This window comes from Aegilops tauschii, chromosome 7 (genome assembly GCF_002575655.3).
Source record: "Aegilops tauschii subsp. strangulata cultivar AL8/78 chromosome 7, Aet v6.0, whole genome shotgun sequence".
Classification (NCBI taxonomy): Eukaryota; Viridiplantae; Streptophyta; class Magnoliopsida; order Poales; family Poaceae; genus Aegilops; species Aegilops tauschii.
Genome location: NC_053041.3, coordinates 11,441,656 through 11,513,466, shown reverse-complemented (window position 1 = coordinate 11,513,466; position 71,811 = coordinate 11,441,656). Strand labels below are relative to the sequence as shown.

General features: G+C 47.0%; 3 protein-coding genes and 1 non-coding gene across 4 annotated transcripts; 1 reads left to right on the top strand and 3 right to left on the bottom strand.

The window, feature by feature from the left end:
* Positions 1 to 27,972: 27,972 nt before the first annotated feature.
* On the bottom strand, positions 27,973 to 29,996 carry LOC109749274 (uncharacterized). The gene is made up of 3 exons (XR_005762296.3): positions 29,344 to 29,996; positions 28,971 to 29,200; positions 27,973 to 28,727 (listed from the first exon to the last, which is right to left on the bottom strand). It is a non-coding gene; the product is annotated as an uncharacterized protein (transcript).
* Positions 29,997 to 30,406: 410 nt separating this feature from the next.
* LOC109749272 (protein FAR1-RELATED SEQUENCE 5-like) lies at positions 30,407 to 33,573 on the top strand. Its single transcript, XM_020308238.3, has 4 exons — positions 30,407 to 30,634; positions 31,350 to 32,588; positions 32,684 to 32,931; positions 33,018 to 33,573. The coding sequence occupies exons 1-4, from the start codon at positions 30,407 to 30,409 to the stop codon at positions 33,571 to 33,573; spliced, it is 2,271 nt and encodes a 756-aa protein (XP_020163827.3).
* LOC120968228 (uncharacterized) lies at positions 32,458 to 36,196 on the bottom strand. The gene is made up of 4 exons (XM_073503134.1): positions 36,027 to 36,196; positions 35,813 to 35,911; positions 35,368 to 35,714; positions 32,458 to 35,251 (listed from the first exon to the last, which is right to left on the bottom strand). The coding sequence occupies exons 1-4, from the start codon at positions 36,111 to 36,113 to the stop codon at positions 35,140 to 35,142; spliced, it is 645 nt and encodes a 214-aa protein (XP_073359235.1). The 5' UTR covers positions 36,114 to 36,196; the 3' UTR covers positions 32,458 to 35,139.
* Positions 36,197 to 36,255: 59 nt separating this feature from the next.
* Positions 36,256 to 38,251, bottom strand: LOC141026641 (uncharacterized). Its single transcript, XM_073503479.1, has 5 exons — positions 38,061 to 38,251; positions 37,769 to 37,972; positions 36,678 to 37,650; positions 36,429 to 36,562; positions 36,256 to 36,276 (listed from the first exon to the last, which is right to left on the bottom strand). Exons 1-5 carry the CDS (start codon positions 38,217 to 38,219, stop codon positions 36,256 to 36,258), a joined length of 1,491 nt encoding a protein of 496 aa, XP_073359580.1. The 5' UTR covers positions 38,220 to 38,251.
* Between the last annotated feature and the right edge of the window lie 33,560 nt (positions 38,252 to 71,811).

Here is a 71,811-nt window from a genome sequence, read left to right as displayed (position 1 = left end):
TCGTCTTCCTCTTCCATCTTCTGAAAATCAAATCACCTAGCATTGAAAGGATCACGCATCAGAAGCATATGAAACATCAAACTAAGAAATGAATGGCATGTAGTATGAAAATCATGATAGCACTAGTATATTTTAACTTATCTTACAACCATCAATATAGTTTGCTTATAAGAAAACATATGGCCTGATACTTATGTGTGCCTAGATTACTAGACAAATTGCACACTATGCACTCATTTGACACTTGCAACAATTTCAATATAAACCAACAGTTAAAACTGAGAAGATGTGAAGTTGAAACCTAACTCATGACTGTAGCAAGAGTGCTCCCAGCACAACATCATAGTTCTGCATTCCTAACCTCTACTTACAACATTTAATGCTGGCAAGAACATATGGAGGCAGATATAGATCCCAATGATATTCACATGACCAATGTATTTCTTACTACTAAGGTGCATACAGATCTAGTCGAGGATGGGGGCACACGGGATTTTGAAACATTTCAAACTTAAGAAATGAGAACAGACAACAAATCATTGAGACTTCTGTGAAATGGTTTGCAATCTAAAGCAGGACATAAAGCAACTTCTGTGAGGCACCGAAATTCTGGAATACCAAGATATAGTAGATTTACTTTATTTTTTTGCTACTGAAAAAACTAACAGTTTACTGAGACGGGACAGTGGCATCGATACTAATCAAGTTACTCAATCATAAGGCACGTGAGCAGGATCTGATGAATATGGCATCAAAGACCAGGAATGTGAAACTGGACATACATGAAGAACACAAAACAGACTAAAATTGTTTAAGAAAGGGAAAATGGGCACCTTTGACACATCAGGGTCAGTATATTTCCTTGGAAATATCATCATAGCCCTGCAAAGAACAATGTGCATCAGACAAGAAACCACCAGAGGTAAAGCATCAAGATAAACCGAATATGGTGTCCACTTTATGCTACAACATCATCATCAGGATTAAAACAACATATGGATACTCAGTGTTGGATGAGATCATATATAGTACCAATACAGCAAAATAGGACGTCGTACGCCGTAGTGCACCATCTTACTTGATCCGGCCTCGATGTTCATGGGCGTGTTGTCCTCCCACTCCTCGGTGGGCAACTCGAAGCTGAACAAAACCAGACAGGTCACAACTACCAAGTCACGCTGGACCAAACCGCAGACGAGCAGGAGCGGCCGAAGGCGAACCGCATCTCATGCACTTATGCACTTCACATATTAGAAATTCGCATATTAGGAAAGGAAGGAGGATAATTAAGATACTATGTAAAAAACACACACTAGATCAATTGTAAATTACAAAGTGACAGCATGTACCATATTCATTTTCAGAATGAGACATGTCATATGATTGCAATTGGTACTAGAAATGACATCAAGGAATGCAAACATAGGTAGAAATCCATTTAGCACATAGAACTAAGGAGCCAATGCTTATGGCACAATAAACAATCAGGTAATCATTGGTTTGATAGCAGCAGGCATTAATAAAATTGGACCATTGTCATTTGAAACCACAATGGGACCCTCTCTTATCATTTGAACAATCGAGATAGCAAGTTACAGAACAAGCATGTATTCACCCGCCAATGTTGTGCTACAACGACCCAAAGGTTAGTCGCTTTCGGTGATGCGAATCATATCATACTCTAGCAAACAATAATATCATGTGACCATGCTTGCACGATCAGGAATCCACCGAGGGAGTTAAGGTCAAGTAGAACTTGATGCACTGGAACGACATCAGCTTAACCAATAGCACAGATTCAAAAGGCACACATACCTAGTTGGCTAGTTATCTAAATGGCTTGACGTGGCAAGATGAGCCTTCCTGTTTGCGCCATCGGCATCCGTGGAACCTTCCTCCTTTCTTGGGGTATATGATTTCGATTTCATCTTCTAGACCTCCTCCTTGGTGTAGATGAAGATCTTGCGCACTATGCTGCAGAACTCCCTGCTCACAAAACAAAGTAGTAAGTAACAGAGGATGGATTTGTGCCGCATACATATCAAAGCAAGCACCAAGATAGTTAGAGGGCTTACTCCCGTGGATCATCTCCCACCAGCATCATGACACCCTCGGGATCAGTATACCCAATCTGCCAATCTTTGTTTGAAGACATCAGTTCACCATCAAATTCAAACATCTTGTCTAGCTCATATTGTGCAAAAAGTGTGCATATTAGAATGTTTAGAAGGTGACCTTTTTGTGAAAGGATCACGCCCTATAACTCTTATCAACTTAGTCATTTTCTAAATGATGACATGGTGTTACATCTAAGAAAATAAAACAAATCTAGTAACTCAAACAGGTGATGGCTTATAGTTATAACCGGCTTAACTGTAAAACCATGAGATTACATGATACATTAAAATAGTATGAGTATCATAACAAGTGCTTGGCTTATATATAGTTCTAACCAGCAAAACTATGAAACTATAAGATTACATAACACATGAAAATAAGAAAGACAAGCATATATTATAAATAAGCAAAGGAAAACAATACATGATGTCTCAGAATTTTAAATACGAGTATAACAGGAAGGATTACAACAGGTTCAATTCAATCAATTTCCAAGAAACAACCAAGGTCATAGCTTGATTTGCTGCACCAAATCGAGCACCCTGGGATTGGGGTGCTGATTTGCAGCACCAAATCAAACAGGGATATGAATAGAAGGGGGGTCGGAGGAGGGAATCATACCCTAAGTCGCCGGAATTGAAGATAGTGTTGCGTGGTCGGCCTCTACCTAGCAGCAGCAGCAGGCGTGGCCTTGAGGTCTGGCACGTCCACATGAGGGGCGATGACAGGAGTACCCCTCCTGGTTCCTGAGCCGCCTTGCTAGGGCTTCGAGGTGGCAGGTCAGGTCGTCCCCTGTCGCTGTGCATCGTCATCCACGGCTAGCTCTAGCCACTCCATGGCGTCGGGGCTGGGGAGGAAGAGGCCATCCCGTCCATGGTGTTGGGGAACGTTGCATGGAAAACAAAAAAAATTCTATGCACACGCAATGATCTATCCATGGAGATGCATCGCAACGAGAGGGGAGAGTGTGTATACATACCCTCGTAGACCGTACCGGAAGCGTTTCACAACACGGTTGATGTAGTCGAACTTTTTTCGCGATCCAACCGATCGAGTACCGAACGTACGGCACCTCCACGTTCTGCACACGTTCAGCTCGGTGACGTCCTCCGTCATCTTGATCCGGCAAGACAGCGAGGTAGTGGATGAGTTCCGGAACCATGATGGCGTGGTGACGGTGATGGTGAAGCTATCTCCGTAGGGCTTCGCTTAAGCATTTCGAAAATATGACCGGGGGTGTAAACGGTGGAGGGGGCGCCGCACATGGCTAAGACAATGTTGTGTTGTGCTAGGAGCCCTCCTCGCACATATATATATAGGTGGGGGAGGAGGGAGCAGCCAGGAGAGCACCCCCAGTAGGAGGAATCCTACTTGGGGTCCTCCCCAAGTGGCGCCCCCCCCCCCCCCCCCCTTTCCTTTCTCCCCTGAGGAGGGAAAGGCGGGAGGGGCCACCCCTCCCTCCTTTCCTTCCCCTAGGGCCGGCAAGCCACGGGAGGGGCACACCAGCCCCCTTGTGGGCTGGTATGTCCCCTCCTTTGGCCCATAAGGCCCATATCTTGCTGGGGGGTGCCCGGAACCCCTTCCGATGACCCGATTTCTTCCCGGTACGTTCCGAAACACTTCCGGTGTCCAAATATCATCGTCCCATATATCAATCTTTACCTCTCGACCATTTCGAGACTCCTCGTCATGTCCGTGATCTCATCCGGGACTTCGAACAACATTCGGTCACCAAATCATATAACTCATATAATAGTATATCGTCAACGAACGTTAAGGGTGCGGACCCTACGGGTTCGAGAACTATGTAGACATGACCGAGACACCTCTCTGGTCAATAACCAATAGAGGAACCTGGATGTCCATACTGGCTCCTACATATTCTACGAAGATCTTTATCAGTCGATTCGTTATGACAACATACGTAATTCCCTTTGTCTATCGGTATGTTACTTGTCCGAGATTCGATCATCGGTATCTTCATACCTAGTTCAATCTTATTACCGGCAAGTCCATGGTTAGGAAACCTTAACCATCTTTGATAAACGAGCTAGTCTAGTGGAGGCTTACTAGGGACACGGTATTTGTTTATGTATTCGCACATGTATTTAAGTTTCCAATCAATACAATTCTAGCATAAATAATAAACCTTTATCATGAAATAAGGAAATATAAAATAACAACTTTATTATTGCCTCTAGGGCATATTTCCTTCACATGGTGTCCTGGTGCTTGAGCGAGGACGGCGTCCTAGATCTGGGAGGGAGAGAACACGAGCTAAGGAAGTGACGGAGGGTTGTGAGGAGGAGGAGATGGAGTGGAGGGCTGCACCTGAGTCGTCGTACCACGTCGGGCCAAACCCTAGCGATGGGCGACGGTCGCGGGTGGCGCTGGAGGACGCGTGCGCTGGATCTCACCGGATAGGAGGGAGGAGCGAAGCGAGGGGATCCTTGTGGTATGCTTGGCACTGCCGATTCCCGCCAGAGGTTGCTGGGATCGAGCGCCGTTGGTGGCGGCGGCGAGGAGAGTCACGTGGGAGAGAGATGGGAACGAGGGAGGAGTGCGGGGTTGTGGCCTGTGGGTTGGGCTAGGTGGGGTGAGAGAGTGAGGGGGAGCGCTGCCATTGGATCCGGGAGCATCGTACGGTGTTCGATCCACCATTAGCGTGACATGCTTGTGACCCAATCTAAACACAATGCACGTGTGCGACGCCCATGACCATGTAAGTAGGTCGTAATCGGCTAAAAATAAGGTGCAAACCTCTTTGGCTAAGAGAACCAACTCTTCTGGCACCGTCTTCTAGTGGTTCTCCTTCGTCGGTTCCCATCCGTCGATGATCTCTTGATCGTCGATGGTGAGGAGGGTCGTCGGATCCCACGTGTGTTGATCGTATTAGCTTTAGGTTCTAGGGTCCTAGCAGCTTAGGTTTTTGAATTGTTCGACATCTTGACTTCAGCGATGGCGACGGGGATGCTGAATAAACAAGCTCTAGATTCTAATCTGGTGAGGCCACCAGCAAGGACATCGGCCCGCAGAAGAGCAGGGCATCGAGGAGGTGGTCGTAGGCGAGGAGGTCGTCATCGTCGCCTTCCTCGTGGCCGGAGACCCATCGCCGGCGTGTAGCGCCGCCATCGCAAACCCTAGGCTGGCCACGTGCGCGCCGCATTCATCAACACATTGCGTCATTATCTGTGACCTAGTTTCCAGTAAAAATAAAAATCTTGGTATATGGGGAGTATCTATTTCATCAGAGATACTCCAAAAGTTTTGCAAGATTGAACCCTTAGCTATGAATGGTCATGCCTTCCGCTTTGACCGCATTTTGACACGGGCATAAGAAATTCAAAAAAATCAAAAAAATTGAAATCCTTCGCATTGTGTCATTATATGTGACCTAGTTCCCAAGAAAAATAACAAACTTCCACTACGGTAATATCTTAAAAAGTGTTCTCAGAAACGAGCTATCATGTGTGAACATACATGGCTTTTAAGGCAAATGGCAATGTTATGGCAACATTCATGGCATAGTTTGTTCAAATGATATCATATTTTGCGCAAATTTGCATCTTCTTTGCACGTAAATTTCATTTTCCATTTTTTGGGTGCCAAAAATGAGTTTTTTTTGTGAAGAACCTACCAAATATTTGTTGCAAATTTGGACAAATCAATTTTATAAAATATTAGGCCATATTTAATGTACAATTGACCAAACGGTTGGGTGTTAAAAGCTTTTCATCCACCTCTCGTGAAAAAGGCAAAATTCCGCTGATTCAGTAGGAATCGGGTCAAATTTGAACTATAGTTGCCTCATAGTTTGCTCTTTATTTTTTCCCAAAAATCATTTATAGGTACAAAAGTATCTATTTCATCAGAGATACTCCAAAAGTTTTGAAAGATTGAACCCCCTAGCTGTGGCGGAGTTGACATGGCAGATGTCCTAGTGTAAGGACTTAGTCGCGAGCCATCGCAGCTAGGTTAGCTTAAAGGGTTAAAACGAGACAAAGGACACGAGAGGTTTATACTAGTTCGGCCCCTTACGGTGAAGGTAAAAGCCTAATCTAGTTGAGGTGGAATTGCTAGGGTTTTGATTACCAGGGAGCGAATACGCTTGACCTAGTTCTCGATCTCTTGTCTCCTGTCCTTGAACCACCATCGGGTCGTCCCTTCATATACACAGGTTGACACCCGGTGGCTTACAGAGTCCCAGCCGGCTAATACACAACGTGTCTGGCACGGTGACTAACTAAGCTTGCCTTACACTACAAGTCATACATACGGCGATTCATCCTCTTGGGCCTTAAGCCACCTCTGGGTCTTGGGCCGTCAACAGGCTTGCTCTGAGCCGCCCTCTTCAGTGTTAAACCGCCAATGATATAACCCGACCCTTTCTTGAGTGGTTCATATCCGATAGTTATATACCCAACACTAACTATGAACGGTCATGCCCGCCGTTTTGACCGCATTTTAAAATGGGCATAAGAAATTCAAAAAAATGAAAACCTTCATGTTGTGTCATTATATGTGACCTAGTTTACAGGAAAAATAACAAACTTGGACTACGGTAAATGTCTTTAAAAAGTGTTCTAAAAAACGAGCTATCATGTATGAAGATCCATGACTTTCAAGTCAAATGGCCAATGTTATGGCGACATTCAGGGCATAGTTTGTTCAATTGATATCATATTTTGCGCAAGTTTGCATCTTGGAATGACAAACAATGCTGCCTATGGAACTCTCAATCCAGGCTTTCGGGGGTTGATCCGCTGTATAATTAGGCACCTTACGAGGACCCTTGAAATCCTTAGGTAAGCGCTCGTTTCGAAGAGCCGGCACCAGACACGGCACACCTAGGGTTCTAGAAGTCACTCCTGCCTCCACCGAAGTTGATGGATAAACCGGAGATTGTTGTTGAGCCGCTAGCTGAGCCGCCTGCTCAGCCTCTCGGCGCGCTCTGCCCTGATCCACCAGAGTCTGGGCATCGACACCTTCGTGCGCCGGATCAACATGATCACGAGGCTGGTTACGGCGTTGCTCACTGCTTGAGACCGTCGGTGAATCAATGTGCCTGCTAAAGCTCCGGCTTGGACGAGGGGTTGAATGAATACTTTCATGGCTATACGAATAAGCCGCCTGCTATAGCAGCGCCGTATTAAGAAGTTCCACCACCTTCCGGGTCTCCGCCGCCACAGGGGACTCACCTTGCACTGGAAGAGCCGCCAGTCACGTTGCTGCTGCGACTAAGTTGTCCAACGGGTTGGAAAAATGGCCCGGAGGCGTGACTAATTGTTGAGGCGGAGTTAAATTTAGACGGGGCGGTTCCGTGCTGCATGGCTGAATCGCCGAACCAGCCACCAATGCCCCCGCAACCGGGTTCACCTCTGGCGGGTTACTTGGCGCTGCACCCGGTGTATTGAAAAAAATTCGTGCACTGTAGTTAGGGGGAAGCCGGCTCTCATGCCGCTTCCGCAGGACCGCGTTTGATGCATTCTGATCCAGATTTAACCGGAAATTTTCGGCCTGGATCCGCTGAGACTCAGCATCCAATGCGGCCCGCTCTGTGGCCATCCTTGCATTCTCTACACTGAGCTCTTCCTTAGCCTGGGCTATCTCATCCTTCAGCTTGGCAATATCTACCTTGTGTTGCGCTTGATTCGCTGGGGTAACCTCCACCTCCATGAGCGCTGCTAAAGCATCCAAAAGTTCCGTCAACACCTGCACCGGAGGGGGCACTGAACCGGTCGCGCCTGCCGTTAATGCGGCCGTCAAACCAGAGATCATGGCCATTGTTGTTGACGAGTTGTGAGCTGGCTGCGTGCCAGCCATGAAAACGGCAGCCCTGTACGGCGGCTCATAGGGATCCGGAATACTGTCGCCATTGGAACAGCCCCCAAGCCCGCCGTCCTGCAATCGGTACATTGAACTAGTCTCGTCGGTTGATGATTCTCCAACAGAATAGATGATCGTCTCACCACCAGATGCAGATCCTCCTTCATGTTCTGTCCCATGGATGCATCCGACAAAGGCATGTTTTACGGCGGGTTGAATCCGGGCGGGTCGTGCACGCTGAGTCGTCTCGATGATGTCAGTGCAGATGTCCGGCTCAGGGCCCGATTCGCCGATCTTGCCGATGAAGATGTGGATTCCGCCGAAGGGGACCCGGTACCCGTACTCGATTGAGCCGGCCATGGGGCCCCATCCCGCATCGTCTATGTAAAGCTTGTCGCGATGACTCTTGGTCATCCGGCCCACAGCGTATCCCTTGATCCCTTCGAAGCTGCCCTTCAAGAACTCGAAACCACCGTGCGCTGGCCCCACGATGGGCGCCAACTGTCGTGGAGTTGACACGGCAGATGTCCTAGTGTAAGGACTTAGTCGCGGAGCCATCGCAGCTAGGTTATCTTAAAGGGGTTAAAACGGGACAAAGCCCACGGGAGGTTTATACTGATTCGGCCCCTTACGGTGAAGGTAAAAGCCTAATCCAGTTGAGGTGGAATTGCTGGGGTTTCGATTACCAGGGAGCGAATACGCTTGACCTAGTTCTCGATCTCTTGTCACCTATCCTTGAGCCACCGCCAGGTCATCCCTTTATATACACAGGTTGACACCCGGCGGCTTACAGAGTCCCGACCGGCTCATACACAACGTGTCCGGCTCGGTGACTAACTAAGCTTGCCTTACACTACAAGTCATACATACGGCGATTCATCCTCTTGGGCCTTAAGCCACCTCTGGGTCTTGGGCCGTCAACAGGCTTGCTATGAGCCACCATCTTCAGTGTTAAACCGCCAATGATATAACCCGACCCTTTCTTAAGCGGTTCATATCCAATAGTTATATCCCCAACATTAGGCCCCAAGATTGATTTGAACTTGTTCATGTGAATGTTCAACACCTGACTTGTTAAAAAAAATTCACATCGCTTACTTGATAAACCCGCTGTACAAACCGCCATAACATCATCTCTCAGAATGTTCTTAAACCGCTGTGACATCAGTTGCATTAATTCCGCTCGGAACCCAGGATATCTTTAACGGATCCTTATCTTAATGACCGTCCCGAGAATCAAGGCACCCATTTAGCCATATGACGATTTCAGTCTCCTCAATTCCCGCACTTGCCTTATATCCTCCTTCTTATAAATAGGGACGAGAGTCGTTTTTATTTCCCCCTCACTTCCTCTTCTTCGTCTTCCTCGCACAGCCGCACCTGCGCCCGACCTCCGCCGTCGTAACCTCCGACCACTGCATCATCCCAGGCCGCTGCATCGACCTGAACGGACCAGAAACTCCAGTGCGTCATCACCGCTGCCCGGCCTTATCCGTAAGTCCCACTTTAACTTCAGATCTGCGCTAGGGTTTTGTCGTGGTTCGTCGGCGTTCTTGCTGTTCTTCGCCGTTCTTCAATTCCGAGCAGCGTTCAACCTGAACAAGTCATAGACCTTGTGCGGTAATAGCTTTAGCATTCATACGCATCACCGAAGTAACATATCTTCTCATAGAAAACCTCATCAGAACACCCATGTTTCCAGCCACCGCTGCTATAAATTTAATTTTTACTGCCTTTTCTGAACTGTAGTAGATCCAGAAACATCACTGCAATTTGCAAAAACCTGTTTATCCAATACTTAAGCAAAAATTCTCTGATGAGCCTGAAGTACCATAACTGCTTTGGCGGCTTACACCATAGACAATTCTCATCATATTTAAACCGTCAACATCTGCTTCATAACTTGCATAATCTGGCAGGTACCATTAGTCCCCTTTTGAAACCGCCAATATAAATACCTGAATACCTTGGTGTTTATCTTCCGGCTTAAAACTTTAACTGTTTGCAACATTCTCTGTTCGATCAACCACCCGACTTAATAGCATGATCTTAAACCGGCATTGTTTTATTTCCTTTAGGCTTTTCCCTTCAACAATGCCAAAGAATGTCACTTCCTGCAACTGGGTCGTTTCCCGGATCACCGAAGAAGATTTGAATAACTATGTTAAAATTGGCGTTCTAGCCAAGCAGGAGATCATCCACTGGAGGGTCCCGGGGAATGAAACTCCTCCCGAACCCAAGGATGGGGAAGTTATTATTTTCCTTGACCACATAAGCCGGGGCTTCAGCCCTCCTGGCTCAAAAAAATTCCTAGAAGTGTTGAATTTCTTCAAACTCCATCCACAAGATATCGGCCCAAACTCTGTGTTAAATATTTGCAATTTTCAAGTATTCTACGAGGTGTATCTTCAACAGGAACCCATTGTTGAGTTATTCAGAGAATTTTACTACTTAAACTGGCAGAATGAATTTACAGACGGCCCCAGCTTGGAACTGGGTGGCATCTCCATTTAGCGGCGTAAAGAAGCCCCAGCTGCTACCTTGCCTAGTCACCCCAAAGACTGGAACCAGACCTGGTTCTACTGCAAAGATACTTCACCGAAAGGAGAAAACCCCCAGCCGGGTTACCGCACCCACCGTCTTAGCAATAGGCACCACCTACTAGACCGCATCAGCACCAAGGAACGAGCCAAGTATGCGTCCGTCTTTTCGAAGATTAGAGCCTTTACGGCCAACGGTTTAACCGGTATTGATCTTGTCCGATGCTGGGTTTCATGGAGGATTATGCCTTTAAGCCGTCGACCTGGTTTAATGTGTAAATATACTGGCGAATTGAGAGACCCACTTTGCCACTGCCAAACAGAAATTACTGAAGACGACATCAATGAAATAACAAAAACCCTTTTGAATGAGAGCCTGGAAAAATGCAGCAAAGTTGGGCTGGATCCTTTCTGCACTCTTAATCCGCTACCAGCTGTAAGTTTCTAAACCATTTCCGTTTTAAACATTGGTCTTTATTTGAACTGTTCTCTCAGAATTTACTTGTGTAGGATGATTCCTCCTTCTTGAAGAAAAAACTTGATAAACCAGTTAAGAAACCTCGAGCAAAGAGCCAGGCCACAAAAACGCCCGCCAAGAAGAAGACGACTGCCACCGAGCTGTCCGAGCCGGATGAGAATGATAATGATGACGATGAGCCGGAGGTAGAACTTGATTCCCTTGGCTCGTTTTTTGTACACTTAATTGACAATGACAATTATCGGGATGACGCGGAAGCCAGCCATGCAGATGGTGAAGAGGTAACTACCCTTTCCTCCGGCTCAGAACCTCTGCCCACACAGAAAACTCGACAAGCAAAACGGAAAGTAAGATTTTCTCACCCTTTAGCTTACTTGGATCCCAACTTTGTTTTGAAGAAACAGCAACATGAAGCTCGCCGCACAACCCAGAATAGTAGTGGCGGAGTTTTATCCTCCGGCTTACCAAACACCCCAGCACCTTGCAAACGTCGACTGGAGGTTTCCAATACTTTTGATTTAACTTATCCACTGGCGGGTTTCGTTCGACAACCTCTTTACCCGTCCGATTCAAACTATCAGGGAATGTCTCATTCTTCCTCTGGCGATTCAACTGGAACTCAAATCCCGGCTTTCAAGACTGTGCCTGGGTGAGTACCTTTATCCTTATCCATCCTTTATTACGGCAATCAATATACTTACTCTGTTTCCCATTTTCTCGTCAGTGCCATGGCCAAGCCCAGCAAGAAACAGAAGGTTGATAAACCGGCCGAAGAACCCAGCAAAAATGTTGATCCGAAGCAGCATGCCAGTACTGAAACTTTGCTCCAAGCGCCAGAAGCTACCGCCGACGATATCTCTCCAGAAGCCGACCCCATTACTCAAGTCGCCATGGATGCTAACCCAGAGAATAACAGACCGCCCAGTCCTCAACCAGCTCAAGAGAATGAAGATGTCTTAATAACTGGCACCGGCTTTCGTGCTCCAGGCAACCCCACTGTTCTGTCAAAACATAGCGCCAAAGAGGAATTCTCCGCTATTGACAAGGGCAAGTGGAAAGCTGATTTGGAAAATTATTCTCAACTTACTGCTCAAGAGCTTCATTCTGGTTATTTGAACCGCCTTCATACCAGCCGTGATTTTGAAGCCGGCTTGGTTAACATGATGAAGGAGCGTTTTGAGGTAAATCAACAGTTTTTCCGTGAATATACCTTCCTTAGCCACCAAGTCTATAGAATATGCCAGGATGAAATATGTTGTAGACTTCCAAATAGTTATAAAATGAATTTTCTTCGGTAATAGCCCCCAAGGGACGGTTTAATCAACAGGAATGAACCGGGACCAATCATCGTTGTTTTAGAAATCAAAAAACCAACTGTGTAGCCCCCATGAGTCGGTTGTGATCACCTCAGCATAGCCGGGTCATCATAAAATTGTTTGCAGATAATACTTGTATTGTGCTTGGGACTTCATAAATTGAAATTGTAATGTATCACGTTCCTTGTTTATGCAGGCTGAACTTAATGCGAAAGAATCTCAACTCAATGATCTTCGAGAGAACATCTCCACGCAGCAATCTGCTATGTCTAAGGCCCAGACAGAGCTGAGAACTGCCTTAGAAGATATGGAGAAAATGAAGAAAAACTTCCAAACTGAGAGGAGCAATCGGGACACGGGCAAAGCCGCTCTACTGAAGAGAGCAGAAGATGCTGAAGCCGCACTTAAACCGGTATCTGACGAGTTGTCTGGCCTAAAGCATCAGATCAACAGCATCACCTCAGCCATCTTTGGTAAGTATCAAGCAATACCTTCCTTTGTATCAATGGCATCTCATATACACCTGCCGGCTTACCACTAATTCGACTCATGCAGGCTCGCGAAGCTCCAAATTGGGTTCAGATATGCGCCTTAAACTCAAGGTTGTATACACGCTGGTGGCGCAGCTATACAAGGCGCTCAGCGGACGATCTGTGATGCTATCCATAGAAAACAGCCGCCCACCCTTATCAAAGAGACACTTAAGAAGCTATCTGCAATGCTGTAGAGAATCGAAGAGTTAAAACGATCAGTTGCTAGAGCAGGTGCCATGACTGCGCTCAGCCGGGCAAAAGCATGGCAAGCCGATCTTGATCCAGAGGATTTGGCTAACGGCTGCCCCAGTGTTAAAGAAGACGGGTCTCCATTCAGCGCTGAAGACTTCGCCAAGATAGTAAGGGAGATGCGTCCAACATCAAGCAAGCTGGCTGAAGATACAGATCTACCCATTATCAACCGGCTTATGACGTAGAGAACAAAAAGGTGAAGGCGCCGGTTCATCCAGAGGTGGATCTGATCCCGCCTACTCGTAAGCACACCTTCGCTTCTGACATTGATCCGTCCAACCTTATTGATGATGAAGCTGTGTTTACAGCATTGACTGGTTCAACTGGTCTACGCCTGACTTCCAGCCGATGGATAATGAAGAAGTTGAAGAAGCAAAGGCACAGGATGACCCAGAGGCTTCAACCCATCAAGAGTAAAATCTGGAGTCATGAGCCGGTGATAGCGTCGTTGATACTCTGTCCCAAAACACTTGTTCTTTTGGGATGTCCGATTCCCTGTAATAGGCTTTAGTTTAAATAATTCCGCTTTGTCGTGCCATCGCGCACATTTTGGTTGTATAACACTGCTGATCCGACAGTTGAAGATCTGCCCCTTATGTTTATGATATCATCGATTTATGTAGATCAGACTTATCATTTTCCCTGCAATCACAGATCACGAGTACCCTGTGATATTTTGGTTATATCGCCGGTTCATCAGATACCGTGCAATGAGGGTAATAATCCGGAAACGGAGCGCAACGCCCTTGTTAAATGTATTCACGCTGCCGGCTTATGACGCCGCAGAGAGGGAAGGACATTATCCCATAACCTAGAGCACAATACTCCAAACATATACAGGCGACGTATAGTCTAAAACCAGGCTGGCTGAGATAAACCCCAGAGAGGCTCATAATATGAACCATAAGGCATAATAGCCATTGCATCAGTTTCCAATCATGTATCAACATGCCACAAAACGCAAACCTCAAAAAAGAATCTTCAACTCACACAAAAACCAGAAAACAAGGCTTTCATAGGTGGCCAAGCCTAAAACACAAGTGCTTTTCATGGGCGTGCACCGCCACTAGCTAATCCTTCAAACCTTGTAAGCCGGACCTCACATGACCAACCGCCACCTTAACTTTGACTAGTTCAGGGTCCTAATAAGATCGACTGTCAAGCGTTCGGCGGGTCATTCCAGGATTACCTAGACGGAGTGGCAGACGTACAAGGCAGGATCAACTGAAATTGTTTGGTGCTATGCACCTGGCGTTTCAAACCATGACGGATTTATTAAAGCTATGTTCTGTGAACAGGGAGCCCCCAAGAGATAGATATTGAGCTGTGCTCGCTGGGTACCTACGTTTGAGCTGTGCTGTGCAGCAGTCACTCTTTGGCCCCTTTAATCCGGGCGTCAAGCCTCCAAGAGCTATGCTCATATGAAATAACAAAGACTCATATTTTTAGAAAAGAAACGACAGAGGCCCTGAATTATCACGGATGTCGGCTTTATTATATTCATCATAATATATACACGGATATATATATATGTACATCACAAGTGCCAATGGCTCAAGCATAATAAGGGCGAAGATGAGCTATATTCCAAGGCCGGTGGGTCTCCTCCTCCGACGTGCGTGAGTCCTTGTAGTCTCGAACATCGATAAGGTAGTATGACCCGTTGTTAAGATTCTTGCTGACCACAAAGGGTCCTTCCCAAGGTGGGGATAGCTTGTGCATATCAGTTTGATCCTAGATAAGCCGGAGCGCCAAATCGCCTTCTTGAAAGCTCCTGGTTTTAACCCGGCGGCTGTGGTAACGACGCAGATCTTGCTGGTATATCGCCGAACAAGCCGCTGCAAGGTCACGCTCCTCATCCAACAGGTCAAGTGCATCCTGACGTGCTTTTTCATTATCAGCTTCAACATAAGCCGCCACGCGGGGCGAGTTGTGACGGATGTCACTCGGGAGAACCGCCTCTGCTCCGTAAACCATGAAGAAAGGCGTGTAACCCATCGATCTGTTGGGTTAGTATTGATACTCAATAAAACTGAGGGTAACTCCTCCACCAAACAACCCGGCATCCTCTGCAAAGGAACCATAAGCCGGGGCTTGATACCTCTCAAAATTTCTTGATTGGCTCGTTCAGCTTGGCCATTGGACTGAGGGTGAGCCACTGATGATACATCAAGGCGAATATGCTCACGTTGACAAAATTCTCTCATAGCACCTTTAGACAAATTAGTGCCATTATCAGTTATGATACTGTGGGGATAGCCAAAACGGAAAATCACCTTTTTGATAAATTGAACCGCTGTCGCTGCATTGCACTTACTGACCGGCTCTGCCTCAACCCACTTTGTAAATTTGTCGACTACCACCAACAGGTGGGTCTTTTTATCTTTGGACCTCTTGAAAGGCCCCACCATGTCAAGCCCCCAGACTGCAAACCGCCAAGTAATTGGAATCATCCTCAGCTCTTGAGCCGGTACATGAGCCCGTCAGGAAAACTTCTGACAACCATCACATTTACTGACTAAGTCTTCTGCATCAGCATGAGCCGTCAACCAATAAAATCCATGACGAAAAGCTTTAGCTACGAGGGATTTAGATCCGGCATGATGACCACAATCACCCTCATGAATTTCTCGCAAAATTTCACAGCCCTCCTCAGGAGAAACACAACGTTGAAATGCCCGTGTGACACTGCATCGATGCAACTCTCCATTAACGATAGTCATGGATTTAGACCGCCGGGTTATCTGCCTGGCCAAAATTTCATCATCAGGTAACTCGCCCTGAGTCATATAAGCCAGATATGGATCTGTCCAATCCGAGATAGCATGAAGAGCCGCTACCAATTGTGCCTCTGGGTCAGGAATAGCAAGGTCCTCCTCTGTAGGCAATTTAACTGAGGGGTTACGCAAAACATCAAGAAACACATTGGGTGGCACCGGCTTACGCTGGGACCCCAACCGGCTTAGACCATCAGCCGCCTCATTTTTCCTTCGATCAACATGCTCCACTTGATATCCCCTGAAATGACCAGCAATTGCATCCACCTCTCGGTGATAAGCCGCCATGAGTGGGTCCTTAGAATCCCAAGTGCCTGAAACTTGCTGGGCCACCAAATCTGAGTCGCCGAAGCACCTCACCCGGCTTAAGTTCATCTCCTTAGCCATCCGGAGGCCATGGAGCAAGGCTTCATACTCAGCTGCATTGTTAGTACAAGGAAACATCAACCGTAAAACATAACAAAATTTTATCACCTCGCGGGGAAGTCAAAATAACTCCAGCCCCCAGCCTTCTAATTGCCTGGATCCATCAAAATGAATAGTCCAATATGTGTTATCCGGCTTTTCCTCGAGCATTTGCAGCTCCGTCCAGTCATTGATGAAATCCACAAGTGCTTGAGACTTGATGGCTGTGCGAGGCATATACTTCAAATCATGGGGTCCGAGCTCAATGGCCCACTTGGCTACCCGACCTGTGGCTTCTCTGTTTTGAATAATATCTCCTAAAGGAGCAGAACTAACCACAGTGATGGGGTGACCCAAAAAATATTGTTTAAGCTTTCGACTGGCCATAAATACCCCATATACCAGCTTCTGCCAATGTGGATATCTTTGTTTGGACTCAATAAGGACTTCACTGATATAATAAACCGGCCGCTGAACCGGATATTCCTTTCCTGCTTCTTTCCTTTCCACCACAATTGCCACACTGACGGCTCGGCTATTGGCAGCCACATATAACAACAAGGGTTCCTTATCAATAGGAGCAGCAAGGATCGGCGGCTTAGCTAACTGTTTCTTCAAAGCCTCAAACGCCTGATCAGCAGCATCACTTTAGACGAAACGATCTGTTTTCTTCAACATGTGATACAGAGGGATAGCCTTCTCTCCCAACCGGCTTATGAACTGAATTAAGGCCGCAATACGACCCGCCAGACGCTGAACATCATTAATGCAAGCCGTCTTCACCAAAGAAGTGATGGCCTTGATTTTATCCGTGTTAGCTTCAATGGCTCGTTCAGAAACCAGAAAACCCAAGAGTTTGCCAGCTGGCACACCAAAGACGCACTTGGCCGGGTTAAGCATCATCTTATAGACCCGGAGATTGTCAAAGGTTTCTTTCAAATCATCTATCAGCTTTTCCTTTTTCCTTGATTTCACCACAATATCATCCACAAACGCATGGACATTGCGCCCAATCTGGCCATGAAGGCAATTTCGTACACACCGCTGGTAAGTCGCCTGGGCACTCTTGAGCCCAAAAGGCATAGACACATAACAGAAGGCTCCAAAAGGAGTGATAAAAGTTGTCTTGTCCTGGTCCTTAACTGCCATCTTGATCTGATGATAACCAGAGTAAGCATCCAAGAAACTCAAACGTTCACAACCCGCCGTAGCATCAATGATCTGATCAATACGGGGAATAGCAAAGGGATCAGCCGGCAGGCTCTGTTAAGGTCTGTGTAATCCACACACATATACTAAGTGCCCTTTTTCTGAAGTACCAGCATCGGGTTAGCCAACCACTCGGGGTGAAAAACTTCAACAATGAACCCTGCCGCCAAGAGCCGGGCCACTTCCTCACCGATGGCCTTGCGCCTTTCCTCGTTGAAACGACGAAGGAATTGCCTGACCGATTTAAATTTTGGATCAATATTAAGAGTGTGCTCAGCGTGTTCTCTCGGTACACCTGGCATATCTGAAGGTTTCCATGCAAAGATGTCCCGGTTCTCACGGATGAACTCGATGAGCGCGCTTTCCTATTTCGAATCCAGATTAACACTGATACTGAACTGCTTGGATGAGTCGCCAGGGACAAAATCGACCAACTTAGTGTCATCACCTGATTTAAATTTCAACAAAGGGTCATGCTCTGTAGTTGGCTTCTTCAAAGACGTCATATCAGCCGGGTCAATATTATCCTTGTAGAATTTCAACTCCTCAGTTGCACAAACAGCTTCCGCGTATGCGGCATCACCTTCCTCGCATTCCAGAGCTACCTTTCTGTTGCCATGTACAGTGATCGTGCCCTTATGACCCGTCATCTTGAGCTGCAGATATACATAACAAGGTCGTGCCATGAACTTGGCGTAAGCCGGCCGCCCAAACAGAGCATGATAAGGACTTTTGATCTTCACAACTTCAAAAGTTAGCTTCTCAGTTCTAGAATCATGATCATCACCAAAAGCCACGTCCAAAGTTATCTTACCCACCGGATATGCCGACTTACCGGGTACCACTCCATGAAAGATGGTAGAGGATGACTTAAGATTCTTATCTGTTAACTCCATATGGCAGAAAGTATCGTAGTAAAGGATATTAATACTGCTGCCTCCGTCCATGAGTACCTTCGTAAACTTGTACCCTCCAACCTGAGGGACCACCACCAAAGCCAATTGACCTGGATTGACAACTCAGGGCGGGTGATCATCGCGGCTCCACACTATAGGCTGCTTAGACCATCTTAAATACTTAGGCACCGACGGCTCAACCACGTTCACCGCCCTTTTATGGAGCTTCTGATCCCGCTTACATAAACTTGTGGTGAAGACGTGGTATTGCCCCCCGTTCAACTGCTTTGGATTACTCTGGTAACCAGACTGCTGCTGATTCCCTTGACCAGATTGCTGATTAAAGCTACCTTGATTGTCTTGGCCTTGGAAGCCAGAATTTGAACCGCCACCACCAAAACCCGGTTCATGAGAGCCGGATCCTGAACCGCCGTTTGGGCCATGGTTGTTCTGGAAAATATTGGACTCCTTAAACTCTTTCATGATAAAGCAGTCCCTCCACCGATGAGTGGATGGCTTCTCGCGCGTACCGTGCCTCGGACAAGGCTGATTCAGTGCTGCCTCAAGGTTGAACTTCGGCGGTCCTGACTGGGCCGGCCTTCCCTTGCGATGCTGATTGTTATTTTGCACATTGGTGTTAGCTACGAAGTCTGAATTGCCGCCCGCCTTTCGCTTACCATTGCCGCCTTGGCCTGCCGTATTCTGCTACTGCCCCTTCGTATTACCGTTCTTCTTCCCTTTCCCAGCCTTCTCTTCATTAGATCCGGGGTCTTTGGTACTATCTGAGTCGGCATACTTGACAAGAGACGCCATGAGCTCCCCCATGTCGTTGCAATGGCGCTTAAGCCGCCCAAGCTTCTGCCTAAGAGGTTCAAAACGGCAATTTTTCTCCAACATCAGGTCTGCTGAGCCGGCATTGATACTGTCCAACGAATGTATAACAGTTGAAATCCGGCGCACCCAATGGGTTGTTGACTCGCCCTCACCTTGGACACAAGAGTCCAGATCCAAGATTGACATGGGCTGCTTGCATGTGTCTTTAAAATTTTGTATGAAGTGAGCCTTCAACTCTTCCCATGATCTAATGGAATTAGCCGGGAGCCCCTTCAACCAAATACGAGCCGGCCCATCCAACATCATGGTGAAATACTTAGCACACGCAGCATCAGTAATGTCTAGCATCTCCATGGTCGTCTCATAACTCTCAATCCAGGCTTCCGGGGGTTGATTCGCTGTATAATTAGGCACCTTACGAGGACCCATGAAATCCTTATGTAAGCGCTCGTTTCGAAGAGCCGGCACCAGACACGGCACACCTAGGGTTCTAGAAGTCACTCCTGCCTCCACCGAAGTTGATGGATAAACCGGAGATTGTTGTTGAGCCACTAGCTGAGCCGCCTGCTCAGCCTCTCGGCGCGCTCTGCCCTGATCCACCAGAGTCTGGGCATCGACACCTACGTGCGCCGGGTCAACATGATCACGAGGCTGGTTACGGCGTTGCTCACTGCATGAGACCGCTGGTGAATCAATGTGCCTGCTAAAGCTCCGGCTTGGACGAGGGGTTGAATGAATCCTTTCATGGCTATACGAATAAGCCGGCTGCTATAGCAGTGTCGTATTAAGAAGTTCCACCGCCTTCGAGGTCTCCGCCGCCACAGGGGACTCACCTTGCACTGGAAGAGCCGCCAGTCGCGTTGCTGCTGCGACTAAGTTGTCCAACGGGTTGGGAAAACGGCCCGGAGGCGTGACTGATTGTTGAGGCGGAGTTAAATTTAGACGGGGCGGTTTTGTGCTGCGTGGCTGAATCGTCGCACCAGCCGCCGGTGCCCCCGCAACCCGGTTCACCTCTGGCGGGTTACTTGGCGCTGCACCCGGTGTATTGAACAAATTTCGCGCACTATAGTTAGGGGGGAGCCGGCTCTCATGCCGCCTCCGCAGGACCGCGTTTTATGCATTCTGATCCAGACTTAACCGGGAATTTTCGGCCTGGATCCGCTGAGACTCAGCATCCAATGCGGCCCGCTCTGTGGCCATCCTCGCATTCTCTGCACTGAGCTCTTCCTTAGCCTGGGCTATCTCATCCTTCAGCTTGCCAATATCTACCTTGTGCTGCGCTTGATTCGCCGGGGTGACCTCCACCTCCATGAGCGCTGCTAAAGCATCCAAAAGTTCCGTCAACACCTGCGCCGGAGGGGGCACTGAACCGGTCGCGCCTGCCGTTAATGCGGCCGTCAAACCAGAGATCATGGCCGTTGCTGTTGACGAGTTGTGAGCCGGCTGCGTGCCAGCCATGAAAACGGCAGCCCTGTACGGCGGCTCATAGGGATCCAGAATACTGTCGCCATTGGAACAGCCCCCAAGCCTGCCGTCCTGCAATCGGTACATTGAACTAGTCTCGTCGGTTGATGATTCTCCAACAGAATAGATGATCGTCTCACCACCAGATGCAGATCCTCCTTCATGTTCTGTCCCATGGATGCATCCGACAAAGGCATGTTTTACGGCGGGTTGAATCCGGGCGGGTCGTGCACGCTGAGTCGTCTCGATGATGTCAGTGCAGATGTCCGGCTCAGGGCCCGATTCGCCGATCTTGCCGATGAAGATGTGGATTCCGCCGAAGGGGACCCGGTACCCGTACTCGATTGAGCCGGCCTTGGGGCCCCATCCCGCATCGTCTATGTAAATCTTGCCGCGATGACTCTTGGTCATCCGGCCCACAGCGTATCCCTTGATCCCTTCGAAGCTGCCCTTCAAGAACTCGAAACCACCGTGCGCTGGCCCCACGATGTGCGCCAACTGTCGTGGAGTTGACACGGCAGATGTCCTAGTGTAAGGACTTAGTCGCGGAGCCATCGCAGCTAGGTTAGCTTAAAGGGGTTAAAACGGGACAAAGGCCACGAGAGGTTTATACTGGTTCGGCCCCTTACGGTGAAGGTAAAAGCCTAATCCAGTTGAGGTGGAATTGCTGGGGTTTCGATTACCAGGGAGCGAATACGCTTGACCTAGTTCTCGATCTCTTGTCGCCTATCCTTGAACCACCGCCAGGTCGTCCCTTTATATACACAGGTTGACACCCGGCGGCTTACAGAGTCCCGACCGGCTCATACACAACGTGTCCGGCTCGGTGACTAACTAAGCTTGCCTTACACTACAAGTCATACGTACGGCGATTCATCCTCTTGGGCCTTAAGCCACCTCTGGGTCTTGGGCCGTCAACAGGCTTGCTATGAGCCGCCATCTTCAGTGTTAAACCGCCAATGATATAACCCGACCCTTTCTTGAGCGGTTCATATCCGATAGTTATATACCCAACACTAGCTATGAATGGTCATGCCCGCCATTTTGACCGCATTTTGAAATGGGCATAAGAAATTCAAAAAAAATCAAAAAAATGAAAACCTTCATGTTGTGTCATTATATGTGACCTAGTTTACAGGAAAAATAACAAACTTGGACTACGGTAAATGTCTTTTAAAAGTGTTCTAAAAAACGAGCTATCATGTATGAAGATCCATGACTTTCAAGTCAAATGGCCAATGTTATGGCGACATTCATGGCATAGTTTGTTCAACTGATATCATATTTTGCGCAAGTTGCATCTTGGAATGACAAACAATGCTGCCTATGGAAGTTTTCATTTTCTTTGCATGGAAATTTCATTTTCCATTTTTCGAGTGCCCAAAATGAGTTTTTTTATGAAGAACCTACCAAATATTTGTTGCAAAATTGGACCAAATCAATTTTCTAAAATATTAGACCATATTTAATATACAATTGACCAAATGGTTGTGTGTCAAGAGCTTTTCATCCATCTGTCGTCAAAAAGACAAATTCCCGCCGATTCAGTAGGAAATGGGTGAAATTTGAACTAGTGCTTCTTTGGTTGCTCTTTATTTTTTCCAAAAATAATTTCTAGGTATATAAGTATATATTTAATCAGAGATACTCCAAAAGTTTTTGCAAGATTGAACCCCCAGGTACGAACGGTCATGCCCGCCGTTTTGACAGCATTTTGAAACGGGTATAAGAAATTCAAAAAAAAAAGAAATTGAAAACCTTCGCATTGTATCATTATATGTGACCTAGTTTTCAGGAAAGATAACAAACTTGGACTACATCTAATATCTTTAAAAAGTGTTCTCAGAAACGAGCTATCATGTATAAAGATCCATGGCTTTCAAGTAAAATAGCCAATGTGATGGCTCATAGGTACATAAGTATCTATTTAATCAGAGATACTCCAAAAGTTTTGTCAGATTCAACCCCTAACTACGAACGATCATACCCGCCGTTTTGAACGCAATGTGAAACGTGCATAAGAAATGATCTCATGTTGTGGGCAAGGGTGCTCCTTGGAATGGCAAACATTGTTGCCAAAGGGAATTTTAATTTTCTTTGCAACGACGATTCACCTCAAAATGCTTGATGAAAATCTTCGCATCGATGAACATTTTTTAAATTCATGATCATTTTTTGTGAGCATTTTAAGAAAATTTGTGATGATATTTTGAATTCGCAAATTTTTTGGTCAAATTCAAGAACATTATTTCAATGCGCAAACATTTTTTCAAAATCATGAACATTTTTTTAATCCACTAAAATTTTATGATTTCATGAACATCTTTCCAAAAATCACATTTTTTTTAATCACATCTTTCCACTAATAGGCTATGGGCCGTTGGCCCACTCGGCCGCAATGCTAAAGAGGAAAAATAGAAGAGAAGGGGGGGCCTCTCACAATTTAGGCCCGAGACCACTCGGCCGCAATCCTATAAAAACAATGATTGTAGTTACGTATTACAGTTGAGTTGGTGGCGTGGTGGTAAGGACCAGTTGTGGTTTGTGGGTGACTTGGGTTTGAATCCTCTTTGTTCGTGTTTCTTTTCTATTTTTTATTTCTGTTTGATCCATGCAGGTCCCAGTTTGGTGGGGCCAACAGGTCAGTTCAGTGCTGGGACCCACGTGTCATGTAGGTAGTGGGTCGGGCGTGTATGTTGGTGTAGGTCAACCGGTCAATGCATGGGTCCCACCCCGTCAATGGTAGATTTAAACATAGTGCTATCCAGACACGTAAGAGGAAAATTGACACATAGACAAAATTGATGAGGTGGCGCTCAGTCATAGGAATGCACACAATTTACAAGGTCGTGACCATTTAGATTGGTCGTTATCAGCTAGAAATAAGGTTGTCGGTCATCGTTGTTTGTTTTACGATCATTTCGTGTAAGGCAATTACGACCTTTCTGATCAAAATGATCGCTATGGTTTAGGGTTTGGACCCTTCAAAACAGTTTACGACTAATTGGTTCGAAATGGTCGTTGATTTATTACCAATTCACCCACGGTCACTGAGAGAAGGTCACAAGTTGACATATTTCTTGTAGTGACAGTACCCGGTCGGGGTCATAGTGGAGGCCACCCTATGCGTGTGGGCCATCTCAAGGTAGAGAGGCCCGACGGAGCTGGCGAACTTCTTCCTCGCTGCCGTCTACCGCCACCTCCCACGTGGTTCTCCGGTCATGTTCCGCGTGGAAGAGGTTCGGGGCAACGGAGGCCTTGTGATTGGCCTCACTGCTCGCTTCACCAACCGCTTCGACACCTACTTCCTACTCGACAAAGTCTTCTGGTGTGGGTGCGAGTTCATCGCCTTCACCACCTACAACATCTTCACCAACTTCGATCACATCTTCCCCACCGTCAACGGCATGCACACTCTCCCCTACAACACCGAGGACGAGGAGCGAACATGGCGGCGAAGGCAGGAGATGTCAAGTGTTGCCCAACGTAGGGCTAAGCTATCTGTAAGGGCGGTACTATAAGCCCTAATAATCATATCTATCTATGTAATGTGTGTGTTCCCTATATATATGGGAATATATCAATGCATATTCTGTTCGTGCAACTTGCTTAATATTAATATATTTATCTATGTAATGTGTGTGTTCTATTGCTTGCAAGTAGTCGTTCATGTGATTGAGATTAGTGCTGACCAGTGACGGAGCTTGGAAGAAAAGGTTGGGCGGGCCAGCTTAAAGGAGAGCACAAATATTAAGCAGGGTGTCGTCCATACTTGAGCATAGGCTTTTTTATAAGATCTTTGGCCTGCATGAGCATCACTAATCAGTCATTAGGTTCGGTCATTGCTAGGAGCCTGTATCTCGCTGGTTTTTGACATGTGGGCATGTGCACAAAGCAAAGGGCCAAGCTATCTCGCTCGAGCGTCTCCATTTTTATCTTGAATAAAAAGGGTGACCGATTTGTCTTGGTCAAACCAAACCAATGCAAATCCCACACCAAAACACGAGCTCGGTCCGTTTGAAAAAAACTAAAGAAAACTAAGAATATTTGGCGTTCATTTGAACCATAAAATTTAAATGTTGCAACAAATATTGGAAAACAAAAAAAGAAAAAGAAAAAGAACAATGTACACACCTGGCAGCCCAGTAGATGGCCAAATTTGAACTTGTGCCAAATCATTCACTATTTCTAGAGATTTTACATAAAGTAATTCAAATTTAAACTGCAAATGTGCTGTATTTTATTGACATATTTGTTCCACTCGCTTCACAAAAAAACCCTCCTTTTGAAAGTTGAGAAATGATTTTTATTGTAACAAAAAATTGGAAAACTGCCTCTTTTGGAAGCTATCTTTTCAGTGTTATTTTGAAGGCACTCTGAAATAGTTATGCAAATTAATGAGGTCAAACAAGGATTTATAAAAAAATCATACTGGAGTTGGACCAACAGGGAATTGATTAGGAATTTCTAATGAAGTCCTATATATATTAAATATAAATTTAAATCAAAAATATATAGAAAATCTTCGTGTATAATTATGAAAATTAGCTATTATATAGGCCTCCAGATATGATGAATTTAGGAACTTGAATCAACTCAACTGGATTTGAAATGAATATTCTATGAATTTGTAAGTTTGATTAGAAATGGAAAATGGTATTTGACACTGTTCACGCATGTTGAACAGGCCGAACCAGGCTCTTAAGCACATACGCACACGTGCCGCACTGGTTTAGCCCACGGGCTGGGATGCGACGTCGTTGGCGCGCTCTTCAGGTCCTACTTGTCAGGACGTCATCCAAGTAACGGTCAATGATGGGCTTTGACTCGACGGAATGCTTCGTCTGGACAGTTGAGAGGCCGTGGCCAAGGGACGAGGGGAAAAGTGAGGAGCGTTCAAGTGGCGGGGCTCGAAACTGAGCACAACTAATAAACCAATTGCATAAAAATAGAAACCCCAAAATCTAACCACCAGTGTTGTGCGGGGCTACGGTTGTAGCCTTGTAGGTCCAATGCTAAGTTTTTTTGCGGACAGGTCCAATGCTAGGTTAGCATACCATGTCAGTGTGTGTTCCTTTTCGGAAAAAGAAAATGTCAGCGTGTGTTATGGCTGGGAACGGCAGAGGAACCTGCTTGCTCATAAAATGGAGTGTTGTGACCGATTTCTCATATTTTGAAAGAAGAGTAACCGATGTGCTCGTCTTCTGGGAGTTCTATGACTGTTGGTGGATTTACCTGTTTTATCCATAAATCTGTAAGAATATATATACATCGCTAAATTATATATAGTCAAATCTAACAATAAGTAAGTAAAAAATTTCTGCACATATAGAAAATAAATTATGCATAGACAATGTGTACGTATTTTTAGGAAGTGCTCACACAATTATTTTATGATGTTCTTGTATTTTAAAAAGTGCTCACACTTTTTTTCCCAAAATGCTTATGCTTTTCTAAAATCTTTTCACTTATTTTATAAATGCGTTCTGTAATTTTATTAAATGTTCACAATTAAAAAAACGTTTATGTGCTTCTGAAAAGTTTTCACGTGTTTTTTTAATGTTCTCGCACTTAAAAAAAGTGATCGCACATGAAAAATATTCAACGCTTAAAAAGTATTCAAGTATTTACAAAAAAAATAGATGTAAATTTTAGTGTTCACACATTTTAGATAAATGTTCATGTAAATTTGTGAAATGTGAACACATTTTAGTAGTCTGAGCCTCCAAGGTAAACACCTCTTGTGCATACTTGCAGGGATATATAGAAAGAATTAGTGCCAATTAAAAATATGTTAAAGCTCTTAGCCAGCTGACTGTACTTGTACCAAGTTTTTTTTAGACATCAGTACTTGTACCAAGTTCGTATCAATGAGGACAGGGGTGACAATGTTTTCTGTCTGCCGGATATAATCAACTCGCAACTAGCACTTCGAAGATGGCTGCTGGACTGGTCTGGCAAGGCCCCTGATGCGGCTAAGGGAGTCATGTTAATGACGCTGTATCATATGTGGCTAGCAAGGAATGAGACGAGGGACGGGGAACTTATAGAGGAGGCTGGAAGACTGTCATGCAGACTGATAATGGGAGGGTAGCGCAGGCCTTGATGAACTCAGGGCTGGCTAGATCTCGGTATAGCCCTCTGGTCGAAGAAATGAAGGAGCTTATCTCTTAGGATGAGTTTCGTTTGTGTTAGGGCTAGACATAACCGAGCGGCGCATTATCTAGCTGGGGATGGCTGCCTTGATAAATTATGTAAGACTTGGTTTTCTATTCCTCCTATTTCTTGTTTCTATTTCGAGACATTATCATGACGCGCTGCCACTTAGTTAACAAAAGGCAGCATCACTACCGGAACAGGGGCTACCCCGACGGCCAAAACAATGCCGACGGCCCCCGTCGGCTTCTTCGGAGCTATGCCGACAGCCTGGCCCTAGCCGTCGGCGTACTTTGGCCGTCGGGCTACGCAGAGCTAAGCCGACGGCAACCGTCGGCATAGAACGGCCGTCGGCCTAGCTGCAAGTACGCCGACAGCTGGCGTCGGCTTACAACGGCCATCGGCATACTCGTGGGCCCGGCGACCCCGCTGGTGACGGGCAGCTAACGTCGTCAGAGCTATGCCGACGGCCGAGACGGGGGGCCGTCGGCATAGGTCCGGCTGCCACGTCACCGATCCGGGCCGCACCGTCCAGAACCTATGCCGACGGCTACCGTCGGCATATCTGCCACGTCAGCGATCCGCGGCACGCCGCCCGCCGCCTAAACCCTGGCCGTCTCTATGCCGACGGCTATGCCGTCGGCATAGTTAGATATTATTTTTCTTATATATTTTTTAATGCTTTTTTATGTATTATTATATCAACTAACATGTAGCATGTTAAATATAAACATACATATGAATATATATGTAGTTTGTATTTTTTTTCATATATTATGAATATATATATATATAGTTTGTATTTTTTCGAGCACGTTAATAATGTGCGGTCATGTTCTTTTGAATGTAGATCCTTATATTTTATTAAAATCAAAAACAGCTATGCCGACAGAAGTTTTGTGGCGGTTGCAAACGCCCGACACCCGTCTCCAGAGTGTGACCCCCCTCACGTCCGCGGTGTGCCCCCCCTCATAGACGGCGCCGCAGCCGGCATCTGGAAGGGGGAATCGGACGCGTCGGGTCTACACGGAGTGGATGTAGCATGGTTTTCCCCAAAAAAAGTTCATATACCAGAAGATAAGTCATGCAATCTTCCATCATATCAAGTTGTATGAAGCATACAAAAATTAAGTAATCAAGATTGTGCATGTACGAACAGCTTCCTCGCGACAATTACCCATGCATAATAGTATTAACAAAAGCGAGGTGATCAAATATTACACTGTCCACACATGCAACAGCTCCACTTAGCATACACCAAGCAACAGCTAGTCAGCTACCACATCATAACATAAGTACAGCAGATCTCCTGTCAGCATCAGCCTTTCAAGGTCAGAATCGACGACGGAAAAGGGACCAGGCAACACTCACTTCCATACTACATGAGCCAACCGTCAGCACAAAACCTGGGGGAGTTATACCAGCCATCTCAGGTCTTAAGGCTACCTCACTGCTATCAGCAACTTCATCATCGTTAATAGGATATGCCATGGCAGAGACTTTGAGCATCTCCTCAAGGCCAACGGAAACCACACTGCGTGAGAGCTTGACCATGCCATCAGCACCAACAGGCAATCCACCATCTCCAAAATCAAGTAACTTGACTTTCAGGTCATCAGCTCTAGTGTTGTAGGCAGTAAACATACCTCGAAAACCATCTGGCCAAGACCCACCAGTGACTTTTATGCGGATCGTGGCCTCCACAGCGCACATAATGTGATCGTATTTAAATTCAATTGTGCTAATCCTGCTAGGGTAAACGTCACTAAGCACGCATCCAGATCTAAAATCCAAAACTAGCTCGCTTAGGTCTTTATCATCAGATTTAGTGGTCCCCTTCACTTTCAGCGAAACCTCAATGTGCGAAGGTTCCATCGACACAGCAACAGCACGGCTTGGGCCTGTCAATGCTAGATACGGATCCTGCACCAAACAACTATTCAAGTAAATAACAGAGTAATGTTCATCAACAGTAAGACCGCATCGAGTAGAATGCAAACAATCTACTCTATCTTATAACAGAGTATATGGTAGAAGAAGCTTAATGAATCACTAAATCTGACATTGGCAAATGCACAATGGGCAGCACAGATATATCAAAGATGCTAGAGAAGGCCAGGTTAATTAAGGAAATAAAAGGAAGGAATGAAAGATTTATATACGAACATTCTTATTGATGATTTGGCAGTTATTCCTCTGTCGCTGGAAGATAATGTTGCGCTTGTGATCCAAGATATCACGCACGGCAACCATACCAAACACTTGCAGTGGCCAGCGTAAAGAGTCGTCATTGATCGACACGATTTTGAGAGAAACGATCTGCAGAGTTTCCGCGGTCTTGATGTAGACCTTCTCCTCGGGAGTAGGGTAAGTGTAACGCATAGGTGGGATAGATGCTGCATCAATCAATAATGGCCTAGTTAGTTGCATGTAAGTAATGACAGTATGGATTGGCATATGCTGCAATGTAAAATTGGTGGTTTCATTTGATAGATGGCAGAAAAATGCAAGTAATTGCAAGTAAGAAGAGGTGATTTACTGATTTCCGGGAAGGTGGCGCCGTGGCGGGCGTGCTGTTGGTTCCAGCGGCCGCGGAACATGGAGGCGTCCAATTCTTCCTCGCACTGCGCCCACTCCATCTCCTTCTCATAGAGAAGCCTCGCCTCTTCTGCGGCTTCTATCGCCTTGGCGGCCGCCTCAGCATCCGCCTTGGCGGCCCGGGCGGCTTCTTCAGCCTCCTCGGCCTTGGCCTTGGCCTTGGCTATCCTGGCAGCTTCTTCGGCCTCCTCGGCCTTGGCCTTGGCTACCCTGGCAGCCTCCCTCGCCTTCATCTTGGCTTCATACGCAAGGGATTCAGCCTTGTCCAAGTCTATCCGCGACGCAGCCTTCTTCGCCCTGGATTTCTTCCCCTTGGCAGCGGCAGCAGCAGCCACTTCTTCGGCATTCACCGTAGGCAAGGGAGAAACCTTGGTCGAGCCAAAGCGGTACATCTCCTTGGCTTTAACCCCGCCACCCGATGGACCCATCTGCGTCTCCAGCGCGCCGCCCACGAGATCGATCGTCTTCGACGCCGGCTCCTCCCCGCCGCCGCCGCCGCTCTTTGTTTTGTGTCCGCGCGGTGGGGAAAAGAAACCCTAGATCGGGGGGTGGAATTGGTGGATGGGTCGGCCGGTCGGGTCGGGTTCTCGGCCCAGGCCGTGAGTGGGTGGATATAGATTATAGAGCTAGTTTGGTTTGTGTCCACAAGTTGATGCCTGGGAAAAAATGTTGCGTGTGGACACGAGGAGCTAGCAATTGCTGCCTGGCCAGGCTAGCCTCAAAGAAATGTGTTTGGATGAAGCCAGGCCGCAGCTGATGATATGCTCGATTTATAAACCGCGTTCGCGTCCGTCCGATCGAACAACCCTGGTCCGTCCGATCTCTGAGCTGAACCACGCGCACGCTCTCACCTCCGGCCCGCGAGCGGTTGCAATGAACTTTGACGGCCGATCCCCACCCGCAGATCGCGGGCGCTTCCCCCCACCGGGGATAGGTCGCAATCCGGCGGCCGCCTCCCCTTCCCTCCACCTCTTCCCCAACCCCACCCCGACCCCCTGCCCGCGATGGCGCACCACATCGCCAGAGACATGGCCTACTCTGCCATGGGTGGGGACATGGCCTACTCCGCCATAGGTGGTAGCTCCGGCGAGGGTTCGGCTGTTCCCCGGCGGACGACTTCAGCTCCGGCGAGCGCCTTCGATCTCAGGCGACAAAGTTCTGCTACGCGCATGTACCGAGATCCTCCAATTGTTTTCTCTGATGCTCCTCCAGCTGGATCCGCTGCAAATTGGGTGAGCTTCCCCTGCTGCCAAATCCTCTGAAATCCTCCACTTGTTTATGTGCTGCATTGACATTTGCCAGTTATGCTCATTGGATGTTGCTATGCTAATTGGTTTTAATTCACAAAAAGTAGAAAAAACAAAAATGTTTGAAACTACACATTATGTTGCTTTGGTTCAGTTCAGTAACAAGAAAAAAAGGTTGTGTAAAATTGGAAAAGGTTACTTTCAGTGACCCTGAATGTTGCTTTGATTCAGAGAATGCAACAGCACTGCATGTTTGCTTGCTTTAAATTCAGAGGATGTAAGACTACTGAATGTTTGCTTTGCTTTAGATTTCAGATATTGCAAAAAAATGTTGAAAATTCAGCTTCAGGAAAATATTTTTGCTGCTGAAAATAGCAAAAAACAGTAGTAGATTAGAGACCTTATGCATGTTATAGTGGTGTTAGTCTATGGATTTCAGCAAGCACAAAAACTCTATGATGAAAAAAAATGTTATTTGAAGTTGATAAAAAAGTTATGCAGCACCAAAAAATGTCGTAAAATGTACTACTATAGTACTACCTATAGATCTTATAAACATGCTGCAATGAAAAAATATACTACTGATATACATGTTGATGTTTCATTTATAAAAAATGTTTCTCTTGCAAAGAAATGTTGACCTCAAATACTGTTCAACTGCTACTGATGGTGTTGTTCTACTGTTGTTGCAATGATGTAGCATACCGAAGATGGGGCGGCAAATGAGGAGAGTTTTGTTCAGCAACCTTTCACAAGTCATGGTGGTGGGGATTCAGATGGTGTCCTAAACACTCACGGTGGAATGCATGATGCAGATGAGGATGATGATATTTCATCTCAGCCACTTCTGCCCTATGTTGGCATGGAATTTGATTCAATTGAAGATGCCCAAAAATTCTATAATGACTACGCATTTGGAACGGGTTTTGGCTCACGCATAGCTTCCTCAAAAAACAGCCAGAAGAAAGGTCCACAACAACTTATCAAGAGGGTCTTCCAATGTGTGCATGCTGGCAAACCGGAGACTACATGTGAGACAAGCAGCCACTCGAAAGGAATTGCAGCAGGGGGAAGCTCATCAAGCAAGCAGGCCGGGGTTGAAATGGATGTGACAGTCAAGCGTCAGAGGAATCAGATTATGTGTTATGATTGCAAAGCTCATATGATTGTTGGCCTCAGGGGCAATAAGTGGGTTGTTACCTACTTTGTTGCACAGCATACACACCCTTTGATGCAGCATGAGGAGATTGTGAGGTTCTACCGCTCACACCGCAAAATTCCAGAAGAAGATTACCAACTACTGATGACAATGCATGATGTAAACTTGTCAACTACAAATTGCATGGGAATGCTTGGAATGGTCCATGGCGGAGACCGGAGGAAACTGCCATATGTGAAGAGGGATGTTTCAAATGCGCGTTCCAAGCTGCGACAAAATCAGTCATTTCAGGACATGGATATGACGGTTGCTTACTTTAAGAGGCGTCAAGCTGAGAATGCTCAATTCTACTACGCAACAGAAGTTGACAAAGAAACAAACGAAGTGACAGCTCTGTTTTGGGTGGATGGAAGGACAAGAGCATTGTACCCAAAGTACAAAGATTGTGTGTTCTTTGACACAACATTTTGCACAAATCGGTACAATCTGGCTTTCGCTCCTATTGTTGGTGTGAACAACCACTTGCAAACCGTGCTGCTAGGTTGTGCCTTGGTGCCAAATGAACAAATAGAAACTTTCAAGTGGGTGTTTCAACATTGGATGATTGCAATGAATAATGAGCACCCGTTGCACCTAATGACTGACCAGGACAAGGCAATGGAAACAGCAATAAAAGATGTCTTCCCAAACACAGTGCATAGGTGCTGCAAATGGCACGTCCAGCGAAAAGCAAGGGAAAAGTTGGGTAGGATCCTGAGCATGGATGAAAATTTTGAGCAGGTTTTCTATGGGGTTATCAATGATTCGGAGACAGTGGATGAGTTCGAGGAGAATTGGCAGCATATGCTGCATTGCTTTGACTTGGTTGACAACAGACATCTTACAACATGTGGCGTAAGCGAGAGACATGGGCTCCAGCATACTTCCGAAAGAACTTCTTCCCATTTACAAGCACTACAGGGCGGTCTGAGGGTCTCAACTCCTACTTCAAGACATTTGTCAACCCTCAAGACTCTGTCTGGAGATTTGTACAACAATATGAGGTGCTTCAAGAAACAATGTTGGACCGTGAAGACAATCAAGCTTTCATAGGCCACGCAACAACTGCACCACTTTACTCAAGGTATGTGTGTGCTTTGTAGAGAGAAAAAGTTAGAACAGGGAACTTGAAAAACTCAAAATCATTGACCTTTTCATTGCAACATTCAGGTACAACTTTGAGCGCCAAGCAGTTCACTTCTATACCCGAAGCGTGTTTCTCAAGTTTCAAAAAGAGTTCATGGCATCAACAGGCTTCATCATGAACCTGGCCCCTGCTCTTGACAATGCAAGCGTGAGGTTTGAGCTGCACTCAAATTACTTTGAGAACCCCCGAATATTTTCAGTGAATGTTGTGTTGGCAGAGGAGAAGTTTGAATGCAGCTGCAACTGTTTTGAGATGAATGGGATTATTTGTGCACACATCATAAGGGTAATGGTGCATCTCAATGTCCAAAAAATTCCACAAAGATTCATGCTAGAGAGGTGGTCAGAAGCTGCGACAACGGCAATGAGCGGTGGTGGATGTCTCCTAGATTTTGGGCACCCTGCAACCAACACTCTCAAGTACAACGCCTTGTGCAGAAAGTATACATGGTTGGCTTCACAAGCTTGCAGCAACGATCTTGCCTACAAAATAATGAATGATGCAGCTCACCAACTTGAGCCCCTCATAGCTGTAGCAAAGCAAGGGGTGCTCCCAGAACAACAGGAAGCAAATCAGTGACAAGCAATGCAACAGCAACAACAAACCCCCGAGCCAACCACTGTGCCGCAACCTGATGGCGATGCCATGCTTCAGAACCCCGCACGTGTTCCAAAAAAAGGGCGTCCGACTGAAAAATCAAAGAGGAGAAAGACTCTGCTTGAGCAACGAGAAGATGCACATAAGAATAAAGCTAAGAAAGATGAAAAGAAGCAAACCAAGCCCAGAGGAAAACCTGGACCAAAGAAGAAAGCGCCTCCTTGCTCGTACTGCAACGAAGAAGGTCACGGTGTCCAAACATGCCAGTACTTGAAGGCTGCAATGGGGGTCAAAAAATGTCCCTACTGTGAAGAGCAAGGTCATGCTGTGCAAGAATGTCCCTACCTAAAAGCTGCAATGAAGACAGATGCTAGCATGGCTAGAGCAACAGAGCTTAGGCTGTGATCAACTTCGACCAGAAAAAGAAAAAGAAAACTCTCTTGCTACTACACATTTGTAATATTGGTTACATAGATTAGTTTCTTGACAAAGAGAATGGTGCAATTTACATTAGAGGACAAAAAGTAGTTATTTCATCATGCATTGAGTTGTGCCTGATATAATGTTCTTCTTTTTCTGAAATTACAATTCCCCTTGTTGCTTATGATATTGTTGCTGGCTCATTGTACTTCCACCATTGTAGCTTTTATTTTGAAAGGTTTCCTTGGGACAACAATGCATGATGTTGTTGCTGGCTACTTAAACATACAAGTACATTGAAGCATCCTGTTTTAAAAACTTTTCCATAAAAAACACACTGGAGAAACTGCAGCAAAAACTTTTGACATGCCCGTTGCCACATAGAAAGGATATTGCATTACATTTCCTTTTGTTTTAGTGAGATTGAAAAGTTATGAAGATGAAGAGAAACAACAGCCTGACAATCGCCCCAACCCCACCCTATTGTTGCGATTATTCAACTTCACACACGATTACATGTGTGAGTACGGTGTATTGACTTTCATTGATGATGTCGAACTTCACTGTAATTACTAAATCCATATGATTAATAGAGATACTAACAGATACACTGTAACTACTTGTGAGAAAAAAAGATCTCAAGACAGGTACGGTCAAAGTATATCAACAATATTCTTAAAAAGGCAAGTAAAAAACAAATAATCCTTGCATAAGCTGACAAACAATCTTGAATAGGCTTCACAAAAAATAAATCCTTGCATACAGTCACACACTGAAACATTCATGTGCTTCATTCAGAGTTGCATTGTGAAAAAAGTTCAGTTGAGCTGGCTAGGAGAACAAGCTCTCAACTACACTCGAGCTGGCTACAAGAACATGCTCTCAACTACACTCAGCAGTACTAGGCCACCGCCGCCATGACTCCTCCTGTTGCAGAAGCTCGAAAACACCCATCTAACGCTGAAGAAGCAGCTTCAGTGATGCGCGGGGTCCAACTTGTTGCTTGGGTGTCTCAACAGATCTGCTGCAATGCGTTCCGAAGGTTTGGGATGTAATCCTAGGAAGCAATAAGACAGGAAACAAGTAAAAATTTAGTCATGAAACAGATCCCAATCAAGTTGAGAAGAATTACGCAAAAAAATATGGTTTGCTATCTAAAGAAAATACCTCGCCAAATGACAGCATAACAAGGCCATCCCAATTCTCCACGTATAAAATACTATAGTAGCCACAGTTATAGCTGAAAAAATAGAAGGTATATAGTTATAAAATGCAAAAGCAGCTTTAGGTGAAAAAAGAGAAAAATGTCTCTAAATGCAAAATAAACACATATTCAGCTGGGACAAAAATGCTTACTAAGTTTTTTGTTGAGGGTAATCAAGTGGGGTGAATAGCGAGTAAGACTCGAGATTGTGCTTAAAAAGTGGCTCCCCCATTGCAACACTCTTGATGTTTGCGACCTGATCAAACCCGATAAAACATGGACAAACAAAATGCATAAGTGTGCGGTGTGGAAAAGCATAAAGAAGGAAAAGATTTGTTGCGCCAAACTCCAACAGGAGCATTACCACATTCTTATTGATCCTGTCCATCTCAAAAAGGTCTTCCGAGTTCCTAATGGAGTCAAAGATATTGAACTCCTTTTGGGTGATGTTAACAACTACTACTGCCCAGTGCTTTTTGTGTACAACCATGAAGAATAGCTGCAATGCATCAAAACAAAGCAGAACCAGAAAATCCATTTAGAAAAAATGTAAAAAAATAGAAAAAGAATGCAAGATGGAACAAGATAAGAACTTACCAGGTCAGATTTTGAAATGTGATTTTGTAAGCAAGCATTCTTAAATTCTTTTTCGCACACCTTCGGATCAAACACATCTGGCTCAGCACTGAGTTTCAACTGATGGAGAAAATCACAAAACAAAACAAAAATATTAGAGGGCAGACCACAACTATATGATAAATCAAAAAAGCATTGAAACAACAGATAGAAAAAAAGAGATTTGAACACTAACACTCATCAACACTGAGAAAACAAATTTCTTTGGCTTCTTCTTCTTCACTGACTGATCATAGTTGAATGTCTTCAGGTATAAGGTCATGACCTCATTGTCAATCTCCGCTCTTGACTTTAGAGATGCATGAAAATTCTCGAGAGATGTATGGAAGCCATCTATTTCAATGAAGTCGGGCCTGCAAAAGAAAATTTGTGTTGATTTTAGATAAAAACAGCAAGAGATATGCTCACATATCAAACTCTTTCATCTATGGAAACACAAAAAAAAAGATTTCAGGCAAAAATGAGTAATAGAAAAGCATCATCATATGACTCACAGAAGCACGTTTTTCTTTGGTTTTCTTGTCTTGTATCTGGTCATTACATACTGATGGTGTAAGGCATCATCGTGTGCATTAACCTTAATCTTCTTCATCGTTGGCACATTGTCTGGGGAGACAGCCACCCTTTTCTTCTTTGACTGTTTACCAAGACTGTTGGACTCACCCCTCACCGCAACATTCGCCTCGGTTGTCTCGTGCAAATCCACTACTACTACACAACATTGCAACAACACAAAAAACAGAAAGAAAAATGAGAATGCAAAAAGGAAACGCACTGAGAAAACTCTTAGATAAAAAGGAGCTTGTGTTCTGAAGCAAGAAAAAACCTTGAGGTCCATCGGAGGAAGCGTTTTTGAATGAGATGGGGGACACATCAAACACAGGCCCCGGAATGTCGTTTGCCCTAGGGAGCTTTGGAGCTGTGTCAAATGTTGCGCTTGGGAGGTTGCTAGGCCTTTCAACTTGAGGAGTGTTGTCAAAGTTTGGCACTGATGGGATTGAATTCTGCACATCAGAGCTAGAAGCATTTGGTGTCTGTACATGCTTGACTGGTATGTCTACTTTTTGATTCATCCACTCATAGTCTTCGGTCCCCTCCGAGAAAAGAGCACAAGATGGGCCATCTTCCCACTCCAAGGCAGTTACCATCATTGCCTGCACCGTGCCCTGGGAAAGAACTGGTGTTTCAACCTTATCAGAAGCTCCCGAAGGATCCATGTTGCAAGCATCTTTGGGGGTCACCTTTCCGCCCTGATGTATAACTTCCTCCTGCTCCACACAATCCTTCCCATGAGAATGATTGCTACTCTCACCTTGTTGCAACGCAGCAGCCCTGGAGCGCTTAGCAACGCTTGTGCTTTGACCCGCCCCCTGTTCCGCTTCCACCCCAACCTTCTCACCTAATGCACCGGTCTCCACTACTTTGGGAGAAGCGACTACACCACCAGGTTGTGCCTTGTTCTGATCATCAGCACCTGCTTCTGCCCGGGAATCAGGATCCGATAATGGACACTTGGAAGAGTGGATAGCAATGCCTGCTGCAGTGGCTGTTGGGGTGCCAAAAGTCACCGCTCCCGTGCGCTCGACACTGTTTGTTGCAATGACTCTTGGGGCGACAAAACCTTCACTCCTGTGCTCATGGTTTGACACTGCATTGGAGTGCGCTTCCATCAACATGAGACCCAACCGCTTGCAGAAAGTTGACTGCAGGACCTGCCCAAAAGAGGTAACAACATTCTTCAACTCTGCCGTATAGAGATTTTTGTGCTTCTCATATATAGGCTTCAAGTGCAAAGGTATCTGGCACAGAAAATAAGAAACAAACAAATGGGGGTAAGCATAAATAAAAATTAAAAAGAAGATCAAAAGAACACAAAGAAGCAAAATCATGCACTAACAAAAGGTAGTGCATTTCTACCTCTAACTCTTGGCAGGAAGGGAGCGGCTGCAGCCACTCATCCAGAGAGACGCGAAACTTAGCACCTAAATCACCCTCAACACTGACTTGAGTGTTGGCTTTGTCAGCTCTATTAGTGATATTTGCCGGATGATGTTGATTCTGACCCTCACATTGCTTGTCCGCCTTCAGTACTGCATATGGCGTTTGAGACAAAGGACGATGCTGCATACAACAATCACCAGAAGAAGAAAGTAAGATGTTTATCACCGAAAGAAATCTTTAAAAAAAGGAAGATTGGGTCTGCTCTTACATTGCGCTTTCCAAAATCAACCTTCTCGAGGGTGAGCTTGTTCCTGTCAAATTCTTTAACAAGCTCAAAATCTGCATTGCACACAAAGCAAGCCCTAGGCAGCGAGTAGTTGAACGTCTCCTCACTAATCAATGACCGAGGCACATCCAGGAAATCCATGTAAATTAACTACATATATTTTTGAAAAAGAAAACAAATCAGAAGGTTGTATCGTACATATGACTGTTGCGAGCAGAATAAAATAAAATAAAGTAAAGCAAAAATATGAACCAATGAAAACATAGACAAAATGATTTGCGTTTGGCATACCACGAACATAGGTAGACAGCCGCCTATCCAGAAGCCACTTGCCCCAGCCTCCCTCTTTAGTTGGTAATTCCTCGCCTCCCTCAACGCAGTTGCCAACACATGCTCGTCCCACGCAAACTCATTCAGTTCATCCAAGTCCTTTCAAGCTAGCAAGGTAGTCCAACGAGACCATGTTGCCGGTGCCAGGAACTAGCACAAGAGCAAGGCATAAAAGAACCCAAGTCCTCTCTAAAGTAACAACATCATTATCCGATGCTTTCTTGATTACAGAAATGGATTTCTTAATTGGAGCCCTTGTGCCTTCTCGATATATGTCGCGCAGCTCGCAACGTTTGTTCCTCTTCAGCAGCTCCACTACCCTTGGTCCGGATGGGACATTAAAAAATTTGTGCACCATGTCTCTAGTGAACAATATAGTCTTCTTTTTATGGCTGACCAAAAGGCACATGTCAAATTCGAGGACGAAGAACATTGCTATGCAATTCCAAATAAAGAACATTGCAACGGAGACACACACAAAATGAAATGGGCCAGAGGGTGATTTGAAGGTACCTGAACAAAGAATGCTTAGTGTCAATTCTCATAACTACCCAGTCAATCAGCTCAAGAGGTACAGAAAATGGTCTGATCTTCAACAACGAAACAAAACTCGACTTCTCTAGCACTGCCCTCTTGTTAGCATTCAGCTCCTTCTCTGCAACCTCACGCAAACGGCTAGCTGAAAAGCGCGTTGAAAACGACCCATCGGAAGATTCATCATCATCCATTTTTGGATCACTGCAAAAAAAAGAACAAAAAGGAAATGTTCAGAACACCCATTAACAACACTAAAAGCTATAGAGAAGGAATGCATGAAAAATCTGAAACTCGTGAAAAAAATCTGAAATATACTTGGTCATTGCATGAAAATGCTGGTTGGTCATTCATTTTAGGAGGCCACATAAAAAATGCAATGTAGCATCTTCACTAACTTCTGAAAGGGAAAACCTATATAGCTATCACTAACAGATATCAAATAAAAACAAACACAAACAACTACTTCTGCAATTTCCATACAATATGGGTAAAAATCCTGGGGTAACATGTACTGCAATGCAACACAACTACCTCCTGAACAAACACAACAACAGACAAAAATACACTAAAATCTACAACTCGCAAGTACTACAAATGCAAAAAACCGTCTAATCATATCTCTGCATCATCAGACCTGCTACACACATAAAAACAGCAGAAACCGTCTGCATAAATCCACATGCAGTCGACGACATTGCAACATTAGTCGTGAGCACCATCGAAACCTGTCAAAAAAGCAGCAGCACAAACACACACATGCCATCACTGATGACCTTCAGCAAGGTGCAGTGCAAAAGACATGGAAGATTGCAACAAGCTTGAAACAGAGGCAGTTGCGAGCGCGAGATCCCGGAGAGAGTGTATGGGCTCTGGCAAAACTCCTGCTCCAGATCCAGAACAAAGACCACCCCGCCTCTCCCAAAAATAGATGTCTATCGACGAGCCCGCCCCTAAAACTCCGGCGAGCCGGCGATCCGCCTCCCCTAAAATAGATCGTCTGGCCTTTCTGTTGGAAATATGCCCTAGAGGCAATAATAAATAGGTTATTATTATATTTCCTTGTTCATGATAATCGTTTATTATCCATGCTAGAATTGTATTGATAGGAAACTCAGATACATGTGTGGATAGATAGACAACACCATGTCCCTAGTAAGCCTCTAGTTGACTAGCTCGTTGATCAATAGATGGTTACGGTTTCCTGACCATGGACATTGGATGTCGTTGATAACGGGATCACATCATTAGGAGAATGATGTGATGGACAAGACCCAATCCTAAGCCTAGCACAAGATCGTATAGTTCGTTTGCTCGGAGCTTTTCTAATGTCAAGTATCAGTTCCTTAGACCATGAGATTGTGCAACTCCCGGATACCGTAGGAATGCTTTGGGTGTACCAAACGTCACAACGTAACTGGGTGGCTATAAAGGTGCACTACAGGTATCTCCGAAAGTGTCTGTTGGGTTGGCACGAATCGAGACTGGGATTTGTCACTCCGTGTAAACGGAGAGGTATCTCTGGGCCCACTCGGTAGGACATCATCATAATGTGCACAATGTGACCAAGGAGTTGATCACGGGATGATGTGAGTTACGGAACGAGTAAAGAGACTTGCCGGTAACGAGATTGAACAAGGTATAGGGATACCGACGATCGAATCTCCGGCAAGTAACATATCGATAGACAAAGGGAATTGCATACGGGATTGATTGAATCCCCGACATCGTGGTTCATCCGATGAGATCATCGTGGAACATGTGGGAGCCAACATGGGTATCCAGATCCCGCTGCTGGTTATTGACCGGAGAACGTCTCGGTCATGTCTGCATGGTTCCCGAACCCGTAGGGTCTACACGCTTAGGGTTCGATGACGCTAGGGTTATAGGGAAAGTATGTACGTGGTTACCGAATGTTGTTCGGAGTCCCGGATGAGATCCCGGACGTCACGAGGAGTTTCGGAATGGTCCGGAGGTAAAGATTTATATATGGGAAGTCCTGTTTTGGTCACCGGAAAAGTTTCGGGTGATATCGGTAATGTACCGGGACCACTGGGAGGGTCCCGGGGGTCCACCAAGTGGGGCCACCAGCCCCAGAAGGCTGCGTGGGCCAAGTGTGGGAGGGGACCAGCCCCAGGTGGGCTGGTGCGCCCCCCACCAAGGCCCAAGCGCATGGGAGAGTGGGAGGGGGCAAACCCTAGGTCCAGATGGGCCTTGAGGCCCACCCTAGTGGCGCCCCCCCTCCTCCCCTTGGCCGCCCCCCTTGGATGGGATCTAGGGCTGGCCGCCTCCTCTTGGGGTGGGAACCCTAGAGGGGGGCGCAGCCCCCTCCCCCCTATATATAGTTGAGGTTTGGGCTGCCCAAGACACACGAGAACGTCTCTCTCTCGGCGCAGCCCTACCCCTCTCCCTCCTCCTCCTCTCCCGCGGTGCTTGGCGAAGCCCTGCGGGATTGCCACGCTCCTCCATCACCACCATGCCGTTGTGCTGCTGCTGGATGGAGTCTTCCCCAACCTCTCCCTCTCTCCTTGCTGGATCAAGGCATGGGAGACGTCACCGGGCTGCACGTGTGTTGAACGCGGAGGCGCCGTGGTTCGGCGCTTAGATCGGAATCAGCCGCGATCTGAATCGCTACGAGTACGACTCCTTCATCCACCTTCTTGCAACGCTTCCGCATCGCGATCTACAATGGTATGTAGATGCACTCCCCTTCCCCTCGTTGCTAGATTACTCCATAGATTGATCTTGGTGATGCGTAGAAAATTTTGAATTTCTGCTACGTTCCCCAACAGTGGCATCATGAGCTAGGTCTATGCGTAGTTTCTATGCACGAGTAGAACACAAAGCAGTTGTGGGCGTAGATGTTGCCAATTCTTCTTGCCGCTACTAGTCTTATCTTGTTTCCGCGGCATTGTGGGATGAAGCGGCCCGGACCGACCTTACACGTACGCTTACGTGAGACAGGTTACACCGACTGACATGCACTAGTTGCATAAGGTGGCTAGCGGGTGTCTGTCTCTCCCACTTTAGTCGGAACGGATTCGATGAAAAGGGTCCTTATGAAGGGTAAATAGAAATTGGCATGTCACGTTGTGGTTTTACGTAGGTAAGAAACGTTCTTGCTAGAAACCTATACAAGCCACGTAAAAACTTGCAACAACAATTAGAGGACGTCTAACTTGTTTTTGCAGCATGTGCTATGTGATGTGATATGGCCAGAAGATGTGATGAATGATATATGTGATGTATGAGATTGATCATATTCTTGTAATAGGAATCACGACTTGCATGTCGATGAGTATGACAACCGGCAGGAGCCATAGGAGTTGTCTTTATTTTTTTGTATGACCTGCGTGTCATTGAATAACGCCATGTAAATTACTTTACTTTATTGCTAAGCGTGTTAGCCATAGAAGTAGAAGTAATCGTTGGCGTGACAACTTCATGAAGACACAATGATGGAGATCATGATGATGGAGATCATGGTGTCATACCGGTGACAAAGATGATCATGGTGCCCCGAAGATGGAGATCAAAGGAGCAAAATGATATTGGCCATATCATGTCACTATTTGATTGCATGTGATGTTTATCATGTTTTGCATCTTATTTGCTTAGAACGACGGTAGTAAGTAAGATGATCCCTCACTAAAAATTTCAAGAGACGTGTTCCCCCTAACTGTGCACCGTTGCGAAGGTTCGTTGTTTCGAAGCACCACGTGATGATCGGGTGTGATAGATTCTAACGTTCGGATACAACGGGTGTTGACGAGCCTCGCATGTACATACATGGCCTCGGAACACATGCAAAACACTTAGGTTGACTTGACGAGCCTAGCATGTACAGACATGGCCTCGGAACACAAGAGACCGAAAGGTCGAACATGAGTCGTATAGCAGATACGATCAACATGGAGATGTTCACCGATGATGACTAGTCCGTCTCACGTGATGATCGGACACGGCCTAGTTTGACTCGGATCATGTATCACTTAGATGACTAGAGGGATGTCTATCTGAGTGGGAGTTCAATAATCATATGAACTTCATTATCATGAACATAGTCAAAAGGTCTTTGCAAATTATGTCATACGCTTTAGTTCTACTGTTTAAGATATGTTCCTAGAGAAAAATTTAGTTGAAAGTTGGTAGTAGCAATTATGCGGACTGGGTCCGTAAACTGAGGATTGTCCTCATTGCTGCACAGAAGGCTTATGTCCTTAATGCACCGCTTGGTGTGCTGAACCTCAGCGTCATCTGTAGATGTTGTGGAACATCTGACATACACGTTTTGATAACTACGTGATAGTTCAGTGCGTAATGCTAACGGTTTAGAATTGTGGCACCAAAGACGGTTTTGAAACGTCGCAGAACATATGAGATGTTCCGAAGACTGAAATTGGGATTTCAGACTAGTGCCCACGTCAAGAGGTATGAGACCTCTGACAAGTTTCTTAAGCCTGCAAACTAAGGGAGAAAAGCTCAATCATTGAGCATGTGATCAGATTGTCTGAGTACCACAATCGCTTGAATCGAGTGAGAGTTAATCTCCCAGATGAGATAGTAATGGTTCTCCATAGTCACTGCCACCAAGCTAGTAGAGCTTCGTGATGAACTATAATATATCAGGGATAGTTATGATGATCCTTGAGGTATTCGCGATGTTTGACACCGCGAAAGTAGAAATCAAGAAGGAGCATCAATTGTTGATGGTTAGTAAAACCACTCGTTTCTAGAAGGGCAAGGGCAAAAGGGATACTTCATGAAACAGCAAATCATTTGCTGCTCTAGTGGAGAATCCCAAGGTTGAACCCAAACCCGAGACTGAGTGCTTCTGTAATGAGAGGAACGGTCACTGAAGCAGTACTACCCTAGATACTTGGTAGATGAGAAGGCAGGCAAGGTCGACAGAAGTATATTGGATATACATTATATGAATGTGTACTTTACTAGTACTCCTAGCAGCACCAGGGTATTAGATACCGGTTCGGTTGCTAAGTGTTCGTAACTCGAAATAAAAGCTGCGGAATAAACGGAGACTAGCTAAAGGTGAGATGATGATATGTGTTGGAAGTGTTTCCAAGGTTGATGTGATCAAGCATCGCATGCTCCCTCTACCATCGAGATTTGGTGTTTGCGTTGAGCATGATTGGATTATGTTTATCGCAATACGGTTATTCATTTAAGGAGAATAATGGTTACTCTGTTTATTTGAATAATACCTTCAATGGTCTTGCACCTAAAATGAATCTCGATCGTAGTGATACACATGTTCATGCCAAAAGTAATGATAGTACCACATACTTGTGGCACTGCTATTTGAGTCATATTGGGATAAAACGCATGATGAAGCTCCATGTAGATGGATCTTTGGACTCACTCGTTTTTGAAAAGATTGAGACATGCGAACCATGTCTATTGGTATATATGCATGAAGAAACTCCATGCAGATGGATCATTTGGACTCACTTGATTTTGAATCACTTGAGACATGCAAATCATACCACATGGGCAAGATGACTGAAAGGCCTCGTTTTCAGTAAGATGGAACAAGAGAGCAACTTGTTGGAAGTAAAACATTTGATGTGTGCAGACCAATGAGTGCTGAGGCACGCAGTGGATATGGATATGTTCTTACTTCGCAGATGATTTGAGTAGATGCTAAGTGTATTTACTTGATGAAACACAAGTCTGAATTATTGAAAGGTTCAAGTAATTTCAGAGTGAAGTTGAAGATCGTCGTGACAAGAGGATAAAATGTCTGTGATATGATCATAGAGATGAGTATCTGAGTTACGAGTTTGGCACACAATTAAGACATTGTGGAAAGTGTTTTACAATTAATACCGCCTGGAACACCATAGTGTAATGGTGTGTCCGAACATCATAACTGCACCCTATTAGATATGGTGCTTACCATGATGTCTCTTATCGAATTACCACTATCGTTTATGGGTTAGGCATTAGAGACAACCGCATTCACTTTAAAGGGGGCACCACGCAATTCCGTTGAGACGACACCGTTGTCGTTTCTTAAAAGTTTGGGGCTGCGATGCTTATGTGAAAAAGTTTCAGGCTGATAAGCTCGAACCCAAAGCGGATAAATGCGTCTTCATAGAATACCCAAAAACAGTTGGGTATACCTCCTACTTCAGATCTGGAAGCAAAAGTAATTGCTTCTAGAAACAGGTCCTTTCTCGACGAAAAGTTTCTCTCGAAAGAATTGAGTGGGAGGATGTTGGAGACTTGATGAGGTTACTGAACCATAACTTCAACTAGTGTGTAGCAAGGCACAGGAAGTTGTTCCTGTGGCACCTACACCAATTGAAATGGAAGCTTATGATAGTGATCATGAAACTTCGGATCAAGTCACTACCAAACCTCGTAGGACGACGAGGATGTGTAATACTTCAGAGTAGTACGTGATCCTGTCTTGGAAGTCATGTTGTTGGACAACGATGAACCTATGAGCTATGGAGAAGCGATGGTGGGCCCATATTCCGACAAATGGTTAGAAGCCATGAAATCCGAGATAAATGGATCTTTGAGAAGAAGACGGACGTGGACGGTAATGTTACCGTCTATGAAGCTCGACTTGTGGCAACGAGTATTTCCACAAGTTCAAGGAGTTGACTACGATGAGATTTTCTCATCCCTAGCGATGCTTAAGTCCGTCGGGATCATGTTAGCATTAGCTGCATTTATGAAATCTGGCAGATGGATGTCAAAACAAGTTTCCTTACCAGTTTTCGTAAGGAAAGGTTGTATGTGATACAATCAGAAAGGTTTTGTCGATCCTAATGATGCTAAAAGGTATGCTAGCTCCAGCGATCCTTCCATGGACTAGAGCAAGCATCTCGGAGTCAGAATATACGCTTTGATGGAGTGATCGAAGTTTTTGGGTTTATACAAAGTTTGTTAGAAACTTGTATTTACAATAAAGTGAGAGGGAGCACTACAACATTTCTGATAAGTATATGTGAATGACATATTGTTGATCCGAAATGATGTAAAATTTCTGGAAAGCATAAAGGGTTGTTTGAAAGGAGTTTTTCAAAGGAAGACCTGGATAAAGCTGCTTACATATTGGGCATCAAGATCTATAGAGATAGATCAAGACGCCTGATGATACTTTCAAAGAACGCACACCTTGACATGATTTTGAAAGAGTTCAAAATAGATCAGCAAAGAAGGAGTTCTTGGCTGTGTTACAAGGTGTGAGTATTGAGTAAAGACTCAAGACCTGACCACAGCAGAAGAGAGAGAAAGGACGAAGGTCGTCCCCTATGTTTTAGACGTAGGCTCTACAGTATGCTATGCTGTGTACCGCACATGAAGTGTGCCTTGCCATGAGTTGGTCAAGGGGTACAATAGTGATCCGGGAATGGATCACATGGCAGCGGTCGAACTTATCCTTAGTATCTAGTGGACTAAGGAATTTTCTCGATTATGGAGGTGAAAAGGAGTTCGTCGTAAAGGGTTGCGTTGATGCGAACTTTGACACTAATCCGGATGACTCAGAGTAGTAAACCGGATTCGTATAGTAGAGCAATTATTTGAAATGGCTCCAAATAGCGCGTGGTAGCATCCACGAGATGACATAGATATTCGTAAAGCACACACGGATCTGAAAGGTTCAGACCCGTTGACTAATAACCTCTCTCACAAGCATAACATGATCAAACCAGAACACATTGAGTGTTAATCACATAGTGATGTGAACTAGATTGTTGACTCTAGTGAACTCTTTGATGTTGGTCACATCGTGATGTGACCTATGAGTGTTAATCACATGCCGATGTGAACTAGATTATTGACTCTAGTGCAAGTGGGAGACTGTTGGAAATATGCCCTAGAGGCAATAATAAATAGGTTATTATTATATTTCCTTGTTCATGATAATCGTTTATTATCCATGCTAGAATTGTATTGATAGGAAACTCAGATACATGTGTGGATACATAGACAACACCATGTCCCTAGTAAGCCTCTAGTTGACTAGCTCGTTGATCAATAGATGGTTACGGTTTCCTGACCATGGACATTGGATGTCGTTGATAACGGGATCACATCATTAGGAGAATGATGTGATGGACAAGACCCAATCCTAAGCCTAGCACAAGATCGTATAGTTCGTTTGCTCGGAGCTTTTCTAATGTCAAGTATCAGTTCCTTAGACCATGAGATTGTGCAACTCCCGGATACCGTAGGAATGCTTTGGGTGTACCAAACGTCACAACGTAACTGGGTGTCTACAAAGGTGCACTACAGGTATCTCCGAAAGTGTCTGTTGATTTGGCACGAATCGAGACTGGGATTTGTCACTCCGTGTAAACGGAGAGGTATCTCTGGGCCCACTCAGTAGGACATCATCATAATGTGCACAATGTGACCAAGGAGTTGATCACGGGATGATGTGAGTTACGGAACGAGTAAAGAGACTTGCCGGTAACGAGATTGAACAAGGTATAGGGATACCGACGATCGAATCTCGGGCAAGTAACATATCGATAGACAAAGGGAATTGCATACGGGATTGATTGAATCCCCAACATCGTGGTTCATCCGATGAGATCATCGTGGAACATGTGGGAGCCAACATGGGTATCCAGATCCCGCTGTTGGTTATTGACCGGAGAACGTCTCGGTCATGTCTGGATGGTTCCCGAACCCGTAGGGTCTACACGCTTAAGGTTCGATGACACTAGGGTTATAGGGAAAGTATGTACGTGGTTATCGAATGTTGTTCGGAGTCCCGGATGAGATCCCGGACGTCACGAGGAGTTCCGGAATGGTCCGGAGGTAAAGATTTATATATGGGAAGTCCTGTTTTGGTCACCGGAAAAGTTTCGGGTGATATCGGTAATGTACCGGGACCACCGGGAGGGTCCCGGGGGTCCACCAAGTGGGGCCACCAGCCCCAGAAGGCTGCGTGGGCCAAGTGTGGGAGGGGACCAGCCCCAGGTGGGCTGGTGCGCCCCCCCACCAAGGCCCAAGCGCATGGGAGAGTGGGAGGGGGCAAACCCTAGGTCCAGATGGGCCTTGAGGCCCACCCTAGTGGCGCCCCCCCTCTCCTCCCCTTGGCCGCCCCCCTTGGATGGGATCTAGGGCTGGCCGCCTCCTCTTGGGGAGGGAACCCTAGAGGGGGGCGCAGCCCCCCCCTATATATAGTTGAGGTTTGGGCTGCCCAAGACACACGAGAACGTCTCTCTCTCGGCGCAGCCCTACCCCTCTCCCTCCTCCTCCTCTCCCACGGTGCTTGGCGAAGCCCTGGGATTGCCACGCTCCTCCATCACCACCATGCCATTGTGCTGCTGCTGGACGGAGTCTTCCCCAACCTCTCCCTCTCTCCTTGCTGGATCAAGGCGTGGGAGACGTCACCGGGCTGCACGTGTGTTGAACGCGGAGGCGCCGTGGTTCGGCGCTTAGATCGGAATCAACTGCGATCTGAATCGCTACGAGTACGACTCCTTCATCCGCGTTCTTGCAACGCTTCCGCATCGCGATCTACAATGGTATGTAGATGCACTCCCCTTCCCCTTGTTGCTAGATGACTCCATAGATTGATCTTGGTGATGCGTAGAAAATTTTGAATTTCTGCTACGTTCCCCAACACTTTCTACTACGAATTTCTACTGCGGCCATTTCCGTATTATTTTGGAGAAGGATCGGAGGTACCTATCCTGCAGATTGTCACCGTCCATGTCTTCAGCCGCCTCCACGCGGGCCTCCTCGCGCGCCTCCCCTCGTCGACCTCGCGTCAGCTTTGCCGCCCCGGGAGCTGGACGCCGCGACGACCGTCGCATCGGAGATTTGGAGCGAGCTTGGGCGAGAGGAACGAAGGGGAAAAATGTTGCGGTGTGGGGGAAGGGGTTGCGGGTGAGACAACCCGCCGACCCGATAGACGCGTCCTCAGCTCACGTCGTGCGCTACACTGGGTTCGTCGGATCTCTCGCAATCGGACGGTGCGCGAGGAGATTTACGCGAGCGAGAAATCAGTCGGTTGGAAAGAAGCGTTTTCCATAGTTCAATGGTTTTAAAAAGAAATCTTAGACTGTACTCCTGAGAGCATGGTTAATAGTATAGCCAGCTGCTGGCTATAAGTCAGTGCCATGTTATCTACAGCCTATCTTACAGACAACATGTATAATAGTAGATCAAAAGAGTGTACTACTTTTTTATTATGTGGCCCACCTTTCATTCTCACAAAGTGTCTAGGAGCACGTGCTAGAGCTGTCTCTTCACCAAGAGCCCGCTTACCTTCTCTCTCCTCTTCTCTTTCCTCCAACTAAGCAGAATATACTAGTTTATTTTTTATAGCCCGCTGACTCAGCTCTATTATAATTGCTCTGACATACCATAGCTGCAGGAGTGCTGTCGTTTTGTGATTAGTAATTCCCAAGCAGCAATTAGCATCTAGGTCGGCTGCCCAGGCGCTCGAAACTGGACGCCTGTGGTCGCCTCAGTCTGCCTGGACCAGGCTAACAAAAGTGCTCAAGTATCCAGGCCAGGCTGGCTTCCTCAATCCCAGGACAACAAGCAAACAACTTCTCTGAAAATCCAGGCAGGCTCCAAGCCAGGCACGGCACCATGAGGACGTGAACCAAACTAACCCATAGTGGATGGGGATTAAGCGCCGACCCAAGCGGACGGACGGCTATTTTGTCAACATGATCCCAGGTATGCTCAACCAAATCATTTTGTAGCTACATGTGAGTTTTCCAATCACACATTTCATGAATAAAATGGATGAACTATTCAAACATTGCCACTCCTCCATACTCATGCACAACATTCTCACCCTCAAACTGAAACCCTTGATTGTAGATACGTTCCGGGCGCTCATCTTCTACGATCATATTATGCATGATCACACAAGCAATCATCACCTCCCACGACTTCTTGGTGCTCCAAGTCCTAACAGGATACCGAACGATACCCCATCGAGATTGCAAAATACCAAAGGCACGCTCCACGTCCTTCCTAGCACTCTCTTGCTCTTGGGCAAATCTTTTCCTCTTCTCTCCGATAGGGTTGGGGATTGTCTTCACAATAGTAGTCCACTAAGGAAAGATACTGTCACCTAGGTAGTATCCTTTGTCAAAGTTATGGCCGTTGATGGTAACATTCACCGACATGCTGTTGCCTTCGGCAAGCCTTGCAAACGCCGGTGAGCGTTGAAGCACGTTGATATCATTATGTGGTCCGGCCATGCCGAAGAAAGAGTGGAAGATCCAGAGATCTTGTGAGGCCACGGCCTCAAGTTTGACAGTGCAAGTCCTAACATGGCCCTTATACTGCCCTTGCCAAGCAGAAGGTCAGTTCTTCCACTCCCAGTGCATGCAGTCTATACTGCCAAGTATCCCCGGGAAGCCCCTGCTGGCATTCACCGCCAACAAGCGGGTTGTATCTTGAGGAGTCGGCTCTCTCAAGTGAAGGAAATATGCCCTAGAGGCAATAATAAAGTTGTTATTTTATATTTCCTTATTCATGATAAAGGTTTATTATTCATGCTAGAATTGTATTGATTGGAAACTTAAATACATGTGTGAATACATAAACAAAATACCGTGTCCCTAGGGACATGGGTTTCCTAACCATGGACATGTGTTGTCATTTGATAATAGGATCACATCATTAGGAGAATGATGTGATGGACAAGACCCATTTGTTAGCTTAACATAATGATCGTTCAGTTTATTGCTATCGCTTTCTTCAGGTCAAATACATATTCCTTCGACTATGAGATTATGCAACTCCCGGATACTGGAGAAATACCTTGTGTGCTATCAAACGTCACAACGTAACTGGGTGATCATAAAGATGCTCTAGAGGTATCTCCAAAGGTGTTTGTCGATTTGGCATAGATTGAGATTAGGATTTGTCACTCCGAGTATCGGAGAGGTATCTCTGGGCCCTCTCGGTAATACACATCATATGAAGCCTTGGAAGCAAAGTGACTAATGAATTAGTTACAGCAGGATGTATTACGGAACGAGTAAAGAGACTTGCCGGTAACGAGATTGAACTAGGTATGAAGATACTGACGATCGAATCTCGGGCAAGTGACATACCGATGGACAAAGGGAATTACGTATGTTGTCATAACGGTTCGACCGATAAAGATCTTCGTAGAATATGTAGGAGCCAGTATGGGCATCCAGGTTCCGCTATTGGTTATTGACCGGAGGGGTGTCTCGGTCATGTGTACATAGTTCTCGAACCCGTAGGGTCCGCACGCTTAACGTTCGATGACGATATAGTATTATATGAGTTATATGACTTGGTGACCGAATGTTGGTTGGAGTTACGGATGAGATCACGAACATGACGAGGAGTCTCGAAATGGCCGAGAGGTAAATATTAATATATAGGACAATGGTATTGGGACACCGGAAGTGTTTCGGGGGGTACCGGGTACTTATCGGGTCACCGGTAGAGGTTCCGGGCACCCCCGGCAAAAAATATGGGCCTTATGGGCCAAGAGGGAAAACGCACCAGCCACAAGGGGCTGGTGCGGCCCCCATATGGGTCAGCCTAAGAGGAGAAGGAAAGAGGGGAAGGGAAAGGAAAGAGTGGAATGGGATTCCCCCTTCCTTTTCTCTCCCCCTTCTTTCCTTCCCCCTCCGGCAAATTATGGTAGGGGGTGGGCCGAATTGGGGAGGAACCCCAAGTAGGATTCGGCCTACTTGGGGCGCCCCCTAGCTGCCTCTCTCCCCCTGATGACCCACAAGTATAGGGGATCAATTGTAGCTCTTTTCGATAAGTAAGAGTGTCGAACCCAACGAGGAGGAGAAGGAAATGACAAGTGGTTTTCAGTAAGGTAATGTCTGCAAGTGCTGAAATTGTAAGTAACTGAGTAGTTTGATAGCAAGATAATTTGTAACGGGCAAGTAACGATAGTAGTAACAAAAGTGCAGCAAGATAGCCCAATCCTTTTGAGGCAAAGGACAGGCCAAAACGGTCTCTTATGATAAGCAAAGCGTTCTTGAGGGTACACGGGATTTTCATCTAGTCACTTTCACCATATTTGTTTGATTTGTGTTCGGTACTTTGATAATTTGATATGTGGGTGGACCGGTGCTTAGGTGTTGTTCTTACTTGAACAAACCTCCTACTTATTATTAACCCTCCAGCAAGCATCCGCAATTACGAGAAAAGTATTAAGAATAAATTCTAACCATAGCATTAAACTTTTGGATCCAATCGGTCCCTTACGAAATAGCGCATAAACTAGGGTTCAAGCTTCTGTCACTCTCGCAACCCATCATCTAATTGCTACTCCACAATGCATTCCCTTAGGACCAAATATGGTGAAGTGTCGTGTAGTCGATGTTCACATGACACCACTAAGGGAATCACAACATACATACTATCAAAATATCAAACACATATCAAGTTCACATGATTACTTGCAACATGATTTCTCCTATGACCTCAAGAACAAAAGTAACTACAAACAAATGATAATCATGCTCATGATCAGAGGAGTATTAAATAGCATATTGGATCTGAACATATAATCTTCCACCAAATAAACCATAGAGATGTAATCAACACTACTAGTCACCCACAAGCACCAATCTATAGTTCCGGTAACAAGATTAAACACAAGAGATGACCTAGGGTTTGAGATGAGATGGTGCTGTTGAAGATGTTGATGGAGATTGCCCTCCCCAAGATGGGAGAGTTGTTGGTGATGATGATGACGATGATTTCCCCCTCCGGGAGGGAAGTTCCCCCGGCGGAATCGCTCCTCCGGAGGGCAAAAGTGCTCCTGCCAAAGTTCCGCCTCGAGATGGCGGCGCTCCGTCCCGAAAGTCCTCTCCTTATTTTTTCTAGGTCAAAATGACCTATATACCAGAAGATGGGCACCGAAGGTGGGCCTGGGTGAGCACAATCCACCAGGGCGCGTGTGGGCTCCCTGGCGCGCCCAGGTGGGTTGTGCCCACCTGGTGGGCCCCCTCTGAGAGTGTCCTGGATTATGGGGTCCTCGGGTGTCCGGGCTGTGTAACATGGGCCGGATTGATGGGTCGTCAAGATACAAGATAGAAGGCCTTCCCCCGTGTCCGTATGGGACTCCCCTTTGCGTGGATGGCAAGTTTGGCGTCCGGATGTATGATTTCCTCTCTCTGTAAACCGACTATGTACAACCCTAGGCCCCTCCGGTGTCTATATAAACCGGAGGGTTTAGTCTGTAGAGGCTATAAGAATTTACATAGGCTAGACATCTAGGGTTTAGCCATTACGATCTCGAGGTAGATCGCTCTTGTAACCCCTATACTCATCAAAGTCAATCAAGCAGGAAGTAGGGTATTACCTCCATTAAGAGGGCCTGAACCTGGGTAAACATCGTGTCCTCCTTGTCTCATGTTACCTTTGATCCTCAAACGCACAGTTCGGGACCCCCTACCTGAGATCAACCGGTTTTGACACCGACATTGGTGCTTTCATTGAGAGTTGCACTGTGTCATCGGCAGAAGGTTCGATGGCTCGTTCGATCATCAACATCGATGCTATTTCCGGGGAAACTTTCCTCCCCGGTCAACTTTTTGTGTTCGGCGGCTTCGCTCTGCATGCCAATTCAATTGGTCACCTTGAACAGATCGACAGCTACGCCCCTGGTCATCAGATCAGATTCGGAAGCCTGAATTACATTACCGACATCCGAGAAGACTTGATCTTCGAAGGGTTCACGGCCTCAACCACCGAAGGAAACCCATCGGATCCGTCAACAGGCACCGTTCAAGGACAACCTATCATCCCTGCCCTAGCCTTAGATCCAGAGTGGGCCACTTCATCCAAGGAAGGGTTTCTGAAACCCACTGGACTCCATTCTCCTATGGAGCTCTTATCCGGAGACCCGGAGGCAACTATGTCTTCGGCGAGCCTGGGATCAAGCCGGGCTCTCCCAGTCATTAGAGAGCCGAACTCGCCTCTGGATACCTACTCCGAACTCTCAAGGTCTACGTCTGGTGAGCACAGCCTGGTAGAATCCGCCGCGCCTAGCCCCGTAGGAGCTCGGCTCCCAGTCCGGCCTGCGCTCTTAAGTGAGGCCTTGGACTTAATGCGATCCCTCGCCATCACGGAGGTATCACCTACGAACTACGCCCAGCTGAGGGAGTCCAGGATTACGGGGTCCTCGGGGAGCCGGCCTATACTACATGGGCCGGACTGATGGGCCGCGAAGATACGAGACAGAAGACCTTCCCCCGTGTCTGGATGGGACTCTCCTTTGCGTGGATGACAAGCTTGGCGTACGGATGTGTAGTTTCCTTTCTCTGTAAACTGACTCTCTACAACCCTAGGCCCCTCTGATGTCTATATAAACCGGAAGGGATTAGTCCGTAGAGGCTAACACAAATCATACAGCCTAGACATCTAGGGTTTAGCCAGTACGATCTCGAGGTAGATTGACTCTTGTAACCCCTATACTCATCAAAGTCAATCAAGCAGGAAGTAGGGTATTACTTCCATTAAGAGGGCCCGAACCTGGGTAAAACATCGTGTTCCCTGCCTCCTGTTACCTTCGATCCTCAGACGCACAGTTCGGGACCCCCTACCCGACATCGGCCGGTTTCGACACCGACATTGGTGCTTTTATTGAGAGTTCCTCTGTGCCGTCGACCGAAGGTTCGATGGCTTGTTCGATCATCTCCAACGATGCCGTTTCTGGGGAAGCTTTCCTCCCCGGTCATATTTTTGTATTCGGCCGCTTCGTTCTGCGTGCCAACTCAAATGGCCACCTCGAACAGATGGATAGCTACGCCCCTGGTCATCAGATCAGTTTCGGGAACCTGAACTATGTCGCTGATATCCGTGGAGACTTGATCTTCGAAGGGTTCACGACCCCGACCACCGCTCTGACCTTGGATCCGGAGCAAACCATCATGTCCGAAGATGGGAGTTTGGAGCCCACCGGACTCTCCGCCGCAAACTACACTGCCGAGGAACAGGAGGCCTTCGCCCCGGTCAGACTCGCGGACCCTCGTCTCCCCGTCCAAACCTTGCTTTTTAAACGAGGCCCTGGACTTAATGCGATCCCTCGCCATTACAGAGGAATCACTTCCGAACTACGCCCAGCCCGGACTAGGGGCTAAGAGTGGGGAATTTTACGTCCCACCCATCACCCACTTCATAGACACTGTCGAAGATTTAACCGACATGCTGGACTACGCCTCCGAAGACATCGACAACATGGACGACGATGCCGGAGACAAACAAGGCCAAGACCCGCCGATCACCGGACGTTTGACGGCCACCTCCACGTATGACGTGTATATGGTGGACACACCCAAAGAGGATGACGACGACGACAGGAAGGATCCGGTTGAAGACAAGCCTGCTGAAGCACCTCCAAAGCGCCGACGTCAACGGCGCCGCTCAAAATCTCATCGTGAAAAAGACAGTAATACCGGCACCGAAGACAATAACACTCCGGAAAACGCCGAAGACCAAGAAGCCCCTGTCGAGCCAACATCCGAACAGGATGATCGGGAGGATGGGCAAGTTAACCCTGACGATCCAGTCAGGAACAAGGACTCGGAGGATAGTAACTATCTACCACCTTCCGAGGATGATGTGAGCCTCGACGACGAAGACTTCATCGTGCGTGAGGAACCCCTCGAGCAAGAACGCTTTAAGCGCCAGCGGATCGCCACTGCGAGAAGCATAAAAAAGAAGCAGCAACAGCTCCAAGCCAAACAGGATACACTCAACGACAGATGGACCTAGGTCCTAGCGGCCGAAGAGTACGACCTTCAACGCCCAACAAAGAGTTACCCGAAGCGTAGGCTATTACCACAATTTGACGAGGAGGCCGTCGAGCCCATACCGTCAAGACATGACCGTGCTGATGAGCCAGACTGGCTACCGCATGGACGAGATAAAGCGACCACCTATGCCGAATACCAATCCGCACCACCTCGCCGTAGAGGCAGAGAGACAGCGGCCCCAGGATACACCTACGACTTACGGCAGGACCTGGACAATAGAGCAGGCCAAGCTAGATCAATCTACGGATCAAGGGGGCGTGCCTGAACGCAAGAAGACGACCATGAGGCCTGGCGCGACAGGCACAACCCCACCAGGGCCGAAAACCGCATACGGACTTCATCCGAACTGCGCTATGATGTCGCCCGATACAGAGGCGCCGCACACCCCCTATGCTTCACCGATGAGGTAATGGAGCACCAGTTCCCAGAAGGGTTTAAGCCCGTGAACATTGAATCATATGATGGTACGACGGATCCCGCAGTATGGATCGAAGATTTCCTTCTCCACATTCACATGGCTCGCGGTGACGATCTCCATGCCATCAAGTATCTCCCCCTAAAACTCAAGGGACCAGCACGACACTGGTTAAACAGCCTCCTAGAAAACTCTATTGGTAGCTGGGAAGATTGGGAGGATGCCTTTAGAGACAACTTCCAAGGTACCTATGTTCCGCCTCCAGATGCCGATGACCTCAGTCACATAGTCCAACAACCTGGAGATCAGCCTGGAAACTCTGGACCAGGTTCTTAATTAAAAAGAACCAAATTGTTGATTGTCCGAACGCCGAAGCCCTCGCGGCCTTTAAACACAACGTCCGTGACGAGTGGCTCGCCCGACACCTCGGCCAAGAAAAACAGAAGTCTATGGCAGCTCTCACCGCACTTATGACCCCTTTTGCGCGGGAGAAGATAGCTGGCTAGCTCATAGAAGCAATAGCACCAGCGACCCTGACACCTCCGAAGCCAGAGATGGCAACGGCAAGCCACGACGCAATAGACACAAGCGTTGAAGCAACAATGAAGAAACCAAAGACACGGCGGTCAATGCCGGATTCAGTGGCTTTAAACCCGATCAGCGGAAGAAGCCATCTATCTATCTATCTATTACATTATTAAAACGATAGAAAACGAACGGTGATGATTTACCGCTGTAGATTTAAGTTATTTAAACGGCTTAGATTCATCTGTACATGGACAAAAACCTCACGCGCCTGTGAAAAAGAAAAAGGAAAGGAGAGATTCATTTGTACATGGACAAAAACCTCACGCGCCTGTGAAAAAGAAAAAGGAAAAGAGAATATGACACGGACAGGCAACTTCCATTGCAAGCAGTCAAACAAGAAACGAAAAGGCCAAATAGCACACGCCCACACAATGGCCTATTTTATCTCATGCATACGCTTCGGCAAGTTTGATTCGGGGTGAAAGCTAACAAGGCACCCGCAAATAAAAAGGCAACGCACCTATGTTTGGATCGGTATCTACATGCATGTTTGGCTCGGACCCAAAAGCTAGCTACCAACGTAAAAAAAAAAGAAACAAAGTCCTACTTGGACACGTTTTGATGCAAAAGCCAAATTCATAAGAACGTAGACACTGTCAACCTGGGGACGCAATCGACCATCCCAACATGTTGTACACGCACAGAAATTCATAGCTGTTAGGGAGACGGCCAGCTCTACCCGTTGTACACAGACAAGAATTTACCAGCTTCTTTTTTAAAATGGAATTCACGGGCCTAATTAATAAATCCTTACATGCAATGACATTATTGATGATGGCAGCAGCCCAATTAATAAAATCTTGCATACAATTAGTGTTTTAGTGGCACTTAAGAAAGATTGTGATATTTTTTTATATGAGGAGAGGGAAATCAAATATACATTGGAGTTGGCACAATCTTTTCTTGATGACCAAATAATAGATATGCCAACTCCGAAACACTTACATTATATATAATATGAACTTTGTCTGGCTACAAACTCCTTCCATATTTCGTTATCGTCCTTAAGCCTCCATTTAGTTACAATAAAAAATAATATGAAAGCCAATATATACTTCTTATCACATGGAATGATACTACTATAAACGTCCTGCTATAATTTACTAATGTAACAACAGAAGGCATCAGTAATGCATTCCTAGCATCGATATAGCATTCTTAGATCATATGTTTTATCACACCTTACAAATTTATTTAAAAGGAGGTTTCTTTAATATAATATATAAATTTCATATTTCTGTTGCACAAACATTAATTCAGTAATCTTTTATCAGAGCTTACAAATGAGGTAAATAGTACAAACATCCATTAATTTCAAATAATAGTAAATGTATAACTTTAAAATATTACAATCAGAAACGGAAATCTAGCCGCGCAAATGCGCGGGTAACCCCGCTAGTTTAAAGGAAACAAAGATGGTCCATCTAGTTTGGACAGAATACTTGATCGGCCTTGCTAGATTCACGGCACCCCTGCCAAGCCTGCCAATCATACCAACATAAATTGTTGGGTCATTAAACAGGCCAGTAAGCTGAACACCGAACACAAGGGGAAAGGGCCACCCAGCGAGGATGACGATGAAGAACCTCGCCCAACAAACACAGGGGGCAAAAGAAATTTTCCCCCGAGGTAAAAACAGTGAACATGATCTATGTCACTCATATCCCCAAGCGGGAGCGCAAGCGCGCATTAAGGGACGTCTATGCTATAGAGCCCGTCGCCCCAAAATTGAACCCATGGTCAGCTTGTCCGATCACCTTTGATCGTAGAGACCATCCGACCAGTATCCGTCATGGAGAATTGGCAGCATTGGTCCTCGATCCGATCATCGACGGATTCCATCTTACGCGAGTCCTTATGGACGGCAGCAGCAGCCTTAACCTACTTTATAAGGACACTGTCCGCAAAATGGGCATCGATCCGTCAAGAGTCGAGCCCACTAAAACTACCTTTAAAGGAGTTATACCTGGCGTCGAGGCCTGTTGTATAGGGTCCATAGCGCTGGAAGTAGGCTTCGGTTCGCCGGACAACTTCCGAATTGAAGACTTGATCTTCGACACCATCCCCTTCTGCAGTGCCTATCATGCACTGCTCGGACGAACCGCCTTCACCCGTTTCAATGCAGTCCTGCACTATGCTTATCTGAATCTCAAGATGCCCGGACCACGGGGCGTCATAACAGTCAATGGAAACATGGAATGCTCCCTCCGTACTGAGGAGCATACCGCGGCCCTTGCAGTCGAAGTACAGGGTGGCCTTATCAAGCCGAATACCACATGGGCATTCAAGCCCCCGGACACTGTGGAACGAGTCCGGTCCAACTTGCAGCATGACAGTCCGGCTCGTCCAGAGCTAGATTAGCAATTCGGCCTCCGTCGAAGCCCCAACCTGATAGCGGCATACGTACCGCGCGTACATAACTACGCACTAAAGATACCATGGGCAAGGACGACGGCACACTAAAAAATAAACTCCACGATACGGCTTCGACCCTATCCGGACCATCATATTCTTCCTTTTCTTCTTCTTATCTTTATTTTTCAGGATTCTTTACAACCCACATCGCTTTCCGATGGTACCAAGGCCCCTTTTCCAGGCCCCTTATGTATACTCGATCGTTGATCCTCTCAAAGGACCACACACCAAGGCGAAAAGCGGCGCAGACGTGCGGTAGGATATCTTAAGGATCTTCAAGATCAACTTTTCCTTTTTTAGGACATGTATACAGCTTTCCCTTGCTCTGAAATACTTGGCATGTAAAATAGCATCGATGCTTACCGCATCCTTTGTAAAAATACGTTTTGATGTACCAATCAGACTATAATGGAAACAGTTTCGCCCAACCTTATTCGGTATTGGCTTATTCTTACTCTGTCTTCCTCTTTTATGTCAGATCGTCATACACACCTCGGCATGATCTTTTTCGCCAGGGGCTCTATGTAGCCGCATATATATATTTTGGAAAAATAAAAAAGTCCGAACACTCTCAGGATAGACTTCGGCGTCCCAAATACTGCATTATATGCATCGGCTTCGAATCATGTCTTTGGTCAATAGTTGGGTTGCCCGCCTCCTGTGTTTGCTACCTTACGTTCCGCTTGTTCGGCTAAGATAGTAAAGGGAGAACTACTGCGATTGTGTTTCTGGTTCGCCCAGTCAAGCACCTTAGTAGAGAAAGCCGAAAACTGACTGTCATGATGTGGCGAGAGCTGGTCAGCAATTCGGCGACTTACTAAATCTCTAGCGATTTTTTCTGTATTACACGAAGGACTGGCTTCGACTTGGTCATGTGCCTAAGGCATCCCAGTTCGCATAGCCGCATACGCACCAGGGGCTAGTCCTTAGCCCCACCGTCAAACTCCTATGGCTAAGTGAAAGTGCTAAAGCCGCATTGTCTGATTGCCTGGTTCGCTACGTAAGTCACCTCCTTTACGGACTAAGACGTTGGGTCAAGAGTGATCACACGTTGTTATGAACACCCCCGTAGCATCTACGCGGGGGCTAAAGCGGACGACTAGCAAACTTTCAGAATAATAACACATGGCCACACAGGAGGAATCTAGCTCATATAAATGCACAAACTATATTACAAAGCCTCGGGTCTTAATACATTGTCTGGGTAGCTCGGATACATTTACTCTAACATAATATCCTTTGAGCATTGACCCTCTATCAAACGGGGACCCTCCAGGACATCGTCGAAGTAGCGCTCCGGCTTGCGGTGGTCCTTGCCTCCAGGCGACCCCTCAACTGCCACGTTGGGTGCCTTCATCTTCGCCCAGTGCATCTTGACACGGGCAAAGGTCATCTGCGCACCTTCTATACACACCGAACGCTTCACAGCTTCAATTCGCGGTAAGGCGTCGCCGAGCCGCTTGATCAGGGCAAAGTAGCTGCTAGGAATAGGTCCGGCCGGCCATAGCCGGACTATGATGTCCTTCATGGCCAAACCAGACATCCTATGCAGCTCCGCCAGCTGCATCATCTGATTGCTTAGCAGCGCTGGCCGCTCCGGTGCCAGGTACTGCGACCAGAAGAGCTTCTCCGTCGTGTTCCGTTCTTGGGCCCGGAAATACTATGCGGCGTCGACTGCGCTCCTTGGGAGATCCGCAAAGGTGTCTGGAGCACTCGACAGTTGATTTAGCAAAGTATATCTTCGACCACCAAATATACTCTGTAAAAGAAAAGGCTTACCAGCCGCTATTTGTCCGGCATGCTTGATCTCCTCACGAGCCGCTCGGGACTCGCCCCGCGCATCCTTTGCCTCTTGAAGAGCCTTGTTGAGTTCGGCCGCTTGGGCTTTATTACTCTCCTCTAAAGCCTCACACTTGTTGGTGGCGTCTTGAAGCGCCTGCTCCACTTTGGTCACCCGCTCCTCATACTTGCGACGGGTAACCTGCTCGGCCTCTAAATCCGCAGCCGCTTTGTCAGCGGCCGCTTTGCTTGCCTTTGCCTCCTTCTTGGCTTCGGTAAGGGCACTCTTGAGGGTCTCGACCTCGGGCGCACTGCCTACAATCATAAACATAGCAGCACATGAGCTTAAACTCTGATTTTGCATTGCAACTTAGGCTCGTAAGGGGACTTTTAAAAGCATACCTTGGGCCTCATCGAACCGCTTGTTAATACGGTTGATCTCATCATCAGCCAGCTTCAGTTTCCACTGGAGTTCAGAAACTTCAGCCGGCGAATATTTGATCCTCTGTCCGCCCTCTTCTTCCAAAGAGCCGAACAGAGTCTTAGGGGCTACTATCTATATACAGGCATCTTTTTCATATGAAAAGCGACTAAAGATATTACATCACATACCTCAAAGCCTGTTAGTAGGCTAGTGAATGCTTCGTTCAGTCCGCTTTTGGCGGACTGAACCTTCTCAACCACCATACCCATCATGGTACGGTGCTCCTGCACGACGGAGGCACGTTGAAGTGCTTCCCTCAATGTGTCCGGCGCCTCCGGATTGATGGAGGTCGCCGGTGGGGTCGGCACTCCCCCCCTCCCTTGAAGGGGGCTGCTCGCTCGATTCCGGATCTGTGTGGGTCTCCGGAGTTGTATTCAGCTGGGGACCGGACGGGTCCGGGCCCCCATCGTCAGTGTTCATGGGGGTTCTGCCCCCCATGTTTTTGGTAGCCGAGGCATTACCCTCCGGCGTCGTTTCAGCGGCCTTCCGTACCTCTCCCTGGCCCGGAGAGGTCCTTTGGGACAACACTTCAGTGTCGTCCGCGGCATGTGACGGAGAAGCTCGCGGAGGCGTTTCGCTCTCCATCATCTCCAGTGCCAAAGAGTTCCCCGATGACGATGATTGTTGGGGGAGATCACGGGCCGAACAAAAATACATAAATGATACGTTATCCTATAATTCACAAAAAGCCGGATATATGTATAGTATCTTTGAATACTTACGATTCGGCCAGGGGCTTCGGCCTAGGGCGCCACTCGAGGATGGCTTCGACGTCAGATTCCGAATCGTCCGAAAGGGAGATCTTCCCCTTCTTGGACGCCTCCGCCTCCAGGTCTACGGAAGCCCCCCTTTTCTTCTTTCCCCCTTAGGGGGAGAATTGCTCTCCTCCTCTTCCTCTTCTTCATCTTCGTCTCCCTCGTGGGAAGAGAGAACCTCGGTATCTTCGGACACAGCGTCCGAAGTACCTTTGCGGCGAAGGCCACTTTTGGCCTCCTTGGCCTTCTTCTCTGGCGCCTGGTATGGCGCCGGGACCAGCATCTTCATGAACAGAGGGATGGCTGGGTGTTCGGGTAGCAAAGCCGGACATCGGATCCGCTCCGCCTTCTTGGTCCAGTTCTGTGGGAAGAATGGAAGGCTCGGCATTACCCCTTGGGTTTACATACTGAAGTTATGTTCGAAAATCATAAAACTTACGGGAGTGGCCGGATGAGCACAGTCGAGGCCGATGTCCTCGGTCGTCTTCAGCCACGACTTCTGGGCCTTGAAAAGCAGCTTCCAGATATCTTCGTGCGTCGTGTTGAAGAACTGCTGCAGGGTCCGAGGGCCAGACGGATCGAACTCCCACATGTGGAGAGATCGGCGCTGGTAGGGGAGGATCCGGCGAAAAAGCATCACCTGGATCACATTGGCAAGAGTGGTGTTCTTCTCGATCATATCCTTGATGCGCTTCTGTAGCGTCATCACCTCGTCAGACGACGCCCAATCCAGGCTCTTGTTAATCCACGACACAAGTCGCATTGGAGGCCCAGATTTGAACTCCCGAGTGGCGGCCCATGTGGCGTCGCGAGGTTCCGTAATGTAGAACCACTCTTGCTGCCACCCCTTCACAGTCTCCACAAAGGCCCCCTTTGGCCAGGTGACGTTGGGGAGCTTGCTTACCATGGCGCCGCCGTAGTCCACATGTTACCCATCGACCACTTTCGGCTTTACATTGAAGACCTTGAGCCATAGGCCGAAGGGGGGGTGGGGACGCTGAGGAATGCCTCACACACGATGATGAACGCCCAGATGTGGAGAAAGGAATTTGGGGCTAGATCATGGAAATCTAGCCCGTAATAGAACATGAGGCCACAGACGAAAGGATGGAGGGGAAACCCTAGTCCGCGGAGAAAGAGGGGGATAAACACCACCCTCTCATTAGGCTCTAGAGTGGGGAGGATCTGCTTTTTGGTAGGGAGGCGATGCGCGATGTCTGCGGCCAGGTATCCCGCTTCCCCGAGTTCCTTTCCGTGATGGAGGAAACCATCCACTTGCCCTGCGAGCCGGATCCGGACATGGCTGGAGTGGTTGGTGGGGACGGAAAAGATTGAAACCTGGGCACTGGAGCTCGAGGTTGGGAGGGCAGAAGAGGAAGAAGGCGGGGTGAAAAGATGGATCCTTATCCTCTTATAAGGGCAGTGAATATCAAGTGCCCCCTCACAAGCCTTAAAACTCGCCTATTCCCAAGGGTCGTGCGAACGTCACGGTTAGATTACCCAAACCCGTATTGATGAGAATCCCGCGATAAGGGGACACGATCTCTGCTTTGACAAGACGTGTCAATGGAGGTCGCGCCTCGAAACACGAAGTAGGAGGCCAATAACGGTTCGAAATGATAATAAGGACAGATGTAACATCTCAACGAAAAAGCTGTCAGTAGACATGACTTATTTTGTTTAAGTATTTAGCCCTTGTGGCTCAGGGTTGCAACTGGTATACAGAGCCGGATATAGTTCTTTTGTTCGACAGCTTTGGAGTATTCGGAGGAGGAACCTGCCTTGCAATGCCGAAGACAATCTGCACGCCGGACACATCGTCATTGAAGCCTGGTTAAGGGGCTACTGAGGGAGTCTTGGATTATGGGGTTGTGACACCCCAAAATTTTGACCTTGTTTTATTTATTAAAATTTTGCCAGGAAATAAAACTTTTCCATTTGTCAAGATTTACCCTTTTGTTATTTTGGATTTTTACCTCTAGTGGAAAAACCTTCAAAGAGTATTGTTGGACTTATATGCCCTCTTTATAAAATAATTCTTTAACAGTGGGTTTAATTGCAAGATTTGTTTTCTCAGAGTTTTATTCTCTCAGAAATGATTTCTTTGAATTTGGAGCCTGTTTTGCACTCCAACCATTTGATAAATGCTTTTAAAATTTCCACCAAAATTTGGGGATGTCATGTGATGTTTCCACATCACTTTTATGCAAAAATACCTTTTGGCCATTGGAGATTTTGAGCTCTACACCAACTTTTCCAATCTTGTCCAGTAGGCACTTTTGCACTACAACTCATTTCTTTAAAAATTCTTCCAAGTGTTTGGAGATGTCAGTGGATGCATACAATTCAACTCTATGCAAAAACCCAGTGACGTTCTTTGAAAAATTTGAGTGAATCACCCTCTTTTGCATTCTGGTCCAATCTGGTGATTTGTACTGCAACCTTATTTTATTTTGCTCTAGTGACCCTGAGCTTTTTCCTACTTGTAGCCCTCCCTTCAAAACCCTTAAGTCCAGGAGAGTGGACTCATTGGAGGTTTTGAAGTGCATGCAATAAACCCTTTTTCTTTCTGTCCAAAACTGGAGTTTTGCAAATCTTGCACTAACAAGTTTCTGGTTTTGCCCATATGATCTTGACTGCATCATCCACACCTAAAGAGACCCTGATCTGGAGATTTTGGCCACTCCAAGAATTGCCTAAGTGCACTTGGCATTCTGTCGAGCACTTGGTGTGCACAGTCAGTTTTGGGCATGTTTCCTAGTTTGCACTACGAACTTGCTCCAATGACCCAGCAACCTTGTCCACTGAACTCCTAGCTGTCTCTATCCTAGTCCTGTTAATTGCCAGCCCCACCCTCGCGCTCTAGACCGCCCTGGCATTTCGTCGAGCAGGTTCCGTGCGTGCTCTGGGCGCGCCCAGAGCGCACGTTTAGCACGCGCGCGCACTGAACCGCCGCGCCGCACTGCCGCACTCGACGCGACCCGTCCCTGGCCCCTGCTCCACCGCTGAACCGCGCACTAGCTCGCCCCCTCTCCACGCCATCTCTGGCGCCCTGCAGCGCCGCTGGCAGAGCCCTTGGCGGCACGCCGGCATCGACAGCGAGCTCTGCCATGTTCGGCACCGCCCAAACCACACCAGCGCACCAGCTGCCCCCTTGAACAGCTCGGTCTTATCCCGAAGCTCGTCGGCACGCGCTCGTCGCTGCCACGTCACCCTGTAGCTACAGCACGGCTGTCGCCGGCGATCTTATCCTCAGCCGCCGCGGTCCAACCTCGAGCGCCTATTTAAGGGACCCCTGAGCTCGTGCAAGACCTCAGGCGACCTCAGACCCTCCCCGTAGAGCTTCCCTAGCAGTGGAATGACCGGAGAAGACCGTCTTCACCAACTCCGGCCAGTTCGACCGCCGCCGAACTCCGGTGAAATACGTCGCAGCCAGCCACTCTCTCGCCCAACCAGCGCCACCAGTAACTTCCCCTTTCCTTGCGGAGCTGCCCAGCAACCCAACCTCGATCGGAGACCACCGGAGCCCAAAAACCACTTCTCACCCGTAGCCCCCTCCGCCGCGGAGCTCGCCGCCGGCGACTCCTTCCACCTCCGACGACCCAGCTACCACCAAGAGGACCACCCCAGTCTGGCCGTTCCATCCCCGCCCTCGGATGCCCTCGAGGAGCCGCCGTTCGCCGCCGGCGATCGCCGGAGCCCCGCTCCCGTCGGGCAGAGAAGAGGAGGGAGAGGGAAGAACGGTCAAACCTGACCAGTGGGCCCTCTGGACCCACTGTCAGTGACCCGCGCGCCGTCTTCTCTGTTTTAAGTGAAGGCGCATAAGTCCCGAGTACATCTCCTCTACTGCGAAAGCGTATTTCCCTCGAAGCATTTTCCTTTTTCTGGTTTTATTAAAAACAGAGTTTTGACCAGACTTTGACCAGCTATAACTTTTAAAATAAAACTCCAAATGAGTTGATTCTTTTTCCTACCTCTCTCAAATTCCACCTTGTTTATTTTAAGATTTGTTTCAAAAATATTTGAGACAACTTTTTGTACTGTATTTGAAATATTTTTATTTGGATATTTTGGAAAATAGGATTTTGGAGAAAAGGGAAAGCTTCCAAAAAGTGCATCCCTTGCATACTCTTGAAGGCAAGCATTTCTGAACTCTGGCATAATATTTTGTGTGGTGTTTTGATATGGTTACAGCACCATTTGACTTGGAGCATACATTATTTTATGTGACGATAAAAATCATTCGTGTAAGTGCATAATGGAGATATTTTTTTATTAGTAATGGATATACTGGTGATGATGTCCACCCTCGTGAGCTTCTCATGTATACCGGAAGGAAGCCGGGAAAGTCGTGGTCTTGGGTAGACACGAGCTTGTCCCTAGTTCCTCGTTGAGACGGGTATGTCCGATATGGCACGGTGAGGCTTGATGAGTGGTGAGTTTATCTGTTAATGGGATATTGTTGGAGAATGCTTGGACCACCTGAGTCGGTCGTAGATCGAGTCTTGATCAGTAGCTTCCCTATTTGTTGGTACCACCACTTGTCCCTGTCGCAGACGGGGTATGGTTCAGTAAGTTGTCAACCCCTTACCAAAGCACACACCGTACTGTGACACCCCAAAATTTTGGCCCTGTTTTTATTTATTAAAATGTTGCCAGGAAATAAAACTTTTCCAATTGTCAAGTTTTACCCTTTTGTGATTTTGGATTTATGCCTCTTGTGGGAAAAACCTTCAAAGTGTATCTTTGACTTGTGTGCCCTCTTTATAAAATCAATCCTTTATCAGTGGATTTATTTGCATAATTATTTTTCATAAGTTTTAATTCTTTTAAAGTGATCTTTCTTAAATTTGGAGCTCCTTTTTGCACTGCAACCATTTGATAAATGCTTCTAAAAATTCCACCAAAATTTGGGGATGTCATGTGATGGTTCCACATCACTTTTGTGCAAGAATACCTTCTGGCCATTGGAGATTTTTGAGCTCTACACCAACTTTTCCAATCTGGTCCAGTAGGCACTTTTGCACTACAACCCATTTAAATATTCTTCTAAAAATTCTTCCAAGTGTTTGGAGATGTCAGTGGATGTATACCATTCATCTTCAAGCAAAAACCCAGTGATGTTCCTTGGAAAATTTGAGTGGATCAGCCTCTTTTGCATTCTGGTCCAATTGGTGATTTGTACCGCAACCTTATTTTTCCTTCAAATAACCCTGAGCAAAAACCCAGTGATGTTCATCTTCAAGTAACCCTGAGCTTTTTCCTACTTGCAGCCCTCCCTACCAAACTCTTAAGTCCAGGAGATTGGGCTCATTGGAGGTTTTTCAATGCACGTTCTAAACCCTTTTTCTTTCTGCGCAAAACTGGAGTTTTGCAAAACTTACACTATCAACTTTCTGTTTTTGCCAAACTGACCTTACCACCATCTCCTGCATCTAAAGAGACACTGATCTGGAGATTTCGGCCACTCCAAGAGTTGCCTAAGTGCATCTGGCATTCTGTCAAACACCTGGTGTGCACAGCCACTTTTGGCAAGCTCTCTGGTTTGCTTTGTGGACTTGAACTCCTGACCTATCCACCTTGTCCACTGAGTGTCTTGCTACCCCTACCTCCATCCTGTGCAGTGCCAGCTCCACCCTCGAGCTCTAGGGCGCGCTGGCATTTCGTCGAGCAGGTGCCGTGCGTGCTCTGGGCGCGCCCAGAGCGCACGTTTTGCACGCGCGCGCACTACGCCGACACGCCGCACTGCCGCACTCGACGCGACCCGACCCTGGCCCTCTCTGCATCGCTGAGCCGCGCACTAGCCGCCCCGTGCTCCACGGCATCGCTGGCGCCCTACTGCGCCGCTGGCCGCGTCCTTGGCGGCACGCCGGCGTCGGCAGTGGCCTCTGCCATGTTCGGCACCGCCCAAACCATGCCAGCGTGCCAGCTGCCCCTGGGAATGGCTCGTGCTTATCCTCATGCTCGTCGGAACGCTTTCGTCGCCGCCACGATGCCCTGCCACTACAGGAAAGCGGTCGCCGGCGATCTTATCTGCTGCCACCGCGGAGCCAGCCTCGTCACGCTATATAAAGGGTCCCCGAGCCCCTCCGAGCACTCACGCGACTTCAGACACTCCTCGTAGAGCTTCCCGCGTAGTGAATCGACCTGTAGTGGCCGTCTTCCTCAACTCCGGCCAGCTCGGCCGCCGCTAAGCTCCGGTGCGATTCATCGCAACCGGCCACCCTCTCGCCCATCCAGCACCACCAGTCGCTCCCTCTGGTCCTTGCGGAGCTGCCCAGCTACTCATCTTCGATCAGAGACCACCGGAGCACAAAAAGCACTTCACCACCGTAGCTTCTCTCCGCCGTGGAGCTCGCCGCCGGCGACTCCTTCCACCTCCGCCGACCCAACGACCACCCCGAGGACCGCCTCGGTCTTGCCGTTCCATTCCCGCCCTTGGATGCCCTCGAGGAGCCGCCGTTCGTCGCCGGCGCCCGCCGGAGCCTCGCCACCGTTCGGGCACAGAGAAAGGAGGGAGGGGGAGACCAGTCAAACCTGACTAGTGGGCCCTCTGGACCCACTGTCAGCGACTCGCACGTCCGCCCTCTCTCTGTTTAAGTGAAGGCGCAAAACCCCGCGTACGTTTCTCTGCTGCGAAAGCGTATTTCCCCCGAAGCGTTTTCCTTTTTCTGGATTTATTTAAAAACAGAGTTGACCAAACTTTGACTGGCTATAACTTTTAAAATAAAACTCCAAATGAGTTGATTCTTTTTCCTACCTCTCTCAAATTTCATCTAGTTTATTTTAAGATTTATTTAAAAAATATTTGAGACAGGTTTTGGTACTGTGTTTGAAATATTTGTATTTGTGTGTTTTGCAAAATAGGATTTTTGGAGGGAAAGGAAAGCTTCCAATAAGTGCATCCTTTGCATACTCTTGAAGGCAAGCATTTCTGAACTCTGGCATAATATTTTGTTGTGGTGTTTGGATGCGATCACAACACCTTTTGACTTGGAGTGTGTGATAGTGTATGTACCGATATAGTCTCGTGCATGAGTGCACCTTGGAGTTGTTTTGTGGTCAGCAATGGATACACTACTGATTTGGATCACCCTCGTGAGCTTCTCTTGCGCACCGGTAGGAAGCCGGGAAGGTCGTGGTCTTGGGTAGACACGAGCTTGTCCCTAATCCCTCGTTGAGACGAGTATGCCCGGCATAGCATGGTGAGGCTCGAGGAGTGGTGGTTTATTTCACTAGTGGTAATGTTGTTGGTGGATACTTAGACCACCTGAGTCGGTTGTAGACCGAGCCTTGATCAATAGCTTCCTTCTTTGTCGGTACCACCACTTGTCCCTGCAGGGGACAGGGTATGGTTCAGTAGGTTGTCAACCCCTTTCCAAAGCACACACCGTACAGAGAGGCCGTGATGAGGGTCCCACGGCCATGGATTAAAGCCAGTCATCCGGTCCGGGGGCATGGGTGTTTCGGTTGTAGCCGAAAGGGGATAGCTTCCCCAGTTTGCGCGCGGTATAAATTTTGTGATCCCATGCTACGTCGAGGTTGTAGCCTCCCCACTTAGAGTTTTGCTTGGCAGGTGTCGTGGGTGATTCCAGACACTGGTGAGTTAAGCTGGTGTGTGCAGGTCAGGCGTGTTTTCGACCAAAAGACCGTAGACGGAATTAGTCCAGAGGGACTGAGTAATCCCGTTACTCGTGGAAAATGGTGCTCCCTCTGCGGAGGATATACCCTGTTGGATAGTCTTGTTCTTGAGTAAGAACCACAGTCTGAGTTAAATCTCTATAACGGAATTCGGATGGAGAACGATTTAACGAGAACTCTCTAACGGTATTCGGATGGAGATACGACTTGACTAAATTATCGGTTTTTGGATGGAGAAACGACTGTACTAAATATTATTTATGATTGTGGCCCCTATGGATTATGATCTTTATTAGTTTGGACTAACCATTTATTTCATGTATATGATCGAGTATCCCTGGGATGGTCCTACCTCCTGGATATTCGCTGTGATTATTTTTCTTATAAGCCCTCTCTGTGGTGTCGCTCAGACGCCCGACTGCGGCATGCCTGTTGTTCTTTTATCTTTTATAAGCCCTTTATGTGGTGTCGCCCCGACGCCTGACTGCGGCATTATTATTTCTGCATTTTCCGCTCGAGGAGTCATTCAGACACTCGTTTGGCACCTGTATTGTTATTCCGCATTTTCCGCTCGAGGAGTCATTCAGACACTCGTTTGGCACCTGTATTATTATTCGCATTTTCCGCTCGAGGAGTCTTTCAGACACTCGCTTGGCACCCCGTATTTTACTTTGAATTATTTTAACCCCATGTGTGCATCATGGTTTTCGTACCTTTTCGTGACAGACGTGTGATCGTATAATAATCCAGAGCATGTTTTCGATTTATTATACCCGTGTTCTTAATGTTTGCGAGTACATTCAAACGTACTCACTGGCTTGTCCTGGCTATTGTCTTGGCCAGATCCCTCGCTTGGAGATGAGCACCGTGGTGACAACCTACGCGTTGACGTGTGCAGCCTCGTGAAGATAGGAGTTATCCTGGTCAGCTGTTCTTGTGGGAAATGGAGTCCCATAGACGCAGATGTACCCAATCGCTTCCGCCCTCAACCACTAGCAAACCAAAATGTTGTACTCCTAGGCCTGAATGGTCTTGTACTACATATTTTTGTACTTGCTTGGAATTCTTGTATCAAGTTGGTACCTCATCAGCTAACAGTAATCCTGGGGCTGATGAGCGCACAGGCCATTTTTCTAGGAATTTATATCCCGAAAATCGGGTCGTGACAGACTTGGTATCAGAGCCAGGCTGACCATTGGCTAATCCTATCTTAGCCAGGTCAATAAACCTAGGTTAACCCAAACCATCAGACCTTAGCCTAACCCCGGTCAAGCTTCCCGCGTAAGGTAGCCCCACAGTGACCCGACGCCCTTTTCCGGCGGACGGTGCCCAACCTATCAGCCTAGCCCGTCGATCACGCGCCAGTAACCGACACCCAACCCGTCTCTATCGCAAGCGTGCGGAGGAAGACTCCGTCCCTTTTTCCTATAAAAAGGGCACGCTAGCCTCCATCACAGCACAGCCTCTTTCTCCCAACCCAAGCCACGATGCCTGGTCCCATTGTCCACAACGAGACCACAGCGACCAACCTTGGAGGTTTTGTGACCGTGCTCGCAAACCTCACCCGCCGTGCCCATGCGTTGGAGGAGCCTCCTGAGTATGTTGTGTACCAGGGACCCATGTACGGTGAGAGCCGTCAGTACTGGGCCACTGTGCACATCTACGGTAGGGGTCTGTCGCCAGAACGCCCCTACAGGTTCATTGGAAGGACAACTTCCTTTGAGCCACAAGCCATCCAACTGGCAGCCCGCGAAGCTATAGTTCAACTCCGGCACCTGTCGCCCAGAGTTAACTGTCGCTCGTTCTACTACTACCCCAGTCATGACAGGTATGGTAGGCCGCCCCAAGTTGCCGACAGAGACCACGAGACGGATCCTGCGCTGTTGCATTTGGTGCGCTATATAAGCGCACTAGAACGACTGTTCGACCAGGTCACTCTTGATCTGATCGCAGCTCGTGGAGAGCTGGTTCGCCGAGCCCCAGCGAGGAGAGAAGCGGAGGCCGCCACCGACAACCC

Excerpts from the sequence above, each read along its gene's own strand:
- LOC109749272 (XM_020308238.3), top strand. The coding sequence starts at position 30,407 with ATGGCGCACCACATCGCCAGAGACATGGCCTACTCTGCCATGGGTGGG. Across the intron at positions 32,589-32,683 it reads TGGATGAAAATTTTGAGCAG|ACATCTTACAACATGTGGCG; the intron begins GTTTTCTATGGG and ends GGTTGACAACAG. Across the intron at positions 32,932-33,017 it reads ACTGCACCACTTTACTCAAG|GTACAACTTTGAGCGCCAAG; the intron begins GTATGTGTGTGC and ends TGCAACATTCAG.
- LOC120968228 (XM_073503134.1), bottom strand. The coding sequence starts at position 36,113 with ATGACCTTATACCTGAAGACATTCAACTATGATCAGTCAGTGAAGAAG. Across the intron at positions 35,912-36,026 it reads TTTTCTCAGTGTTGATGAGT|TTGAAACTCAGTGCTGAGCC; the intron begins GTTAGTGTTCAA and ends TTTCTCCATCAG. Across the intron at positions 35,715-35,812 it reads ACATTTCAAAATCTGACCTG|CTATTCTTCATGGTTGTACA; the intron begins GTAAGTTCTTAT and ends GATGCATTGCAG.
- LOC141026641 (XM_073503479.1), bottom strand. The coding sequence starts at position 38,219 with ATGGATTTCCTGGATGTGCCTCGGTCATTGATTAGTGAGGAGACGTTC. Across the intron at positions 36,563-36,677 it reads TTCCTCCGATGGACCTCAAG|TAGTAGTGGATTTGCACGAG; the intron begins GTTTTTTCTTGC and ends AATGTTGTGTAG. Across the intron at positions 36,277-36,428 it reads CAACGATGAAGAAGATTAAG|ATGAAAGAGTTTGATATGTG; the intron begins GTTAATGCACAC and ends GTGTTTCCATAG.